The sequence below is a fragment of the Rhododendron vialii genome, chromosome 12a (genome assembly GCF_030253575.1).
Source record: "Rhododendron vialii isolate Sample 1 chromosome 12a, ASM3025357v1".
Lineage (NCBI taxonomy): Eukaryota > Viridiplantae > Streptophyta > Magnoliopsida > Ericales > Ericaceae > Rhododendron > Rhododendron vialii.
The window spans coordinates 4160399-4232156 of record NC_080568.1 but is presented as its reverse complement, the minus strand read 5'-3'; the positions used below and the strand labels follow the sequence as shown (position 1 = coordinate 4232156).

General features: G+C 37.3%; 6 protein-coding genes and 1 long non-coding RNA gene across 7 annotated transcripts in view; 6 read left to right on the top strand and 1 right to left on the bottom strand.

The window, feature by feature from the left end:
• Window positions 1-553, top strand: part of LOC131309342 (stemmadenine O-acetyltransferase-like) — a 17666-nt gene extending 17113 nt beyond the window's left edge. The window contains exon 10 of the mRNA XM_058336003.1: window positions 218-553. Coding sequence (XP_058191986.1) covers window positions 218-553 — 336 coding nt within the window. The remainder of the gene's footprint in view (window positions 1-217) is intronic.
• Window positions 554-30309: 29756 nt separating this feature from the next.
• On the top strand, window positions 30310-34631 carry LOC131310883 (protein Iojap-related, mitochondrial-like). The gene is given in 5 exon segments (XM_058338134.1): window positions 30310-30530; window positions 30533-30705; window positions 32642-32729; window positions 33026-33123; window positions 34098-34631. Coding segments are annotated over 5 exon segments (537 nt in total). The 5' UTR covers window positions 30310-30424; the 3' UTR covers window positions 34170-34631.
• A 1940-nt stretch (window positions 34632-36571) lies between these two features.
• On the top strand, window positions 36572-37497 carry LOC131309341 (3-oxoacyl-[acyl-carrier-protein] reductase, chloroplastic-like). Its single transcript, XM_058336002.1, has 5 exons — window positions 36572-36724; window positions 36802-36847; window positions 36925-37019; window positions 37104-37136; window positions 37300-37497. The coding sequence occupies exons 1-5, from the start codon at window positions 36578-36580 to the stop codon at window positions 37495-37497; spliced, it is 519 nt and encodes a 172-aa protein (XP_058191985.1). The 5' UTR covers window positions 36572-36577.
• A 20-nt stretch (window positions 37498-37517) lies between these two features.
• Window positions 37518-38338, top strand: LOC131310884 (uncharacterized). The gene is made up of 2 exons (XR_009195328.1): window positions 37518-37597; window positions 38016-38338. It is a non-coding gene; the product is annotated as an uncharacterized LOC131310884 (long non-coding RNA).
• A 17580-nt stretch (window positions 38339-55918) lies between these two features.
• On the top strand, window positions 55919-58439 carry LOC131311569 (stemmadenine O-acetyltransferase-like). Its single transcript, XM_058339063.1, has 3 exons — window positions 55919-56462; window positions 57014-57526; window positions 57842-58439. Exons 1-3 carry the CDS (start codon window positions 56001-56003, stop codon window positions 58211-58213), a joined length of 1347 nt encoding a protein of 448 aa, XP_058195046.1. The 5' UTR covers window positions 55919-56000; the 3' UTR covers window positions 58214-58439.
• Window positions 58440-63345: 4906 nt separating this feature from the next.
• Window positions 63346-65909, top strand: LOC131311568 (stemmadenine O-acetyltransferase-like). The gene is made up of 3 exons (XM_058339062.1): window positions 63346-63905; window positions 64460-64972; window positions 65284-65909. The coding sequence occupies exons 1-3, from the start codon at window positions 63444-63446 to the stop codon at window positions 65653-65655; spliced, it is 1347 nt and encodes a 448-aa protein (XP_058195045.1). The 5' UTR covers window positions 63346-63443; the 3' UTR covers window positions 65656-65909.
• A 4734-nt stretch (window positions 65910-70643) lies between these two features.
• On the bottom strand, window positions 70644-71455 carry LOC131309339 (uncharacterized mitochondrial protein AtMg00810-like). The gene is made up of 2 exons (XM_058336001.1): window positions 71373-71455; window positions 70644-71271 (listed from the first exon to the last, which is right to left on the bottom strand). Exons 1-2 carry the CDS (start codon window positions 71453-71455, stop codon window positions 70644-70646), a joined length of 711 nt encoding a protein of 236 aa, XP_058191984.1.
• Window positions 71456-71758: the final 303 nt, after the last annotated feature.

The following is a 71758-nucleotide window of genomic DNA, read 5'->3' as shown; positions in this document are numbered from 1 at the left end:
TTGGTTTGTCTTTTCTGTTTCCGTGAATTTTCATCCGCTTTTGGTCATAATATTTTAATTTTTTGATTTCTTCTGTCAAGACGAATTCAAATTATTAAAAAGTTGACAAAAAGACTAACAGAAATCCATGGAAGGCTAACAAATTTGATTAATCCATACTTCTTATTTTGATTACGTTTGTTTCCCGCAAGTTAAAATTCTAGTTTTGTTCCTGCAGGTTAGCGAAGCGATAAGGAAAATCGGAGATTACGTTGCGAAGCTCCAAGATGGTAACAAGCACTTGAGCTTCGTGAAAGAAAGGGCTAAACAAACCACGACGGGGGAGGTGATCTCGTTCAGTTTTACAAGCCTGTGCGGGTTCCCGCTGTACGAACCCGATTTCGGGTGGGGGAAGCCACAGTGGGTTGGCTCCATGAGCCTGACTTTCAAGAATCTCGTTGTGTTCATGGACACCCGAACGGGTGACGGGATCGAGGCGTGGGTGCACTTGAAGAGGGAGGACATGGCCAAGTTCGAAACAGACGCGGAGTTTCTCGAATCCGTAATGCCGTAATCGGCAGCGGGTTTTAGGCTTCGTGCATGTTTTGGATGGCAAGGCAGCTAGACAGGGTTTTATGTCTATCGTATAGGATTGGTTTTTGTTTTTTGTTTTTTGATTTTCTAATCTAGTTTTAATAGCTTCTCTAAAGCGTATAGAAGTGTCATTTATTTATTTATTTATTTATTTTGGGAGTGGGAATAAGTTTGTTGATAGGAAACAATCATGTACTCGAAGTAATTCATTTTAATTAATATTTTTGTGCATTTGGTTTAGTTCACATGTATGTAAATTTATTGACCCATGCAATATTTACACCTTTTGATCATATACATGTATCGTTCAGATCAAATTCTTGTTTTCAAAGATTAATAAAAAAATTCGCCGGCATCTCGGAAAGCCATAATCGGCAGCTGGTTTTAGGCTCCATGTTTTTGGATGGCAAGTCAGCTAGCTAGGGTTTTATGTCTTATCAGTATAAAAGTTGGTGTGCTTTTTTTTTAAATCTTGTTTTAATAGTTTCTCTGAAGTGTATAGAAGCTTTTTTTTTTTTTTTTTCTTTTTTCTTTTTTTTTTTTATGGTGGGTGTTGGAATAAGTTCGTTGACGGAAATCAACAGAAAACAATCATGTAAACTTGAATTGCTTCATTTTAATCAGTATATATAGAATTTTTTCAAATTAGCCTGAAAAACTTGTAAAATTAAAAGAGATTATTTGGGGTTGTGCAAGGGACACAAACCCCTCCCCCAACACTCTATTTCGTCTGCCCCTGATCTCAACTAAATTGACACCTCAACTCCCGACAATCATATGCCACCTCAGACGGTGCATACTTTTCTATCCGTCAAAAAGTCGTAACAAATTTGAACACGTATCGATTTATTTAGCATATATTGCCGGGTTGAAGTACAGTACGTACATTTTGACCCGACCAAACCAAGTTGTATATTTACGTGCCTACCTCTCCTAATTAATGGTCAGATCCTAAATAATAGTCAGATCCGCACGAGTCAAAAAATGCTAGCACGGCTTCCGTCCACATTACCGGCTTTTTTGTTTTCCCTTTGGGTTTGGGAATTAGAAAGTCATAATTTCTTCGCAATTCTTGCGTATGATCCACTTGCAAAACAATTTGAGCCACCTCTCTTCTCGGTTTCAGAAGAAGGCATTGTGTTTAGCTAGGGCGGTAAACGAGCCAAATATTTTTTTTTTGAAACGAGTCGAATATTAGAATGTTCAGTTTCGTTCATTACATTTTTTTGCAAACTCAAGCTCGAGCCAAACTCAATGAAAATTACTTTGACGAGCCAAACTCGAACCAAACTTGCCTAGGTTTGAATCGAACTCGGACTTGTTTACGAGCTTTAACGACTCAAAAATATCATATATTTATATTCTTATATAGGTCTAAAACTGCAAATAAAATTTTTAGTATGTCTATAAATACGTTCCTATATATAATGATAAAAACTTTTTCATAAGTAAGTTTTCAATAATTTCGACATATAGTTTCTTTGTATCTACCTCTATTGTAATTTCTGTCAAATGAATGACTGGTGGGGGCGCCGCTTGCCGGTCAACTTGGCTTACCTTATCGCTGACCAACCTAATTCAAACTTATACTCCTCCTATCCAAAAAATAAATAAAATGTACTACTCCTAAATGGTAGTATATCATTTAGAGTGTTTTATACAAATTTGGAAAATTGTCCAAATTTGTGTTATAGAACTAATTGAAATCTGATGCAGTGAAATGTATGAAATCAAAGGATGAATGTGCGACTAGGACAATCACAAACAATATAAGTTTAGAGAAACTCTCTCTTTTTGGATTCGTGCGGACGGAACGAACAGACCGTGTTCTGGAAGAAGCTATCTTTTACTACTATGTTGTCTTAATCACGAAAAGCTTATCCGATTTGATTCTCCCACATTTTTTTTTAGAATTCGACATTTGATATATCCAGACATGCTGAGCTCCACATATTCTTGTATGAGTCTAAAAAAGGGGTCAATCCGAGAAAAATAAAATAAAAAATGGGGTCAATCTCGTAAATCTACCGGAACGTAATTTTTGTGAAGTCATCAATAAAGAACCAAGGGCATTCTTAGAATATACCAAATTATTATAGTTATCTTTATTCTGATACAGCTACGCAATTTTAATCAATAATGAAAGAAAGTAATTTTTCTACTAACAAAACAATTAAAACGCATAAAAGAGACCTTAGATAACATACCAGTGAAGAAGTAGTTCTGTTGGTTGGGTGATTGGTCACATTTTCTTCGTACTTTGATTCATGGAATTGATAAAAATGGGTATTTTTGTTTCCAACTATTTCTTCAAATAGACCCCGTTCCGCTACGGTAAATGAGTAATTGTGAGAGAATGAACTGTCTCGTAAAACAAAAAATAAGCACTTAAAAAATAAGAATATTAACGAAACATGACTAAGCAAACAAAAGACATCATGGATAGCAACGCTTAATGATAGGAAAAGAGAACATTTTTTGGACTTATGGGTAATATCCAAAACTCCCCATGTGCTAAAATCCACTTGACAATTCATTTGTAAATCTACTTTTCAAAAATGATGTTCAATATTCAAACCGTATTGCCTCTACTTTTGAAAACTAGACACAACAGTCAGGGCTGGCTCCGGGGTAAGCCCCGTAAGCTCTCGGCCTTGGGCAACTCCCCGACTAGGCCACCCCCAAAAAAAAAAAAAACATCTAAGGTATATATAAATTTGAATAAGTTTCCCATAATGCTACAACCCTTTTTTTGGTGCAGTGGTCTCACGGGCATATTGTCAAAACATTAGAGGTGCTTGGTTCAAATCCCAGGCGCGCTTTTTCTTTTTTCTCCATTTTTTTGTTCGTCTTCTACGTCTTTTTGTTTGCTGCCTCCAATTTGCAATTTTTATTCTACCTTTTTTTGTTTTCCTCCCAATAATAATCTATAAGTGATATGTTCTTACATTTAATGAAAAAAAGTCATAGTTAAAATAAATCGAGCAAGCTAACACGGTTTTTATTTTTATCTTCAAACTACCATTTCGCAAAAGAAATTAAAGAGATTAGCTATGATATCAATTGAAAATGAGGCGCAATTCTACTAAGAGTATTTTTGAGCATTTGAGACTTTTTTAACTTCTTATGTTTTTCCAAAAACATATACTCCATCAACTAAAAAGCCCAAAAAAACAAACAAATAAAAGTTAGCAGAACAAGCTCCGAATTCCTGGATAAGTAAAATATGATGACTCAATTGAGAAATTTGCTTCAAAAAATGCTAGGAGAAGTTGTTTTCTCTAATTCCGATCGTGCTAATCATAAAGTACTATAAACGGGGTTTACATTTTGATGTTGATTTTTTTTTTTTTTGATGTTATTAAAGCTAAAAAACAATGTAATTTTGATTTTTTTTTTTGTACTTGTGTTTTTTTTTTTTTGGGTATGATTTAATGGTAAGTGGACAACAATGCATAAGGTTGGGCTAGGGCAACCCAAATGTCGGGGCCGACACTGACAACAGCAGCTAGCCTTCGCTTAATTTTCAGCTTTGAAATGTATCCTCCTTCTTCACCCTTAGTACCTTTTAATTAGCTAATTTAGATTCTCAATAAGGCCAAAATAAAGTTATGCATGGCCAACTTGCTAAATTAAAATAGGAAAATTTTCAAATAGAATTCTCCGAGAAAACGTTTCCGACCGTATAAAACCAGGAGCTCACACATCGATCGTTACCTTGTAAGCAACCTCCGCTCGCACCTCACTTTCCTTTTCTTTCCAGATGGTTTATGAAAATAATGGATTCGTATGGACAAATAGAAGAAGTATAATATCTAGGATTGAAAGACCAAGATTAATCACATAAAGAGAAATTTTTTTCCTATAACTATGGATTCAACATCTACAAAAAAAAAAGGTCAAAGATTGTACAAGCAAGGCCTGAGAGGCTTGGGCCTCAAATCTTGGCCCAAAAAATGGGGCCCTGTTAGGAGTAGTTATATATACTATTTGTCCGCAACATAAATTGGGCCGGCTCGATAGTATACAAGACTTCTGCTTACAACAGGATATGGGTGAGCTAGTCTGTACGCAATATAACCCTCACCCTGTTTCTAGATAAGCTAATTCGCATTACTCAAAACTGCACCCCGAAACCAGGAATGATAGCATTGGCCATCGCGCCAAGCCAACACGGTTCGATGTTCCTCCATGGAGCAGAGAGCCAATCGTTACCCAACATAATTAGCCAGCTTGCGACAAAGTGGCTTTGTTACCTAGTCCAGTAGGCTGATTTTCCAACCCATCCCATTCGTGCATTACGATTCACACATAAAGGTATTAACTACAATACGAAAAGGCTATAGCGAGAAAATATGGCGAGAAAATTCATTTTCCTTGCTAAAAGTACATTATTTGCAAGGAAATTGATTTTTCTTTCTTTTTTTAGCGAGGAAAAGTGGATTTCCTTGTCAAAAGATTACATATGGTGAGGAAAACATATTTACTCGCCAAAAGGTTACATTTGGCGAGAAAATAATAATTTCGTCGCTAGAAGCACACCATAAGCGACAAAATGTATTTTCCTCGCCTATTGTTAACTTTAGGCGAGGAAATATTTTGTCACTTTTTTTTAGGATTTATTAAATTTTGATATATAAGTTATTGTTAATTATGTTCATCAGTTCATATGTATTTCTAATATCACAATGGTAAGGCATAATTAAATAAATAGTTTAATATCATTATCTAAATTATTAAAATAAAAAAGTGATAAACGAGAAAAAATAGTTTTCTCGCCATAACATTGAATTGGTGAAAAAACGTCATTTTTTTTTTCATTTTTTCTTAATTTTAATTAGCAATGAAAAATATGTTTTTCACTGATTGTATGCATTCATTTTTTTTTTTAATTTAAACTAATTGTTAACGATTTCAGTTTATTCAAATTGTCATAAAATTTATTGTTTGAATAAAAATATTTTAGGGACATGCTACAAAGATATCCCATCATAGTTAAGTATCTTGAAGTGTAGATATCGACGATTTATCGCATAGTAATAAAAAACTCAACAAAAGATAAAGTATCTTGAAGCATGATGATGTATTGAAAAAGGGAAAGTCTTCAATACACACTTTTTTAAGGTGTGTACCATATGTACCTATTGTATGATTCATATTGTACCACCTCATAAAAAAATTACTTGTCGGACCGATCATTCATAACATTTTATTTCGTATCGTAACTTTTATACTAAAAATTCGTAACTTTTCATTATATGATTCGTAACTTTTGAGTAATACATTCATAACATTTTGGGAATCATAACATTTTAGTGTGTTTCAATGAGGGTGCATATGATACACACCCAAATAAGGGGTGTGTATTGTAGCACTTCCCATTGAAAAATATCTCAAAGTTAGATCATCACAACGCTATTTTCAAAAGAGATATACTAATTATTTATGGCTCTTCCGTTAGTGAGTACTCTTTTGCAGCAGGTCCCAATAAACCCAAAAACGATGGCCTTCTTGCAACTCATATATTTTTAAAAAATATGGTTTAAAAATTAATGTATTCCAATTTTTAATCTGTTAAATCGATGTGAATATCTTACTTTTTTGATCATTTTATCTTAAATGATCATAATTAATTTTTGATTTTAAGGCTTTCATATGAGAGCCCTATAAAGAGTTCTAGAATTAAATAAATACTTTAGTACCCTCACATGAGATCTCTAGAGCCAAAATTTAATTATGATCCTTTAAGATAAAATGATAAAAACATAAAATCTTTGCACTGATTCAAACGGATTCAAAATTGAAGTATTTAATTTTTTTAGACGGTTTATACATTTAAAAATATGGTTAAAAAAATTAAGTGTTCCAATTTTGAATCCGTTTGAACCGGTGTAAAGATCTCATTTTTCTGATCATCTGATCCTAAAGAATCTTAGTTGAGTAATTATTGTTATGACGTACATATGCAGGAAGAACAAATTCATCCACCAGAAAATGTCAAATATGCATAAATTTAAACTTGCTCAAACAAGTTTACTACAAAGGTAGTAGCATTACATAGAATTATAATTAATATATAAAATAAATAAAAAAACTAGAGATGCATAAAGACTTATAAAAGGTAGCTATATGTATGTACGTACGTACGTATGTATGTATGTATATATATAAAATATTTGACATTTGCAATTGAAATGTAACGTGGCATGGGTGGTAAGCATTCTGGACCGCTGAGTACAGGTCGCGGGTTCGAATTCAGGCGGAAGCGAACGCGAGAAGTCTGCCTTCCTTTAAGTTTCAGCACTTTCGGTGACGAAAATTGGCGAGGAAATGTTTCCCTGCCTATTATCTGTTGATATGATGTTTTTTGGCAAGGAAAATGCTATGCGACAAATTTTCACAAGTTAGCGAGGAAAAATTTCCTCACCAATAGTGTCGAATATGCAAGGAACATTAGTTTTTCCTCGCAAATACTTTTAGTGACGAACTTTAGGCGAGGAAAATTGGCAAGGAACATTTTTTTCGCTAATTCATTTTGCAAGGAAATCAGGTGCTTTGGTGAGGAAACTAAATCCTCGCGATAGCTCTTTCGTGTTGTAGTGATTGATACTCTTGAAAGGTGCACCAAAACCTATCTGTTGACATGATGTTTTTTGGCGAGGAAAATCCTACGCGACAAATTTTCACAAGTTAGCGAGGAAATTTTTCCTCGCCAACAGTGTCGAATATGCAAGGAACATTATTTTTTCCTCACAAATACTTTTAGCGACAAACTTTAGGTGAGAAAAATTGGTGAGGAACATTTTTCTCGCTAATTCATTTTGCAAAGAAATCAAGTGCTTTGGCAAGAAAACTAAATCTTCGCGATAGTCTTTTTGTGCTGTAGTTGATACTGTTGAAAGGTGCACCAAAAATTTCTTAACTTGTTTGATTGTCTCTACTCCAATTGAAGGCTACATCCCCAAATCAGCCACGGCAGTCAGCGGTTCATGTTTGCTAGCGGGATGAACAATAAACTCAGATTTCTAGGATATTCAAGAAAAGAACAGACCACTTACCAACGAGTATTTTAGTAGGGATGGAGGAACAAAATGAAGGGTAATATTCACCATTTTTTAATGTTCGTTGAGTATGTGAGTATTGTTCAAGTGCCATGGCCTTCTTTAAAGATATTCACAGCTCAAACCCTAAACAAATAAGTATCGCTGAAATCTGAAGGCAAATTTTAAATGCAAACCTTTATGTCGGTTGCCACCTAAGAATTGTTTGGTAGTATTGTAATTTAAAATCGAAATAGGGCTACCATTGTCTTTTCAATGCAAACCTTTGCGTCATTTACACCGTCATATATCACTGTGCATTGCAGGGACAAGTGTCAAAACTATAACCCTTTGGGACCCATATCTACAAGAGTTGTGCTACCTCCACACACACTTGCACACCCATATACAATGCCCACTAGGCAGTATGCAGCAAAACTCAAAAAAAAAAAACTTATCATGCGCACACTTACTTGTCTGCGAATCTCTTTTGCTCCTGCTTCTCCGCCGCAGCAAAGAACTCCTCGACCTACGCCGCTGCCGGTATCTTCGCTTCCGGATGTCTTCGCCGGAGACTCGCTGCCGTCGATGACTCCAGCTCTCTCGCTTGATAGCGCCGTTTCTCTACAGCAAATTAAGAACGAATAGAGACCGTAAATTACACAATGAAGAACCAGGTGTAGCTACAAACGCTTATAATTTTTTTTCTTTTGATCCGACAAACGCTTATAATAATCACAGAGAAATTTACAGAGAGAACATTAGGAGTAATTAAATTAATGCTTAATTAAGCAGACTCGGCTCATTATTATTTGTTATCCGTGTTGTTTTTTGAAGCATTCACAGAGTGGACTCATATTCAACTCACACCGGGAAAAGAATAGAGGAGAAGAACAGAGAAAAATCATGAAAGGGGGGTGGAGGTGGGGGAAAAAAAGGAAAATGGATCGGGTCGGGCGGGTTGGGTTTGATTTGACCCGTATTCGACTCGACCTGTTTCAACCCGTTTACTATTTGACCCATATTTGATCCGTGACCCGTTTCAACCCGCCCAAACCCGACTCATCCCGCCCATTTGCCACATCTACTCTAACTTAATATGTACGAAAAAGTTCACCTTTTAACCTAGAAGTGTAACGTAGTGCAGTTGATAGGAGTTTTCGGTCTTAAGCAGGAGGTCAGAGGTTCGAGTGCAAGGAACTGCATAACATGCGGAGAGGGAGGTTTCTTTTTGGATTTTATTTTGTTTGGCGAGGAAAAAAAAAATCCTCTCGCAAGCCTTTTGTGACAAAATGGCATAATGGACGGCGAATAGTATGGAAAAGATTTAGCGTGGAAAAACATTTCTCGCAATTGTGTTCGAATAGGCGAGGAAATCTATTTTTTCCTCGCTAATACTTTTTGCGACAGTGTTGAGACGAGAAAAACTGGCTAGGAAAAAATTTAATTGCTAATACATTTTGCGATGAAATCAGGTGCTTTTGCCAGGAAACTAAATCCTCGCTATATCCTTTTCGTGTTGTAGTATGCAAACGCACAATAGGCAAACACAAATATCAAATGATGCACACAAATTTGAGTAGCTTGTGGAGGGCCGTGTCCCCTCCACTTATTGAAAAAGCTTCAAAAACTTGTGTTCAAATATAAAATTCAAACACAAATATACCCAATCATTTTATGTTCAATTTCACGTGTATTTTGTGGATGTGACATGTTTCAAATGATTTTAGACCCAGCTACGATCGAATCTATTTACGAATTTCAAACACATCTATGTTAATATTATCTCCCGCTTATATAATATATGCTCAACGTCCCACTTAGAAAGTAAGTCTTTAGATTCTTTTTTCACAATCTAAATTCGTGGTATTAGAAGTAGAACGTACATCAGTCTTCGTTCTCTGTGGAAATCTAACGAAAAAATTATCCTTTGAGCAAAAATGGTTTCATGAGCGAGCAAAAATACCACGTGAGCAAAATTAGTGATAATAACTTGGTTGAACAAAAAAGAGCGATGGTATTTTCACAAACGCTATTTTCTGCGCACAGAGATGAAAAGAAAAATGAGAGAAAATTGAATTATGAGAATATATGGATTTGCAACTTCTCACCAAAATTAATTCGGCGTGCTTGTCAGCGGAGTTGGATCTCAGAACTACTACAAAGATTGAAGCATGGAATTGTAATCTTTTTAGCGGATCAAATGCGGCTGATCTCCCTACTACCGTGGAGAGAGAGAGAGAGAGAGGGGATAAGAAAACAATGGCTCACATTTTAGAGGCAAACCCATATAAATTATACTAGTGGAGTAGAAAATTTTAGAGGCCACACACGCTAGTCAATTACTAGTCAACTCGCATTCTTTTCTTTTGTTTTTGGCCATAGTTTATCAATCAATCGGGATTAACAGGGTATTAGTAGTATGTTACTTCAGGGTTATGAATAGTCCTGAATTATTCACGACCCCGAATCCCAAACTTGCGTCGCTTGTGATTCAAACACTGACAACCACCGGGTACACATATGAGCAAACTAACTCAACTAATCTTGGTTTCTCAACTCGCACTTATTTGACCACACACTTGTGTTAGCTGTGTGTGTGTCAACCTGCAGTCAATGTATGTGTCAGAAAGTAAACGTAGTTATTTTTCTTATTTCTACAATGATATCATTGGTTAGTAATTAGTTACAATAGCAGGACATCGTAGGACAATGGCGTTCAGCGAAGCACTTTTTGGGCTCTTTTTTGTTTTGTTTTATAAAAAAAAAAATTGCATTTGTTAATTTTGTGCCTCGCTTTTTAGTTTTTCGATTCATCTGGCTTTTTTGCCTTTTTGGTCCCCAAAGTATTAACCAGTGGCCAATTTGGTCCCCAATGTATGAATTTAGCCAATTTGGTCCCCAAAGTTTAAAATGTGTGCCAAAATGGTCCTACTCCATAACGGCGTTTGCTTCTTCCGTCAAGAGGAGGGCATAAATGGTATTTCACCCCCTTTACACGTTTCCTTCTCATTGTTCAAAATATTTGGGTAAAAGTAAATTTTTTTTACTTTTCCGATTCTCGACTCAAAAAGTCAAAAAAATTTGGCACAAAACGAACAAAAGCAAAAAAAAAATTGAATAAAAACAAAAAGTACTGAAACAAAAAGTTCTTAATTGAGTGGGGCCATGCATACCCAAAAAAAATGGTGGTCTACACCTCCACTAGTAATGCGTCCAAAAAATACACTCGTACAGTCAAAACCCTATAAAAAACTGCATTCTTTTTCCAAACAGTGTAAAGTGCACGAACCCAGATGAGTTTTGAGATGCTACACATATTATACACAAAAACACACACGCACATATTTATATGTCCATACACAGATTTACATGTATACAGCCATGAATGGGGCCCAATTTGCACTCCAGAGCATAAAATGGGAAAGAAAAAGCAGTAAAAGTAAACGAAAATAGTAAATACATACCCCTGCATTCTTCATTCCACTCTTGATGTTCCATCTTCACTCTTGTTGGAGTATATTCAATGAAAACATTCCACAGATTAGGGGAATTTTTTGGTTAGAGAAAACGAGATTACGGATGGTGTAAGGAATTAGGGGTTTTGTATTATACCGTAATGAGATCCTTTGATATTTTAAGTTGAGACGTGTAAAGGAGGTGAAATACCATTTATGTCCCCCTCTTGATGGGAGAGGCAAACGTCGTTAGGGAGGAGGACCATTTTGATACACATTTTAAACGTTGGGGACCAAATTGGTTAAATTCATATATTGGAGACCAAATTGGCCACTGACTAATACTTTGGGGACCAAAAAGGCAAAAAAGCCGATTCATCTCGGCAAAGAATTTGAGTGCAATTACAAGATAGCTCTTAAAACAAAGAATTTAACTAGCTTTATATGAAGAAATATCATGTTGGATTATTTTAATTAAAATGCAAGCAAGTATTTTTGCTCGGCAATGCAAGGAAGTATTAGAAAAGTCTGAAAAAAAAAAAAAATCATCGCATCTCTTTGAGAAGACCCAATACATAAGTAAAACACCCACTTATGTTGTTTAATTTCATATTTCTAAGTCGGCGCAACATATGAAAATCTTTGATTATTTCATATTTCAAAAAAGAAAATCTTTGATTATTTCATATTTCAAAAAATTACACTGGATTTTGACTCATTTGTGTGTGTTTTTGTAATGCCCCAAGCAGACCACTGGCTCAATACCTTGATTTTGATCTACCAGCCACACTACATGGCCCAAAAGCTTAAGCCCAATGTACTAGTAGTAGCCCACAAGGTTTGTTATATGTCCAAAATCATTTATGTAGACTTTCGATGTGGGACGGAGTATTACAATTTTCCCAACTTTTTTGCATCGCGCCGTCGTGAGGGGTTGAGCACTATAATCAACGATACTAATCAAACCAATAACCAAACTCCAAAGGCCCACATGGTCGTGTACATAGATGGCTTTGATATCACCTGTAACGCCCCAAGCATACCACTGCCCTAGTACCCTGATTTTGATCCACCAGTCACACCACATGGCCCAAAAGCTTAAGCTCAAGGTACTAGTAGTAGCCCACAAGGTTTGTTATATGCCCAAGATCATCTATGAAGACTTTCGATATTTGAGTTTCATGGGAATTGGAGATTGATATTTGGGTTTCCATGGTTGGCTGGTGATTTGGGTTTTAGCTTTAAATTTCATTTTAAGTAGTCCCATATTAGATATGTTGATACAGTCATTGATATAATTGCTATATGATTCTTTGTTTAGGTTAGGCTCGTTTTGCGTTGTTCGATTGCATTATCTTTGGACCCAGGTGATTGGTTAAGCATGTTATGTATTTTCGAACTTTTCCGTGTCCCTTGCATTATTGTTTTGGAAAATTTATGATTGAAATTGGAAATACATTGTTATATTATATTGACATGCAGTATCGGTGAAACCATTTGTTGTTTGAATAATCTTTTGGTGAGAACTTTGTGGATATCGATAGAACATATTTTGGAAGTCCAGGGAATTTAATTCTCTGTATGCGAGTGACTATGGCCATTAGGGAAGAGACCGGATTAGGTCGGTGACCCTAATGCTCAACGGTTGTTATTGCCTGAATCATTCTTAGGGAAAAGTTTCACGAACTGCTTACTCGTGGTGACTCTAAGTTTCGATATTAGATCTAATTTTGAGATATTTGTTCACTGGCACTTGGTACTATTGATTTTGGTTGTAGTTTTTCATTGTTGTTGGAGGTTGTATTGTGATCACCATTGAGACTTATTTTAGATGAATCGTTAATTGGATTAATTGATTATTGTTCACCTGTATGCCAAATTTATATTGACATGGTAAATTATTTTGATCTTTGTTTCAGAACTTTATTCTAATATACATGTTTTGCCATTCACTGAGCTTGTCAGCTGATGGATTTATTCCAACTTCTTTTTCAGGCAAGTTGGAGAGTTAGGAAAGAACTCTAGTGCCATCTCAGGAATTTTCTTTTGTTGACCACCTTAGGGTGTTTCATCTTTTTATTTTAATAATCGCTTCCGCATTTGAAACAGTTGTCAGTTATTGAATTGAATTATTTTTATTATTGGTGGATCACTTGTTATTATTTGGTTCGTGGGTTGTTTGTGCCTCATGATTTTGTCTGAACTTTTTGGCTGATACTGTTTTGAATAAAATTTACTTAGTGATTCAAAGTTTTGGCATTTAATTTATTTTCTTTTTAGGCTGTGTGTTCCATGGGCTTGTTTCATGGTTCACGGTCGGTAGGGCTGCAAACGAGCCGAGCCGAGCCGAGTTTTAGAGTGTTCGAGCTCGGCTCGCCAAAAATTTAGTTGGCTCGAGCTCGGCTCGAGCTCATGACGAGCTGCAGAACTCGAGCTCGAGCTCGGCTCGAGAAGTATTTACAGAGCTCGAGCTCGGCTCGTTTATGAAACAAATATATATAAATGTATATATAAATAAATATAAACATGTAAAATATATATATATATATATATATTTAAATATAAATATATATAATATAATTGAGCTCGCGAGCCAATTCGAGCCGAGTTTCGACTAGCTCGAGCTCGTTCGTTTGTGTCTCGAACCGAGCCGAGTCGAGCCGTTGTCGAGCCGAGCTCCGAGCCGCTTGCGAGCGGCTCGGATCGTTTGCAGCCCTAACGGCCGGTCACTTACCATTTTGGGGTGTGACAGTTTTTCATCTAAATGTGCCGATCAAGTATCAGCTGGTATCTGATCAACATGATTTTTGGTGTGATCGTATGTTTTGACGAGATTTACAACATCAACGATTCTAGTCAATATTGTCAAATTTTCAAATCCGAGGGGAATGGGAGAGGAAGTACCAGAGAGGAGCCGGTTCCTTTAGAGTTTATCGAAAATCAGGACGTTTTGTACTTAATTCAACTTTTTAAAGCGATTGATGAGACAAAATGAGGCTACAAAAAACCTTTTTAAGGTGCAAATATAATCTACGATAGACACAAGACACAAGGGAACAAAAGTTCATATATGTATTTTCACGTCTTGCCGATACAACTTCTTTGCAAATACCGCAAACACAAGGAGTATACCGAAGCAACAAATGTACTCCACTTCAACGTTTTTCAGCCACGTAATCGGTCAAATATATAGAGGTTTTGCAATTTGGGAACGCCATTTTTAACTACATCAACTAAAACCATTTACTGAAATAACAAAGATCACACAAAACACTTGTTTGATCATTTTTCCAGCACGAACAATATCTCAGTAATTTTTTTTTTTTATAACCAAGTGTCCAACCAAGTTGGGCCCCTTGACTTATCTCGAGATCCGAAATTAACGACCAAGTAAACCCTCTAATTATTTCAAAGAGGCTAATAACGGATGAGAAGTTTCGAACCTAACTTTTCGAAAAAAGCAAACCTATAAAGTTCGGAAACATCTACAGAAACTCGAAGTTTTCAAGATCTGTTCCACGTTTCCAAATTCTAAGAAGACAGACACACATACACACACATATATAGAGCATGAATTTGCAAGTTCTCACCAGAATTCGGCATACTTGCCACTGGAGTTCTGTTAGATCCCACGCTGGCTACTTGAAGAAGTAGTGAATGGTATATAATGTAATGCCGACCAGCTATTGTATAACTTGAGGTTAACCATTTGAGCCACGTGGTTTAGCGAATGGTTAGCAGGATAGCTGACGCGGGTCGTGACAAGTGGTATCAGAGCTTGCACCAATCGGAAGTGTAGGATGAGTCCTGCAAGGAGACGTGCTTGGGTGGGCCTGACAAGTGAGGTGCTTGTCGTGTTTAAGCGGAGCTACATCACTTGGTGGGTGAAAGTGATGGAGCTTGGGGCGCAACGGGGATGTTGTTGCAGTCCAAGTGAGGAGATTATGCCGACCAGCTACTGTATAACTCCCACATCGGCTACTTATGCCGATCGGCTACTGTATAACTCCCTCATCGGCTACTTATGCCGACCAGCTACTGTATAACTTCCACATCGGCTACTTGAAGAAGTATTGTATAACTCTCACATCGGCTACTTGAAGTAGTGAATGATATATAATGTAATGCCGACCAGCTATTGTATGACTCCCACATTGGCTACTCGAAGAAGTAGTGAATGGTATATAATGTAATGCCGATTAGCTACTGTATAACTTGACGTTAACCTTTTGAGTCACGTAATTAGGCGAATAATTAGCAGATTAGCTGACGCAGATTGTTACAAGTTCGGATCTCACTACTAGGACAGAGATAGGAGCATATGGAATTCACAATTCACAATATCTTTTTATAGGAACTCGGGTGATGTCCCTACTATTGAACAGAGAGAGGAGATTAGAAATTTCCGTAATGTTGTTTCCTAGTGCTGTCAAATATTCTACCCCGTAAAAGTGGGTCCTACAGAAAGACTTTTCCAAACCTCTCGATCTACTTGCTGATAGAGACTTTCTGTGATTGATATTTTTCCAAGACTAAGAACAGGAAACACGTCAGTTGAACAAATCAAAGCAGCAGCCACAGTTGAAAAATCAACCAAACGGGGCTTCGTTGTCAACAGCTAGCTATGTAGTGGGGTACACTACGTACAAAATCGCAAATTGCTAACTTTGTCGGGTTGAATGTACCGTGCAAAATCGCAAATTGCTATTCCCCCCTTGACACCCCCCCCCCCCGACCCCACAGCCAAATGTGTATGACAGTGATAACTTTGTCGGGTTCAATGTACCGTGCAAATCGCAAATTGCTATTCCAACCCCCCCCTCTTTTAAACTAATATTTTATTTATTTAATTTATAAATTATTTTATCTTTCACGTTTAAAATAATAATTTTTCTTTTTATTTTCAATTATAATCACTCATTCAGATTTTCTTCTCATTTTTTTATCTTCATTTATAACCACTTTTTCAGATTTTTTTCTAAAGTTTGGTAATTCATATCATACTACTCTATTTAACTTGGATTTTGGTAATTCTAAAGTTTTTTTGGGGATGGTATATTTTTAACTTCAACAATATTGCGTGTAGGCATACACCATCACTCAGTTATACAAATTTATGTTTTTTTTTTTTTATCATCACAAATTTAGGTTATTTTAAGACAACTTTGGGTTGGTAAATTTTCACTACTTGGAACAAAAAAAAAGGGGACTTAAAAAACTTTGCTTCCAATTTATAGCAAAAAAGAAAGAAAAATTCTAAAATCAACCCGATGGGCTAACAATAGTAAGTGTGTGAATATGTATTAAAGGGGATAAAAAGTACATAAAAATACGTGTTTTCTTTGTCTTTTAGTGTGCTAATTGCCAGCCTAATGGACTGACAATAGCAAAACCGAAAAAGAAAAAATGCACGTACAGCCAAGTACATATGCTGAAATGGGACACGACTCCTCAGTCCTCTCCAGTAATGGGAGAGGAGCTTCTCGTCTGGTTCTGTTATTTTTTATTTTTTTTTTTGGGGGGGGGGGGTGGTTTATACAGAATTCACATTTTCTCAAGATAAATGTTTTTCTGATATTCAGGTATCAAATGACATTCAATCAATACCAATTATTGCATGGTTAAGTATACTCAACAAGATTTACAGGGACGAACCCAAAGGGGGTTAAAAAGATGATTACTATATCTAATTAGGCACAATATAAAGGACTATCAATATACAGGGACGAACTCAAAGGGAGTCACACGGGGGCATAGGCCCCCACTCAAATGCATACTCTCACTCAAAATTAAAATGTATTTTTTAATATTTTTGTATAAATTAGCATAATTATAAAAGTGTGCTAACATATAAACATACACACTTACATATATCTCGAAAATACACATATAAAATTAATTTGATGCCCGAATTTCATCATATGGTACATTTATATTTGTTGTTTTACGAATTGTTTGTCTATTTGGAGTTATTCTTTCTTGATTCTCTTTATTTTTAAAGAACAATATTTCAAAATAAAGTCATTAACAAAACTAGCTCAATCATTCTAAAGCTTGTCGATGTTCATTTAAAACATACTTTAAAATTTTGTCTGAGATTTTATATTTATTTTTACCTAATTTAATTTAAAGTATGCGTTATAAACTTTTGTAATTAGTGTTAAGGAAATAAAATCTCTCACATTGCTTGGAAGTGGAATAGGTGATCACTTAATAACATTTGGGACCTCTCCACTGATTGCCAAATGGCTTTGAGATGTACATAAAGTTTTCATATGGTATTAGAGCGGGGTCCGTTCCACCCAACATTTAAAAAAAATTAATTACAATCCACACCCCACGGATCCACGATGACACAGTCAAGCAAAAAGGTTGAATAATGATAGGACCCAAAAATGGCCACACATGATAAACCTTAAATGCGGCTGCACGTGGGGGGGAGATGTTAAGGAAATAGAATCCCACATTGATTGAGAGTGGAATAGATGATTACTTAATAACATTTAGAATCTCTCCACTCATTGCCAATTGGCTTTGAAATGGATATAAAGTCCACAATTAATAATGCATGCCTTAATTTTATACGATCTAACCTTATTATAGTTGACTAAAAAAAATAAACTTTCTTTATTATGATTTACAAATGCTCCCACTACACTATATTTCTGAATTCGTCCCTGCCAATATGTGATATTGAGACTTCCACTTATAAATATTTTATGCTCATCACGGCAGCTTCTCCGTGAGAATCCAACTCAGGCTGGCCCATGAAATTTCAAATTTTTAGAGAGACTAGAAGGATTCTTTCCCTCGTAGTTTTTCAGAAGAACACGCAACTTAAAGCGAACAACATTTCCCTACCTACCATTGACTTGAATAATGACCTTCGATACGGGCCGTGGATGACCAATTGTGAGATTGCAATGGCTTGACTTGAGACGCAGAGAGTACCGTGGATGACCAATTGAATTGAGATTGCAATGGGTTGACTTTGAGGTTGTCCCCTCTGCGTCTCAAAGTGTAATCAGAGGCGCCTCGATCGTCATCCAAGGAAGAAAAGGGGGATCCGGGGGCTTTGCTGCCCAAAGGGCACAGTAGTCTTAACTCACACCCTCAAAACGAAGTTGTTTTGAGGATAAACTGCTGGAGCAGCCTCTATCAGGGGCAAAACAGCAACGTTTAGGTGAAAAAAAAATTTCTTATTCTTTGTTTGCAATTTTATAAAGCAGAAACGTAATTATGAGAGTTTTAAAGACAAAATTTGATTATGTCTCTTTAGAATAATATGATTAGAATAATAAGATTTTCACACCCGTTCAAACGGATTAAAAATTGAAGTATTTAATTTTTTAACCATATGTTTTAATATATAAATGGTTTTAAAAAATTAAGTGCTCAAATTTTCACTCCGTTTGAATCGGTGCAAAGATCTTGTTATTCTAATCATATTATTCTACAGGGTCGTAATTATTTTTTTTATCTTTAGGGCTCTCATATTAAGTATATGCTCTTTTTTTAGGATCCTGTGGAGTAAAAATATGATTAGGAGAGCACTATAGAAAAAAATTAATTATGACCCTTTAGATTAATATGATCAGAATAACAAGATCTTTGCACTGATTTAAACGGAGTGAAAATTTGAGCACTTAATTTTCTGAGACCATTTATATACTAAAAAATATGGTTAAAAAATTAAATGCTCCAATTTTTAATTCGTTTGAACGGGTGTGAAAATCTTATTATTCTAATCATATTATTCTAAAGAAACATAATCAAATTTTGTCTTTAAAGCTCTCATAATCATATTTCTGCTTTATAGGATTGCAAATAGAGGATAAGGAATTTTTTTCCCACCAAAACGTTGCCATTTTGTCCCTGGTAGGGGCTGCTCTAGCAGTTTACCCTCAAAACAACGTCGTTTTGAGGGTGTGGGTTGGGGCTGCTGTCCCCTCTGTGCAGCAGAGCACCCCGGATCCAGAAAAGGAAGGGGTGTTTGAGAGTGCAATTTTGTTCACTCATTTTAAAAGTATGTGAACATTACCCAATTTCTTATTAGTTCCTGTAAATAGATGGACCCCATTTTATAACTCACATTTTGCCGCTAACCATTGTCTTGTTAAACTACAGTTATGCCCCGTTTTCGCTAATAAAAAAGTTGTAGACCACAACTTTTTGATTTTGTCCTGTTTAAAAAAATTTCACGTATTTTTTGAAATATCCAATAATGAGCCTCAATCCGAATAAACGACTAGATGGTGTGTTCGGCACCGCTGCCAAGCATCTCCCAATCTGGTTCGTGGAGTATGTTCAATTGTTTTAGCAAGAAAATCTCCTCTTCAAAATTTTATATTTTGATCGGCAATGTCCTGTTCAAAATTGCACTCTGCATAAGACCATCCACAGTGGTATAATCAAAAGCCAATTGTTTTTAAAATTAACAATGTTGGTGCAAAAAATGGCTCACAATGGTATAATCAAACTTAACAACATCCTTAGAAATAATCAAATTTTGGGCTTTTGATAATCAAAACTAGCAACCTTTTTGAATAATCAAAATTTGTAGACACCGCACCATATAAGTTAACTAGTTCCAAAATTTGTATACATATGTGTTTCAACTGGTATTTTCTTTTTCTCTTCTTTGCCTACTCTATATCTTTTTTACTTCACCCACAAACTATTTCTCTTCCTTTCCCTTCAAAAATGAAATTCATATCTCTCGATCATCTACAATTCAACCCGTCGTCGCCGGATTAAGGAATTTCACTCTTCTTTTCCGTTTCTATTCTCCTCCTAATAAAATAAAATAAATAAATTTCATAGTAGGAGAGAAGAAAGTCACCGATTTTTTCCCAAAATTAATTAAAACGTAAATGAAGGGAAGTGAATGCCGGGAAACAGAGAAGGAGAGAGAGTGAGTGAGTGAAATTGTAGTGGATCCCTTATTTTGGTTATGGAATAGAAGTCACCATTGTGAAGTTTAACATTATTAAGCTTAACAACCTCTTAAGTGAATAATCAAAAGCTAATGTGTAAACTTTTGGTTATCCTTTTTTGATTATACCACTGTGGATGGCCTAAGTAAAGGTAAAAATAAAATAAAATAGGCTAGTGATCAGTGGCAGACAGAGGGCGTGCAAGCGGAGTCGGGCCCCTGCACACACCCCAATTATCCCACTAATTATACTATATATTGAGGTTAATTTGAAAAAATTCTATAGAATCGGTCCCTGCGAGTCTTGAGTGAAAAAAAGTTGATAAAATTTCTATATATGTTTGAACAACCCCCTAATATTTCGAGTTATCGACAATTTTTGTATCGTGGTTATAAAATTATATGCGATTATGTATATGTAGACAATCTCGTCTTTTTCTAAGAACTCGTAAGCAGTATTATTTATTATAAACTATAGTTTATGTTCTCAATGTAAAAATACATGTGATTCGAGCCCCTGCTTTGTGCAAATCTTGCGTCCACCACTGTTTATGTTCTCAATGTAAAAATACATGTGATTCGAGCCCCTGCTTTGTGCAAATCTTGCGTCCACCACTGCTAGTGGTCCAACCCAAAGCTCAATACAATCATGATAAAATCATGAGAAAAAAAAAAAACTGCCACCACAAGAAAATTGTGGCTTTACTGGCATTTCTATTACCGGCAATTAGAGAAATGCCGTTAAAGGGTACAATTACCGACACTTATCACAAACTTCGAAAATATTACTATTCCCGACATTTGTTTTAGCATTTAACAAATGCCACTGAAGGTTACTATTACGGTCATTTTTTGTACAAATTCCAGTAATAGAAACCTTAAGTGGCATTTGTTGAACGCCGGTAAAACAAATGCCAGGAATAGTACTATTATCGGCAGTAACTAGAAAATGCCGACAAAGGTTTTGTATACAACAAAATAAAATAAAAAATCGTCATCTAACACAAAACTCCCAATAGCCCAACGGCTTAGTGTTGGACTCATTTCCAAGAGGTTAGGGGTTCGATTCCCTGCAACAACACAACCAAAAATATTAACGTGGCACACGTGTGGCCACCAGTGGCAGACCCAAGCCCAGAATTTATGCAAGGTTGCACATACATTTAAGGGGAAAAAAAATTAAGCACGATTATGTGGAACAAAATAAAAACATCCCTCATTGAGTAAAAAACAAGCAAATAAATAAAAGGGAACTTGATTAGCCATCCTTTATACCCCACTTATTTAGGTGTTCATCCTAATGTGTTTAAATATTTATCTTTCCATCTTCAAATTTAATTAAATCCTAAACTACCCTTTCTTTATCCTAATTTTTCAAATCTCTCTCTCTCTCTCTCTCTCTCTCTCTCTCTCTCATCTTTTCTAATTATCTCAGTTCTCTCTCTTCTTTCAAACATTTCTCTCATCTAATTTTTTGAATTTTTTTTTCTCTCATAATTTTCTCTCTCATATTTTCATTCTTTTAAAATCTAAAAAGAAAACATGACTCTTACAGAAACGAATGTGTAAGCCAGAAAACATGATCAATTCACAAAACATGACAAAATCTGATCGAGGTAGATGAACAAAATAAGATCAATTAAAAAACATGAAAAACTCAAAAAACATGACAAATTTTGAGAAGCGTAGGTTTCGATCGAGGTAGATGAACAAAATATGATCAAATAAAAAAAATAAAAATCAAAAAACATGACAAATTTTGAAAAGTGTAGGTTTCAATCGAAGTAGATGAACAAAACATGATTAAATAAAAAACATGACAGAGATAAAAAATTATGACAAAACTTGAAGAAATCAATACACATATCACAAGCATCACAAAAAGTAGTGGCTTATTTGTCCGGATACGTACAGCCGTCCATCATTAGAATCTCTTAATTGATCTGCATCGGCCGCAATTAATAAAAGTAATGGCTTGGCCGACGCTAGGCATATAATCATGGCAAAGTCAAGGGGTTTCTAGCGACTAAACTAACCTCTCCTCCTCCACCGACGATGAAGAGTTTGAAGTTGGGTTGCTTGGCTTCTTCGATTTTGAAGTTGGGTTGCTTGGCTTCTTCGATTTGGAAGTTTTGGAGAACTACCTGTTGTCGTCGCCGTCCTTCAAAACCATCTCTGTTGGAATCCCGTAGCCGGACTTCAAATGGTGTTTCCTTTCTTTTTGTGATTTCGAAAACAGAAAGTCTACACACACAGCAGATCTGTGCACAGATTGTGCACAGATTTTGTTGTAGGGCCCACCACGGATCCCACACAAATCATTCGAGCCGTTCATTAAATGTAAAATATTTTTTCAAATGTCCCCGTAAAAAATAAGCTCAATCTAATACCTATAGGTGCTCGATCCAACCATATAACTTTTCATTATCCGAAAATTTGAATGAAAAGTTAAATGGTTGGATGAAGCACTTATTGGTATCGGATTGAGCTTATTTTTTACGGAGACCTTTGAAAAAATATTTTACATTTAATGAACGGCTCGGATGATTTTTGTGGGACCCGTGATGGACCCCACAATAAAATCTGTGCACAATCTGTGCACAGATCTGCTGTGTCTGTAGCAGGCCTCTTTCGAAAAATAGGGTGCTTGATTTTCTGGTGACACAACATGAATTGAACAGTTTCTTTCCATCTTATATACTCCTTCCATCTCTTTTTAAATGTCCCGCTTCGTAATTCTAATTTATTAAAAAAACATCATCATTATACCTTTCACATCAACTTTGACCTCTATTTTCTTTATTTACCATCTATGGAGACATCATCATTACACTTTTATTCACTAATTTTTCAAAATACAATCTACTTTTAGGGACAAAATGAAAAATGTACCAATTTTTATCCACTAATTTTACAAAATGGACATTTATTAAGGGACAACCCAAAATGAAATACTGGACTTTAAAAAAAAGACGGTAGAAGTATTGTTTTTGGAAACAAATGAAAAGAGATCATCATTAATTAAGGGTTCCTCTTTTCGTTTTCTCAAAGGGGTTCAATTTGGGTAGAGTAAAGCTATAGTTTCTGACCGAGAAATTCCGATCGGAATCTCGAAATTCCGCCGGGCCCACTCCGGCCACCGGACGGCTGATCCAAGCTGTCCAAAAATTCTAAAAAAAAATTTCGAGTGGGCCTACGCGAAAATCAACGGCATCCGACGTGTTTAGGTGGCCGATCCAAACATTACGTTGAGTTACGAACGAAAGGGGGAAGACGGGGAGAGAGAGAGAGAGAGAGAGAGAGAGAGAGAGAGAGAGAGAGAGAGAGATACCTGGAGTGATCTGTTGTTCTCCGTTCTTCGATTCGTTCTTCGTTCTTCGTTTCTGAATCGCCTCTCTTTTCTCTCTCTTCGTTCAAACGAGTAGAATGAGGCGTACTGTGGAAGTTTGGGGGGTTATGACCCGTGTGTGGTTTCCGGATGACCCGCGTGTGGATATTACCCGACCCATTCCTCATTTTACCTGCAGATGCCATTCTAAAATCAGGGCCGTTGGATCTCATCCAACGGCCAGAAGAGGACGTCCGCAAGTTATGATTTGTGAGGATGCCCTAATTAGAATTGTAGTGTGTGTGTGTGTGTATATATATTTGCCAACTGAGAAAAGTTTTATTAATCTGGTAGGCGAAAACCTAAACATCAGATAAATGGAAACCCAATGGGAGCAAAAATGGACATCCACAGATCAGACAGACCACTAGAAAGGGCTTTCTGAGCACACGTATGTGCAGCAGGATTACACTCGGGCTTAACGAAAGCAAAATCACAGGAAATAAACAAGTTTTTCAACGCAAAACAATCTTGAGTAAGCACTACAATATCAGAAGGTGTGTCATTTGAGTCTAAATAGCTTCTCACAATTGCTTCCGAATCTGATTCAATAGATACCTGTAGAAGTTTAAGAGCCAAACCTAATTTCAGCCCATCCCGAACTGCTAGAGATTCTGCAACACAGTGCCGAGGTGATTCCGGGATGAATATTCAGCAATATACCCACAATCTTACCGTCTTCTCCGCGAGTAAGAGCACCAGTTCCAACTATTTTTGTGTTTCTTGATACAACGGCATCCGCATTGATCTTGACTTGGTTACCTATTGCCAAACCAAGGTCTCGTTTTGAACCCGTCTCGTTTGCGGAAGAGAGACCTTGGTATTCGCATCCAGAAACTCATAAAATAAAATCATTTATAGCGCGCCAAATCCACCAACAATAAAGGAACCCCAAACCCATAGAAGAAGAAGGTAATTGGTTCTGATCAATACGCTTTTGCAAGCACTCCCACCAGTCCGTCATGTGCCTGCACTCTTGCAGCTCCTCAGGCCGTAACAGAAGAGGGGTGAGAGTCCATACCTCGATGGCAAGCTCACACCGAAACAGCAGGTGTGCAATTGATTCCTCCGCTTTGCCGCATCTGAAACAGATCGGATCAGTTCTGATTTTTTGTGCCATCGGTGCTGAATTTGTAGCAACCTTAAAATTTGTTGTTCGATTTGATAAAAAAACACCAGTTATTTTATATTTTTATTTTTCAATTTCTTTCATAAATAAAAAAATAAGCACGTGACGGTTGAAACAGTCTACATAAAGAAAATACAATGATTGATATACTTTAATTGCATTAGGCTAGAATTATTTTAATGAACAAATTTACTTTATTAAAAAATAAAAATATTATGATATTATAAGTTTGTGTTCTTATAACTAATATATGTCTACTGAACCGGCTCCCTAGATAAAAAAAATCATTGCTCTTCACAAAAAAATTATAATACTATTAGTTTGTACTTTTGTTGTAACTAAATTGGATGGAGTATATGAATGAGACCTGCAAACTACTCCTAATACACAAATTTTGCGCAAACTACTCCTAATACACAAATTTTGCGGAGATTCGAGAGGGAAAAAAAACCCAAAAAATCCGATAATCTTTTTGGATCAGGAACAGACTAAGGTTCTATTTGGAACTTGTGGAAAAGAAAAGAAAGGAAATTAAAATAAAATAAAAGAGAGAAAAAATATGGAGAAAATAATTTTTTTTCTTTTGTTTGATTGTAAACAGAAAATAAAAAGAAACTATGAGGAAAATAATTTGTCTCTCGTTTAACTTCAAGTGAAAAATGAAAAGAAAAGAAAAACTTAACTACTGCAGGAAAACTTTTAACTACTGTATCTTTCTCTTACAATTGTGTGGGGGGTTTTCTCTCCATTTTCCTCGGCCATTCCCCTCTCGAGAGCCTTCTTTTCTTTTCTTTTAAGAAAATGATATTGGCACTCTAAAAATTGATGCAGACACTCCTAAAAACAAAGAAAAATGGTTTTGGAGTTACACTGATTTTGAAGTGTCTGCATCAATTTTTGGAGTGCCAATATCATTTTTTCCCTTCTTTTAAACTAGAATGATGATTATCATTGCTACCATAGTAGGATAAACGAGTTTTGCTTGCTAGAGAGAGAAAATCCGCCGCTAGAGAGAGAAAGAAATTCTGAATCCAGATCTCCGCCTCCCTCACCCTCCTCCCCCTACTCCTCCCCCTCTTCTCCCACCTTCCTGACTTTCCTACCGTCGTTTCTTCCTCGTTTTTCCCTCTCGTTTGTTCGATTCCAGTCTCTGTGTCTTCTCCGGTGGTTCGGCTGTAACGCCCCGATTTTTAGGAACGTTAATTTAATAAATTTTTCACATTTATTAAATGGAAAGAAACATAAAGTCATTACAAGCCAACTTATCTCCAAATTCGTGTTACACTTATTTAAATAGATAAGGGAGGGGTACTAGGGTAACTTCTACTCCTCTGGACGTCCGTCTTCTTCTGCATTATTCTGCTCAGCACCAAACTCTTCCAAATTATATAATTCCCCCTGTACGTCTCTAAACTCTGGCATAAGATGTCAGGGTCACAAAAGTAACACCGTGAGCAATTAAGCCCAATAGCTAACTCTTATCCCTATGTCCCATACATTAACAAAAATAACATATAATAATTATTCGAAAACAAAATTGAGCATCACAAAATAATCAAACGTGTCGATGTCTTTCAGAGTTATCGCAGCGTATCATAAATTGTGTCATCATTTTTCAAGTATCGATTTCACTTTCCATTTTATTTTCTCGAGCACTGGTTCCGTTGACTATCTTTCAGGACCTACCGGGCTCCCAGGCCAAATTCAGATTTTGCCACCCAAAAGCACTGATTCCGCTGACCGTCTCTTTCAGGACCTATCGGGCTCTCAGTCTTTAATCATTCCATGACACATACACGGCACTAGTTCCGCTGACCATCCTTTCAGGACCTACCGGGCTCCTAGGCCACACACGCACACCCGAGCCATGATTCCGCCGACCATTCTTTCAGGACCTACCGGGCTCTCATGCTCACGCACGCACACTTGAGTCATGATTCCGCTGACCATCTTTAATGGACCTATCGGGTTCTCATGCTCACACAATCATTAATCTTTTCCAAATTTCTCGTTTCTCGTGTCTCGTAAACATGCATCATTTTCTCGCGTTCACATTATTCTTTCAAAGCTTGCTAAAAATCATGCGATAATAATAAATCACTAATTTCATGCAATTCTATTTCCGACAACATTGAAAATTATAACATCACAATATCAACAATCATCCAATTAATTAAGTATTTCAACGATAAAATCAACTTCTCAATTTAAACAATTTAATCACGGAATATCATAAATAAATAGTTAAACATATAGCACATCAACATTATACTTAGGTGAGCAGATAAGAGGTTTCTACCGTTCTTCTTGGCGGTAGAGGGTTACGGATTCGTCGGGTCGAAACGGAGTGGCGTCACCTTGGTTGGAATTTGATGAAAAGAAAAAATAATTTCTTTTAACTACGAATTTGGAATTTTAAAGATCGACTAGTGGTTTTGAGTGGTGGTAGAATTTTTTCCCTCTTCTTTCTCTCTCCCCCTCTCTCTCTCTCTCTCTCTTCTTCCTTTATTTCCTTGGTGGCGTGTGTGGAGAGGGGTGGAAGGGAGAAGCCTATTTATACTAGTGGAGGTGAATCTAAATCATAACCATATTTTATAAAATCTAATAATATCTAAATAATATCTAATAATATCCAAATCAAATCGAAGAAAATCCAACTATATCTAATAATATCTAATCAAATCTTATAATATCCAATAAAATCTATATAATATCTAACAAAATCTTTATAATATTTAATAAAATCCAATAAAATCTAATCATATCTAATAAAATCTCAATCAAATCTAATAAAATCTTATCATATCTAATAAAATCCCATAAAATCTTATCAAGTCTAATCCTAATCATATCTATAAGATCCAATCCAATCTTAACAAATTCATATCAAATCTCTCCTAGATTCTTCCATATCCTTCCTAGATTGTTAGGGTCACGAACCGAAGGTTAGGATTCTATAAGAGTTGGGTACAATCACTTTAATAAATGATAAAATAATTTTTAGTAAAAGAATTATAATAAAATGTTAAAACAAATTGACGTGAAAATTCGGGTCGTTACATCGGCACTTGTGACGGGGTTCCGTCCGTTTTGCTCGGCGAATCTGGTGCATCTCAGAGATGGATAGGCGTGGCGTGTGGTGGTCCGGCAAGCGGCGGGTGTCGGTATGGCTAATAAAGGTGAGGCTGGTAGTTAGGGGTTTTTTTTCTGTTGTTTTTTTTTCCTTTTTCGGGCTGTTTGGCCCGGTGGTTTTCCGGCTGGTTTCCAGTCCGGCTTGTACTGGTCTAGTTTTTTTAGGTTCAGTGGGTGTCGGTGGTGGGTTAATAATTTTAGGTTTAGCATCGGTTGGGTTGCTTGGCCGGAGTCTTCATTAGCGTTTGGGTTTCGTTGCGTGTCTGGGTTGTGCCGGCAGTTTGGTCGCACGATTTGGCTGTAGCTGGAGGTTTCGGTGTTCGTCTAGATTTTATATGTGCTTTCTCGGATTTGAGCTGAGGTCCGTTCGGATTTCTCTACTACCTGGACCTAGATTGGTTCCTAATCTAGGCGTTTCGTCGGTCCTGCTTATGCAAGGGGTGCTTGTGTCGACGTCTTGGTAGTTTTGGTTCATTCTTGTATCATTTGATGGAATCTGTATTGCCTTCGGACTTTGAAATGAATTTGACATTTTGAAAAAAGAAAAGAAAAACAGAATGATGATTAGTATTTTGATACGGTAAAGCATTTGTTGTTGGTGGGATACTGCGGGCAAAATGACAGGAATGGGCACAAACTCCACCCTTTCGGCCGAATTTGCTTAACTCATAGTACTCTCAAACTCAATTACCAATTGAATTCCACAAAGTATATTATAATCCCTTCGGTAACATCCGATTGGAAACCGCACAAGGTATACTATAGAAGCTGCTGCTTCAAACGTTAGCATTTGCATTTGTCAAGATATCGAATTTTAACCCTAGATATAGATCTCAATCTTATATATATATATACACACACACACTAGTGCAATGCTCGTGCTTCGCACGTTTCCGCATGCTCATTGGATGAATTTGCAGTCGAGAAGTGTTTTTTGTTTTCGTTGTGATGATAATAGAGAAATAGCAAATAGGTTATTGAATTGAACCACAGATCTTATGGAATTTGAATTGAGCAAACGGAAGGAAGTTAATTAGTACTTCTATCTTATTCAAGGAGCGAAAGGAACCATTATTTCGCTATTGAAATGTTTTAATCCTTCAATGACAGGCACAAAAAGAACTTCTGCAAATATTTGACTGGCAACCTTTTTCTTTTTGTTTCTGGTCAAAAGTATGGGCTATTCTCTCAAACCTCAACTTCAGATAGACTCCTTATTTCTAACACGGCGGCAAGGTTTGTAGACAATGGTATCCAGAGGTTTGAGTTTCTTAAAAGAGTTGTTGGCAAAGCACTTTATGAAAGAATATTTCTAAATTATTCGTTTTCACATGTTTTTTGTCCAAAAGCTGCTATAGTAGAAAATAAATCAGAGATTCTCAATCGCATCATAACAATCCGTTCCATGTAATTAGCTAAAAATCAAACAAATTAGAATAAACAGCAAATCACAAACTCAATTGCCTAATCCATGCATGTATGTCTGTATCTACAGCCGTACGCACACTCACTTCTTCATATATGGAGAGAGAGAGAGAGAGAGAGAGAGAGAGAGAGAGAGAGAGAGAGAGAGAACAACGAGGGCTATGATAAGCTTGACAAGAGTGACGTGCTTGTGGTTCCTCCGAGGTGTTCACGGTGAGAGAGTTAGAAAGAGAGATTTTCTTGATGTATTGGATATATTTATAACCGCACCAATAATAATGTGGCCCTCAAATTATGGAAAAGGAGGCTTTACTTTTCTTGTTGTGGAAGGACGACGTGCAATACCTAAACTACCCTCAGTTAAACAAATCAGAGAACAAACCTTACGAGGGCAATTTTGTTCTTTCAACGCATGCCTTGGCTTACCATTCTACGTTTTCATAGCCGCACCAATAGTAATGTAAGGACACTTTCTTCCTCAAATTATGGAAAATGAAGCTTTACTTTTTTTGTTGTGGAAGGAAGACATGCAATACCTAAACTACCCCTAGCTAAACAAATCGAAAGACAAACCTTACGAGGGCAATTTTGTATTTTCAACGCATGCCTTGACTTATCATCCTACTTTTTTCTAACCGCACCAATAGTAATGTAAGGACATTTTCACCCTCAAATTATGAAAAATGAAGCTTTACTTTTCTTGTAGCGGAAGGAAGACATGCAATACCTAAACTACTCCCAGCTAAACAAATCGGAGGACAAACCTTACGAGGGCAATTTTGTATTGTCAACCAAACAGCCGTTAAGAAAAAAAAATATTTTCCTCTATTTTCCCCTTATTTTTTCAAGGGTCCAAACATGCCCTAAAAAATTGGAACCCTACTAACCACGGATCTTACACAAATGATTCGAGTCGTTTATTAAATGTAAATTTTTTTTCAAGAGTCTCCGTAAAAAATCAGCTCAATCTAATACTTATAAATGCACGATCCAATCATCTAAATTCTAATTCAGATTTCTCGGTGATGAAAAGTTAGATGATTAGATCAAGCACCTATAAGTATTGAATTGAACTAATTTTTTACGAGAACCATTGAAAAAATATTTTACATTTAATGAACGACTCGGATCATTTGTGTGGGATCCGTGGTAGGCCCTACAACAAAATCTATGCACAGATTGTCTGTATGGACAGATTTATCGAAAAAATTGTGACGGGACTGCGAAGATACCACCGTCGTATCGGATTTTGTCTTCGTCGCGACGCCGTCGTTCACGTTCGAATCCTCCTAGCCAGCTCTCTCCCTAAACGGTAGGCGGCATACCGAAGTGGGCTGTGGTCCGATGTGGGCTGCTCTGAGGTCTCGAGCTCTTTCTCTCTCATCCACTCGGCAATGGAAGCTAGGGCCCTGTGTTCCTCCCTCGTGGATAACAACGACGACGCCGTCGTCGACAGAGGGCTGCTGAAATTGGACGAGGTCCGGAAGATTCTCACCGACGTCAAGGCGGACAAAATCAGCGTCGTTCCCGTCGGGAACCAGTGCGAGTGGACCGATTTCATGGTGTTCGTCACCGGCCGGTCGGTGTGGCACGTTCGGAACATCGCTCAAGCCCTAATTTACAAGGTTGCCTTTTCCCCCTTTCCTTTGCACACGGTCTCACATCCACACTTTGAGTCTAGCGCTGCAAATGAGTCGAGCCGAGATTTGAAATGTTGGAGCTTGGCTCCTTGTAAAACTAGCCTAGCTCGACTAGGCTAGTTTAATAGTGTAAAGGTAGTCGAGCTTGGCTCAGTTCGTTTACTTTACTAGCCTCGGCAAACGAGCCGAGTTACAACTGCGGCTGCAAATGGATCGCCTAGATTTGAAGTGTTCAAGCTTGGCTCCTTTAAAACTTGCCTAGCTCAAGCTAGACTCGTTTAGTATCAAGGTAGTCGAGCTCGGCTCAGTTCGTTTTTTTTTTGGATCCGCGCGCTCGGCTCAGTCCGTTTACTTAACTAGCCTCTGCAAACGGGCTGAGTTACAACTGGCTTGAGCTCGAACACACACTTTTAGTCTAGGGCTACGCGCAAACGAGTCGAGACGAGCTTTGATGTGTTCAAGTTTGGCTTGTTTAGAAGTAGTGTAGCTCGAGCTCAGCTTGTTTAATATAAAGGTGATCAAAATTGGTTCTTTTACTTAACGAGCCTCTACAAACAAGCCGTGTATGAGTCGAGCTGAGCTTTGAAGTGTTCGAGCTTGGCTTGTTTGAAAGTAGTATAACTCGAGCTTGGCTCGTTTAAAAGGTGTATAGCTCGAGCTCGGCTTGTTTAATATGAAGGTTATTGAAATCTGTTTGTTTACTTAACGAGCCTCTAGAAACATGTCGAGTGTTGCTATGATGTGTTTGAGCTTAGCTCGTAAAAAACTAGTCTAGCACGAGCTCAGCTTGTTCAATATCAAGCCTTGATAATCAAGGTATTCGAGCTCGGTTCGTTTACTTAAGGAGCCAAGTTACAACTAGCTCGTGTTGTTTACCAAGCTTAAAACTCGAGCTCAAAATGGACTCGTTTACTAACGAGCTGAACGTGAAGCTGCTCGGGATCTGTTTGTTTGAAGTCCTACGTAGGCACGCATTTTTGTGGTGGTTGATATTTTTGGTGAATTGCTACTATTTACTCAAGTGTTGTTTTGATTTGCAATAATTCGAATTCCCGAAAGGCTGGAATGGGTACTTGTTGCATTGTATTATTATTTCCGTGTTAGAAGTAGTTTCCTATCCGCTTGGCACCTTTTAAACACTGGGTGTTTAGCTGTTTGGAATCTTCAATTCGACCTCGATTTGTTCACAAAATATTCTGCCAATTCTCCTCGGGACCTTAGATTCAATTGCTTCCCAAGAATGTTGTGCCAGGTATGTAAGTAATGTATCTGGGAGGAATTTAGTGCGAGGAACTGAGTGCCAGCATGTAGCTGTGCTATCAGAAAGAATAGACTTGCATACCTCATTGGTTTTGAGGTAGTCCCACGCAAAAGAGGATTTTCGCTCTTTACTCTTTAGTAGCTGCTGTTAGACAAGAATCTGGTCAATCACTAATGTACCTAGCAACCTTTTCTATTTCCTCCACACACAGTCTCGCAGAAGCATATTTGCCACACACTATGGTCTGCATTCCATTTCGGATGATTGAAAAACTTGACCAATATCTTGGAATTGAGAACTTTCTTTTCTTTCCTTTTTTTTTCCGTTTTGGTCATTCTAAAAAAGCTTAATATTTTGGGGTTTGGATGTCTTTGTTTTTCTTGTTACAAATTTGTTCTACTATATGTTTACTTTCTTGGTTCATCTCACGAAGACTCACTGGAAAACTATAATCACATTGAACTCAAATCTGGATGTTCATAAACGGCAAGAAAAAAATCAAGGAGAGCCAAGATTTTGATACTTTCCAATCATATCCTCTCACTAGAATCAGAAGTTGGTGCCGATTGTTTATTTTTAAGAATAGTTTCTGTGTTACTGGGTTAGTTAGGAAAACAAAAACTGTTAATTGAGTCATTATTGTCTGGTTTTGATGGACAGGTTAAGCAAAAGCAAAGAGGGGCTGAGAGGATGTTACTTCCCAGTATAGAAGGAGAAAAGGAGGAGAAGTGGATCGTTATCGACTCCGGTATGTTCACGTCTCTATTGGTTTACTTATCGGGATTGTTTGGACATTGAATTTTGTGCAGTGCTGGTGGATATTGGCATTATAGTCTCAAAAACTACTAAGTGCCTTAGCTAGCTATTAAGCCATATTTGATTAGTCGGACTCATAATGAGTGGCTATGTAATTCAACAAGACAAACAATTTCACCGGACTAATACTGAGGGGTTCATTATACTTGTAATCTGTTTTCACTGACATATTGTTCTAAGTTAGCAATTGTGTATTGATTGAACTGGGTTTCGGTTACTACCTTTCAGGCACAATTATTGTTCATGCTTTTGATGAGAAAGCTAGAGCTTATTACAATCTGGAGAGGCATTGGACGGATGAGATGTAGACTAAAGAACAAACTCAGGTAAATATGGGGTCTGCTTGTTGGTGGTCTCTTACATTGAGGTTTTTCTAGCTTATTTTATACGCTATCTTTCAAGATCATTCATGCAACCATGAGAATGGTGTTTTATAATTACTCCTTTCTCTTTAAAGGGATTTGTGGGGTCATCTCCAAATAGTTAGATTTGACTTCTTGTTGAGTTGATTTGCTGATTAAAGAACTTCTATTTTCTCCATTGACATTTTGGATAGAAGTAACTGATTCTCAAGGCTTGAGGTCTTTAGAAAGAGCACTGAAATTGGAGTTTGCCATGACGGGATAAAGTTATCAGAATTCTATCTCTGGCGCCTTGTCTCACTTTTTGCATGTTTTACATATACCTTTTCCTTGCGTGATGAACGGGACTGGTATACTAACCAAAAAAGAAATGGGACCGGTATACAGTTTCAGAAGCTCCCAAGGGTCTCTGGATGTTACAAACTATAATAACCGGACTACTGAGAGTGGGCTTCAGTTTGATTAATGGCTGTATTTGTTGAGAGGATTTTAATACATTAACTGCAGTAGTAAAGATGGTTGGACCAATAGAATTGGCCATTGGTAGATTTAGTGGTGATGCATGAACTTTGGAGTCCTCCTTACAGACCTTACCCTGACTGTTGGATCTTTTAGATGTGTTCGTATGAGCTGTAATACATGTTAGATTATCGCAATTTTGGATGATGGTGGAAGTTGGGCATGCATCAATTGTAAGCCCTGAAGTTGAATGATACCTAAAAATATTGTCTCCTCTCCTTTAGATAGAGGAAGGATCCATCTAGATATAAACTGAGTAATATATGTGGCTCTAGAAATGGAATGCCTTCAATCCACATTTATCTTGAAAGTCTTGTGTGTGTAGTTTTTTGTTACGTCTCAGAATTTGACGTGGATCCATGACACTTCTGGTTTTTCCGTTTCTTCACAACAATGATATGCTTTTCCTCCTTATGCAGGATTTGGATAAGGCTCTGATAAAGGTGCGACGCAAGAATAATTCTAAGAGACCAGCGCAGAGAAGTGCTTAGCAGTTAGCACTCCATTACCCTTTTCATTCTTTTAGGATGTAGCTCTCTTATTCTCCGAATCTGTGTATAGCTGGCAACTATCCTTTCTAAACCTTCGGACACACTCTGAGGGAGGGCACCAGGGTGGTAGACAGGCTCGCCAAATTGGGTGCAGAACAAGATTGTCATATTGCGACTCTCCTTAACCTGTCTGAGTCAAATCCGTGTTGAGGAATATTATGGAACTCCTTATTGCTTGGAACGGGGCTAGAGTGGGCAAAAGAAGTAAGCGTGTTTGGGCCATGATCCTTCTTTGTGTGATGTGGACTATATGGCGTGAAAGAAATTCGAGATGCTTTGAAGGGGTTGAAATGCCTCTATTTAGAATCAAAAGTTTTGTGCTTAGCAGTTTGTATAGTTGGGACAAGGGAGAATGTAACCCCTCTATTGATCAATTTTTATATTGGTTTGAGCTTTTTTGTTGAATAGTGGTGGTGCATATGGCTTTTTGTGCAGGTAGCCCTCTTTTTGTATACAGGCGGCATTTCCTTAATGCCTTCTTTTTAATACAATTGCTTACTTATCAAAAAAAAAATCCGTGTGATTATGGATGCTAACTCATTGGGATTTCCCTTTGAGAAGCCTTTGTTTTTTGCTTTTGTTTGTGTCTATTTTTCTTCTGTACCGCATACGAGAATGAAATATTGAGTCATTGGTCCATCCTTTGAAATTCGAACTCAGACTTTCCATGTTTTGTAGAATGCTATGTGGTTGGAATCATGTCTTTCTATTTTTCTTCCGTTTGCAATGCAAGGGTACCGGAGTATCTACATTAAACAATTTTATGCTTTTATGGCTGTGCAGAAGAGACACTTTTCTATTTCAGTATCTCTGTTTTAATGCTTTTGGGCATTGGTGGTTAGGAGAAGCTAATGCAAGAATGAAGAAAACGAACCCTTCTACAGCCACCGACCTTGCACCAACTGCCACGCAGAGTCCACTACGGGTTTCATGCTGAAATCCTAGCCATTCGATAATTTTAAAAAATAACCGAGTGCTCATGTGAAAAATTAGCACAATATGAATGAAAAATATGAAGATTGGCGAGCACCTAGACATCGGATTGAACTTATATTTTACGAGGTCACTCATTTTTTTTAAAAAAATTGTTGAACGAGCCATATTTTTTGTGCGGAATCCGTAGTAGGTCCTGCATGGACATCGGTGCAAGGTCAGTGAAGCCACCGTTGGTGACCGTAGCATTTTCGAAAGAAAACCATGCTATCAGTGTAAAGGGCTCTCATCTTGTTTTTAGGCAATCGAAGAGTCTGAAGAAGGGAAAACTAACTATTTAGAAATAATGCAGCGATTTACATATCGGTATCTCTTCCCGTATGTCTATAAGTAGAAATTTACCTGTAATAGCTTTATGAGACGATTCAAACAACAAAAATGATACTCACACAACAATCCAAACACAATACTAAACACAACCTCTCATATAAATGTGAGGCCCATACATAATAGTATGTGTGGAGCCTACATGTATGTGAGAGATTGTATTTGATATTGTATTTGAATTGTTGCATGAGTATCATTTTTGTTGCTACAAAGGCTGAGAACCTTTGAAAAGGAATATGGTCAATTAGTTACGTTTGATATTATTGACCAAGGTCGGTGCTTTAGTGCAATCAAAAGGAAGAATATTCTAACTCATCTTCTCCAGCTCCGGTGCACTTGGGCCCCGTTTAATAAACTTATTAGACTTTGGGATTGGACTATCAATCCCAATGGACTACCAACTTTTTGTTTGGTAATCCAAAATGGGTTAGGACTATTAGTCCATTGGGACTAGTAAGGTGGGCTTTAGGAGGTATTATGAATACCCCGGGGGAGATGCTATTACCAATCTCAACCCAACCCCCAACACATTCTCATTACCAATTCATTCTATCAATCAAATCTAATCATCTAATCCCATCACAAACAAACATGATATTAATAATCCTATCATCCAATCACATCTCAAACAAACATAATCATTATTAATCCCTTCTCATTATCAATCCATTCTCATTATCAATCTCAATCCTAATCTCATCTCCTTACGAATCCCACCAATCTATCATTGTTATCAAACGGGGCCTTTGTGAATTGTTTTCTTCACCCAAACCAATTTTTCGGTTCGGTAAATTTCAATGACACTCTCTGAGGTTTTTCTTAATGACAAATATGCTTTTGCCCATGTGATATAATGCATTTGGAAAAAAGGGAGAGAATTGAATGAGTTTGCATAGGAGAAGCAAAAATAATGGCATACGTTGTTTTGGTTCGGTGATTTTGAGCAAAAATAATGGCATACGTCCTGAGACTATCCTTCACAATTTGTATGTTTCATCATCATCTGTCGTACTCCTTGCACGACAAAGATGTTGCTTGGCCCAAATCTGAATGGAAAATTATTGATGATATTTTTTCCCTTCCAACAATTGCAGATCAAGACATGTGGTGGTCAGGGTCTTGCTTTTGGGGGCGACGTTTCAAAAGAAGAGGATGTGGAATCAATGATCAAAACTGTGAGCCCCAGTTCCCTTTCATAATTGTTTTAGGTTTAAATATTCTGCTAATACCCTCATAATTTTCTCCTGTACAGGCAGTTAATGCATGGGGAACCGTTGATATATTGATAAACAATGCAGGTTCTTGAAAGTTCATCTCTACTTCCATTGTATACAATTTTAGTTTTTCCTCTGAATGATCCTCCCTATCATTTCAGGTATTACTAGAGATGGTTTATTGATGAGAATGAAGACGTCTCAGTGGCAGGAAGTTATTGATCTGAATCTCACTGGTGTATACCACTGCACACAGGTGTGAAGGCTTTTAGTTCTTGTGTATTGACAGACGTGTAGCTTTCTTGTTTGTTGGATTAATAATGTTTTCCACTATTTGCAGGCTGCAGCCAAAATTATGATGAAAAAGAAAAAGGTATCCCTTTCTCACAGGCTGTAGTATGCTGGTCACCGGTGCTGATATTGAGAGCGTTGTTGTTGAAAATGATCTTTGGATTTTTGAGAAGTGATAAAATGTTTTTATTTATTTGGTAAGTTTTCATCCAATAATTTGGTTTGGGATCTTTCATTTGTCGCAGGGGAGGATAATTAACATAGCATCAGTTGTTGGTCTTACTGGTAATATTGGGCAAGCCAATTATAATGCTGCCAAAGCAGGGGTAATTGGCCTAACGAAAACCGTGGCAAAGGAATATGCAAGCAGGAATGTTAATGTGAGTTTTCAATCGTGTCAATCCATTCTCATAATTAGGCATTGTACTAGATGCAGCAAGTAGTTAAGCTTTTCTTTCAACAGGTCAACGTTGTTGCCCCAGGATATGACCGCTAAGCTTGGGGGAGACATTGAGAAGAAAATCTTGGAAACCATCCCTTTGGGTAAGATAGATGAAAACATATAAGCTATTGCTGAGATATAGCCTTGTGTTTTCGTGTCATTTCTACCTAAACCTGAATTACTTGATTTTCTTCTGTTTTTCTATTTCTGGATCTGTCTTTGTACCATGGGCTTGAATCCAAACACTTCTCTTTGGGTTTACTAGTTCTTTCACTTCCTTTGTTGCCCACGACAAATCTTAAATCCCTGTTTCCAATTGTGCTACAAGCTAGCATCTGGTGAATAAGAGCTCTCCCTTGTGTCCGGAAGATGTAACATTAGGGTTGCCTATAACATTGGGGTTGAGACTTTCACTGCCTCTTTTATCTGATTCATGGGAGTGCAAATCCGTGATTTCAAAACAAACATGAAGCAAAAGGTTTTGAATAATTCTTATTATCGTTTGCTTTGTAAATTCAGGTAGGTACAGCCAACCGGAAGAAATTGCTAAGCTGGTAGAATTCTTGGCCCTCAATCCTGCGGCCAGTTTCATTACTGGACAGGTTATGTAGGAGGTCGAGGAATGGTGATGTAGGAGGTCGCACACGTTCTTTTTAAGATATACTGTAGAAAACAAATAAGGACTGTTGAGGAAGGTTTGATTGAATTGTATTAACACAAATTGTTGTACGCGTTTATGAAGTTTGGGATCACAAAACAGGATTTATGAATGAATCGCCGTATTTGCATCAATTGGATTGATAACACTATCATGATTATCCATGATTTAGGAAACTTCGACTCCTTACATCTCCTGCATTAGTTTCCCAGATACGAGCTGGTAGGTTTGTTTTGGATTAGCTTCCAAGTTTTACTTCAACTCTCATTGCCTTGCTATCTGGAAATGGATCCCATGAAACATCTAAAGCATCTGTATGCATGGAACATTATTGATTCCAAAAATAATGTTTTGTAACTCTACTAAGACGAGCCAACGGAAACAAAATCCAAAATGTAGCTTAGCCTTTAGATGTCTTCCAGCTAAGAAAAAGCACTGATTGTGCAGAGTGGTGTACATTGATTTTGTGAGACAAGTTAAATGTGACATCTCAAATTCTACAACAGAGTGATATCTGCCTCCTAAAATGTGGTATCTCCATTCTTCAACATATCCTCACACAGAACTAGTTCACTCATCTATGAGATGCGAAACGCGTCAATTACGTGAAGAAAAAAAAATGAAATCAACTCTGACATAATATGCGAACTATCATATTCTAGAAAATATTCCACTAATACTCAGGACACAGAGCAACAAGGAAGAACCCAGGAAGACCCATGAGTCAACATAAAAAACAAGGACAGTGTTCAACAACTTAAGACCCAGACATAGGTCAAAAACTTAAGTACAGAAAACCTGATGTTTATTCAGAACTAGCAACCTCAAGAGACCCAAAAACTATCCATCGACCCGAGCAAAACTAGAAGTTCTCTGCATCATCTGAGGTGATACTAATCAAGCTTGAACTGAAGCCATGTGTACGATCAAGTCAATCACCCGTGAACTGCAACAACATATAGTGTAGTGTCAAGGAAACAAACTAAATATGCAGCAACGAAAAAAATATACAGCAAGGGGCAAATATTCAACGAGTAATCATAGTGAGAACAAGTGCTGTTTTTGTTCACACTCTAAAAAGTTGGTGAATATTGCATATTTTGTGCAGGGCCTCACTGACTCTCGGATCAATGATTGAATCCATCCATTTTGTAAATCTGAAATACTTAACAGACATCGGATAAATCTAATTTTTTTTCAGGATTGGCTTACAAACCACACCCTACAAATTAATTGTCTCTGATCATCTTAGAGGGAAATGGTACGGCCCCCAGACAAAGTGGGTAATGTTCATCCAATCTAAAAACTTTAGGTGGATGGATAAACTTGCACTCTAATGAGAAAGAGAAAAATAAAATACAAGAATTACCTGTAGCCCCAGCCTTGGCATCAAAGATGCTTGACCTGCCTAGGAAACACGATATTTGATAAGAACTTCATGATTGCACATGTTAGGTAACCTAATCAGCGAGGACACTAAGGAGGTAAACTATGAAAAAATTTACCTGCTGTCACCAATGAGATCTGTCATGACCACATCGTCTTTAGTATACCCAAAAATCCCCTTGAGTTTCCCCTTTGATTCATCCCTAAATTAACCAAGAAACAGAATATCAGATCAGATGACAACGGAACGTCATAGCAATCAGTGGTAAGATCCTTGTTAGGACATCAAGGACACCAAAACAAATCCTCTGGCATCTAATAAATTGCTTAATTTTATTCGCGAGATGACAGTGCAGAACTAATCCTTCCCAAAGCTTTGGCTGCAAAATGACCTCATTGTCCATACTTCCTTCATCGATCAATTCTTCATTGATATCCATAAGGGCAATGTTGAAACTTCATTATTCCAATCCTATCCTATGTGTGCGAAACAAACATGATATTCCTAATCTCATCTCCTTACGAATCTCACCCCCTAATCCTATCTACTTACGAATCTCACTCTAATCTCATCTCCTTACGAATCACACAATATCTAACATAGTAGTTATCAAACGAGGCCTTAGACCTCATTTGATAAACTTATTAGCCCTTAGGATCCCAAGGGACTACCAATCCTTTGTTTGGTGTCCCAAAATGGGTTTGGACTATTGGTCCAAGGGACTAGTAAGGTGGGCTTTAGGGGGTATTATGAATACCTTAGGAGAGATGGTATTACCAATCCCAACCTAACCCATTTTCATTACCAATTCCTTCTATCAATCTAATCCCATCATCTAATATTATCTCAAACAAACATGATATTAATAATTCCATCATCCAATCACATCTCAAACAAACATGTTTATTACTAATCTCTTCTCATTACGAATCTTTTCTCATTATCAATCTCAATCTTAATCCCATCTCCTTACGAATCACACCCATCTATAATTGTTATCAAACGGAACCTAATGAATAGTATTATAAACAAAATGCAAATCTGAATTCACAATGAAACTAGTAAAATCGAAAAAGTAAAGAAAGCTGGAAGGCCCATAACCTCTCTCTCTGCTCGTACTATTGATTAAGAAATAGACCTGCTGCCCTAGGGCAAGGCCCAAGACACCGTTGCCTGCGGCCCCCGGTTATTGGTTAATGTACATCTAGTTTCTTTAACAAATGCACCCTTGGTTCAGTGGTAAGTAAGGGTTATCATTTAGCCTGAAGGCTTGCGACCCACCCGAAGTTCGCCCAGTCCATTGGGCTTTTATCTGGCCCGAGCCCTTGAAACGAGCGGGCTAGCCCAGCCCATAGTTTGTAATGGGTGGGCTTAGGCCTATGAATTTTTACTCAATCCACCTGTAGGCCCAGCTCGTGAGCCTGCCCACAAATCCGCCCATTAGCTCGAAATCCCACAAAAGTTTTTCCCTTGGTTTACGTTTCTGGATCTGTCGACAAGCCCGTTGCAATTTACAACGGCTATTTAGTAGAGATTAAAGCATATCTAACCAACACACATATGAACTTGGGCTGCAACCACACATGATCAAATCCTTTCTCCAACCCTAGATATAAATACTCCTCTCTCTCACCTCTCAATCTCTCCACAGTCCCCTCCTCTTCTTTCCATTATCTCACACGCAAACAAACAACGAACACCCCTCCTCTTCTTTCCATTATCTCGCACGCAAACAAACAACGAACAGTGATCATTTCTCTTCTCTCCGATCTTAACTAGACAACCACAGTCCGATGAGCTCGACGAGACGAGAACGACCATCTCTCCGATCTTGCCGATCTTTCCTCCGCGGCTCTGCCGATCTCTCCCCCCACCACTCCCCGCCTCCACCACCACCACCAGTTCGACGACCTCCTTTGCCTCTTCGCCGCCCTGTCCGAAGACCTCCTCTGCCTCTTCAAAAAAGTGAAGCGTCCATAGATTTTATTCAATTGAGTTGGGTTCAACTCTCACGTAGTTGGATTCGAGAATAGCAATAGATCAATTGGGTTCTATTTGTTTATGTTTTGTAAAGTCTGTAATGATTGCTTTGGGAAAAGAAAAAAAAAACTACTGTAATGAGAATCTCATTATGAGATCAAAATTCTAGCCCAACTACTGATTGTAATGAGATGAAAGTCAACTACTGCAATGACATTAGCCCACCCGTGTTTTGGTCTGCTAGCCCGTCAATTGGGTTAGCCCGTGGACGGGCTTGGACTTCAATTTAAAGTATGTAGCCTGGCTCGTCAAAAAGAATAAGCCCGATCGGGCAGTGAGTTGGCGGGCTGGGCCGGCCCGACCCAATGATGACCTTTAATTGTGAATACTCTTACCAGTGGTAAGAGTATTCCCAATGGCATAATCCAAAGGAGTAATAGATTTCTAAAGTTAATAATATTTTTGCAAAATATGGCTCACAATGCTATAATCAAACTTAACAAGCACATTAAATAATCAAATTTTGAGATTTGGATAACCAAAATTAATAACCTTTTGCCAATAACCAAATTTAGTGAATTCCATATATTCTCAAACAAATTTACCCATTATTACACAAAAATGTTCTCTCTCTCTCTCTCTCTCTCTCTCTCTCTCTCTCTCTCTCTCTCTCTCTCTCTCTCTCTCTCTCTCTCTCAACAATATTTTAAAAAAACATATTTTACTAAAAAACTATTTTTTACTCCAAAAAATACTTTTTTTAACCATTTTTTTAAAAACAATTCTTATAAAAAAACTGTTTTTTATTTTTTTGAAAAAACTGTCTTGTTTTTAAAACTTTTTTTGAAACTATTTATGTTAAAAAACTTTTTTTTTTCAAAAAAAAATTCAAAAACTATTTTCTATTTTTAATAAATCGTTTTCATTTGTTTCAAAACTATTTTTAGAAAATTATTTTGAAACTATTTATGTTAAAAAAACTTTTTTTTTTCAAAAACTATTTTCTATTTTTAATAAATCGTTTTCATTTGTTTCAAAACTATTATTAGAAAATTATTTTCTACATTCACAATTTTTAGTTTTTCGTAGTTTGAAAATGTGACATGGCAAGTTTTTGTTATCCAATTTTGATTTTGCCATTGTGGACCTTTTTATTGTTAACCTTAGCAATCTTTTAAATGGATAATCAAACGTTGGTGTGGCAACTTTTGGTTATCCATATTTTATTATAGCATTGTGGATATCCTAAGAGACCTTTCGTTTCTTTTTTTCTGGTAAACCGGAAATTAAGAGACCTTTCTTATGCAATCGACCCAAAAATGATGTGCACCGTACACATATCTATATCTATATCTTATAAAACAGGAGGGTCTTTAGGAATATTCCTAATAAAATATTCTCTTTCAATAGTTTAGATTAATCTCAAACACAAATTTTATTTATTCATACAAACAAATCTAACGACCCAGATTTCTCTCTCTTCATTCTCACAAATTAAGTTCTGGACGGCATGTTTGGTAAATAATGTGCAATCGTGGGCTTATAATTTGAAAGAAAAAAGGTCTACTTTCAAAATTTGAAACCCACTTACCCACGTGGCTTACTATACTCATTCTCTCTCAGTCTCTCATTTTCCCCTTCTCCTCTCTCTCTCTCTGGAAACCCAATTGACGCCATCAGCCGGCGACATCTCAGAGGCTCCCATATGGATTATCTCTTATGCATACAGTATGTAAAATTGTTGAATTTGAAGAGAAAAAGAAACAACTTTGGTGGCAATTTCGTATATTCTGTTTAGTCAAAAATCCTCCGAATGTATTAGCCTTGGATCAATAATCACTAATCGCAGATCCGTGTTTAGCACTTTTAGTAAAAATTGAAAATTGCCCTCAAGTTACAAAATTACTGGACATATTTACTTGCTTCATTAAGCCCAACTCGGCATACTTCTTTAATCTTTTCTGGAGGAGTAAAAGAAATTGGTACAAACTCTATGAGCAAATTGATAGTTCTTTGTAGCTAGTTTAAATGTTTAGTTGGAAGAGTGCTGTAAACACGGGTAATTCTCTTTCGTGCCACTAAGAAGAGGATTACAGATTACACACTAATGAATCAATTTAGTATTTGAGCCACTAGCTAGTAAGTGCCGTAGGCACGAGCAAGCACTAGTAATTTAATACATCTCTACTTAGCAAGCCCAAGTTTAATTGAGCCCAAGTGCTTTGAGTAGTTGCAAGTCCAAAGCCCAAGTTGGTGATCGGTCAAGTTGGAGGGGCTTATCACCATGAGGTCCCAAGTTCAACTCTCTTGTACAACTGCGAAAAAAATCTTGGAGCCATCCATGCGTAAAATCTTTTGAGTTAGCAAAGGCTGGTGGGGGCCGTAGAGATTTAGTCTCGTGGTGAGCGCAAGTTAGCCCGGGGACACTCAGCGTTACCAAAAAAAAAAGGTAAACAGATAAGTTTTCTGGGTTAATTTCTTGTGTACGTTCAAACTTGATTCACATCTTTTCGATAGTTTTATTCTGCTCTTGAGATGAGTTCACAAGGCAGGCACAAAAATGTAACCAGAAATCGCAACTTTTACTACTCCAAAATACAACACACATTTTTTTTTTTTATCTGGAAGGACAACACAAATTTGATTCTGTAATTTTGGACCTTGGGTTTGTAGGCTTTGGCTCGATATTGGGTCTTTGGAAATCCCTCCTTGGTTAGTGAAAGTCATTGAGACTGCCCCTGGAATAGGTTTACAACCCAAAAAAAGCCGAATCGCCTAAAAGTTGTGTGTGTGTGTCTGTCTCCTTTTGTTTGATTTCTCTCATGTTGGTTTTGTTTTGCTTCGCACTCTGTTTTTTGTTCTTCGACTCGATAATCATAATTAACGTTTGTTTATTTCTTTGGGTGCAGTAGAGTCTTGGGTGGCCCTCCGCACAACAGGGTCTTTGTGGGTGGGCTTTCTTCATTAAAAAAAAAAAAAAATTATTCTCAACCTCACCTTTTTTTTTTTTTGGTAATGCATGGTGTCCCAGACTAGCCTCAGACTATTCTCTACCACTCTTTCCCATAGCCGTTTCACACACTTACACATGAGGTGAGATGGCTCTAAGATTAATTTGTTGGTAAAGAATAATCGAATCTGAAACCTCAACAGGAAATAAACCTTTAAATCCCCAACTAAGACCACCAGACCAACCCCTTGAGGTTTCTTGGCCTCACTTCGTACACACTTTCTAAATCTTGGAGGCTCACAATCTTAGAATACTAAAGCAAGTTCTTGACTTGCTTATTTTTCTTTATCAGCCAAAGAAGAGTAAATTTTACTTATGGCAGAGGGAATTTCACCGTGAATATAAACCATGTTCAACGTGCATATAACCATGTTCAACGTGCTGAGTGAAAAGCAAGAGAGGAAATTCAGACAACCAATTCTAGGTTTGAATTGGCTTTCTCTTATTTTTTGCAATGTATTTTTCTACCTGATTAGAGGGCGTTTTGTAACTTTTTCAGTTTTTTACTTCTAAGAAATTAGAAGTAGAAACAGTTTTATGTTTTCATAAAAACAAAAACAAGAAATATGTTTGGTAATATTTGTATTTTTCAAAAATAAAATGATAAAAACACATTTTTATAATAGTTTCCATAGTTTACAAAAAGTTTATGAAAAACAAAAAAGTAGAAACTTCTTACCAAACAAGTTTTCTTCATTAGTTTTCATAAAAATAAAAACAAAAACCAAAAACTGAAAACAAAAAGTTATCAAACACCATCTTAGCTTTCACATTTCTGCACGTTGATCACGAACTTGTGCTTAGGGTTTAGTCTATGAAGTTGGTCTTCCACCCCATCATTATGTTAAGTGGGTTGTGATCAAATCAACCTAGTCAAAAGTTGAATGTGAATTTCGGATTTATGAAAGATTTTGTCAAAAGAAAAAAAAGAAGAAGAAGAAGAAGAAAAAAAGAGAGGCAGGGTTGTGGAGGAAAATTCATTAATTTTCTTCTCTTTACAAATTTCTTCACAATTTTGAGATCCAGATATATTTTAATTAAGAACTTAACAATGCTAGAGATACAGATATAAGAACGCAAAACTCTAAACGTAAATATGCTTAGAGCCTTCTAATGCACATAAATTCCACTGATACATTATGAGCTAGACTGACGGCCTAAATACACATGTTTCAAACATAAATAACGAACATCTGGGGGCAGCCTCCCGGGTGTTTTTCCTCCCAGGGTCGTCGTTCCACCCGCCGGCTACCACATCGATCTGGGGGCAGTTGGTTGTCCTAACGGCTAGGTGTTGGTGGCGGTGTCGGGCGGAGTTATGGCAGCATGGTTTCCAACCGGATCTGCTCTTGAGCGATCTCGGTCTTTGGCCTAACAGCTTCGTGGACTGTACAGCGGGTGTTGGGTTGTAGCTGTGGAGATCCGGTGGTTTGGCGGCGGGTTGTGGTGCTTTCGGGGTGACATATTGGAAGTGCTCAGGTGACGGGTTCTCCTGGTCGTTTACAAGATCCAAAGTGGCGGTGTCTTGGCAACCATTTATGGAGTCCGTTATCTCCTAGGGTTCGCATCTTCTCATATCATTATTCCTCGCCGTCGATTATTGGTTTTTTCTGGTGTTGTGGTGGTTTTGCAGCATTGGTAGAGTGGTGGAGGTGGGGTTTTGTGGCAGGTCAAGGGGTGGGGGTGGGCTTCTCGTTATGGCGGCGGAGCTGATCTGTTTTGCTGCGATGGCGATTGTGATTTCTGGGGAAAATGACGGCCCATGATGTGTTTTGATAATTAATATCCGTCAAGGGCAAGTTAAGAACATTTGTTAATGCTAAAAATGTCATTAACAGGTATTAATTATCAAACACATCCTTGATTGTCATTTTCCCTAATTTCTGTGTAGGGCAGTGATGAGCACCCAATATTGTAGATATTTGATGCGACTAATCCCATTTTATGTTGTTTTAACTTGCATTTATCTAGCTTTTATTTGATACTGCACGTAAGGTGTGTTTTTAGTGTTTCAGGTAATTCGTATAAATAAGGCGCATTTCAACGCCATAGATGGCTCAAGTGCTTCCAAGTACCCGAAGACCCTGTCGGCCCCTTAAAATCTGTCTAAGTATGGAAAAATGACTTTCTGAAAAAGTATCGATTTTCGAGATAAAAAATGGCGGTAATTGATCTTTGAATTTTTCTAAGAGTGACTACAAAGTTACAAAGTCTTATTTGAAGAGCAAGGTCATGTTTTGAGCCATTTTCTCTTGCAGAAATTGTGCAGTTTTCCATTTTACATTAAAAGTGGGGGGTTGACATTTTGATTTAAATGGAATCTTGAAATTCTGGTAATACCATTGTTTTCAAATGTGGTGTACTTTCTTATTTTCATTAAATAAATTAAAGGAAAGAAAAGGTAAAAGAAATGTTTAAAATGTAACATTTACTTAAGTTTAGAGAATGAAAATAAGATGCTGAGGAGCTGTGAAGTTGCTGGGAGCTGTTTGCTGAAGCTGAAGCCAACCTGAAATCTGCAGTTTTGAAGAATGTTATCGATAACATCCTCAATGGTATCGATACCATTTGCTCCATTTTGGTCCACAAGTTGTCCAGACCTGAGGGAATCGATAACATTTTGTTGGAGTTATCGATACCAATTTTCTCCGGGGGATCATTTCAAGGATGTTATCGATACCTTAGCCTATGGTATTGATAACTTTTGTCTCCTGCAGATATTTTTACTGCTTTTTGGACTTTTCATTTATGGAATACTTGCCACTTTTGGCAAGTTCAGGGATATTTTGTGGAGAGAATATGCTGAGTTGTATAAATACTCTTCTCTCTCTCTCTCTTAAAAAGATGTAGGTAGTTAGTTTAGGTTAGTCTTTCACCATTAATGTCTTCTAAGCTTTCTTAGTTAAATCTTTCAAGAACACTTGTAAGTCTTTCTCGTTTGTTAATATCCCGTTTATTAAAGTTGTTTGTACGGATTAGATTCTTACTAATATCAAGTTTATTTTTGTTTTTATCGGTTAATCATGTTTTCATTTCCTAGTATAATTTCTAGCCTTTTCAATATGTGTGAGTAGTCAATAAGGCTTGGCCATGGGTGAATAATACCTTGTAACTTTGGTTAATCTTGCCTTTCTCAACTTAAGACTTGAGGTTTGGTTTGTAAATGTGCGTGGTTCGCCTTTTATGTAACAAAACTTGTCGATGTTAACCTCCGGTGATCATATGCTTGCACATATGGTTCCGTGAGCTATGTCTCGACTCGTGTTTGCCAAAAGAACCAAAGAACTTGCTCGCTTTCCAAACCATGCTTCTCGTTCTTGACCTTGATATTTAGTTTGAATACAAGTCTTGGTGTTGTTAATCTCCGGTGATCATGTGCTCGCTCACATGGTTCAGGGAGCGATGTCACGCCTTGTGTTTAGCTTGTTATTCAAACTCTATATCATGTCTAACCATTTTCATAGCTAAATCTTCCGGTTGATAGCCTATGCCGTGCGATTCAACCGTGTTTTCGTTGAGAATTGTTATATGGCTTAAGTTATGGGCGTTAGTAACTCCATTGCCTTGTCGCCTTTAATTCTTAGTTAAAACTCATTTTCTAGTCTTTTTCATAAGGGTATTTCTTACCTTTCAAAGGAAAACTAAAAGTTGGCCGCCTTAACGCCACAAACCCTTACATCTACAATCCAAACAAACTATATTCGAGCTCCCTATGGATCGACTCGGACTTCCTCACTATACTATGCAAATCTTTAGTTGTAGTCCGGTTAATAAATAATTGAATTTGACGGCCGTTTGGTAAACTTCAACGACTACCGAATGGGCGTGACTAGACAGTGGCTGGCCCAGCTCATGTTTTGGGCTGGGTCTTTTTGGGTCAGGCCCATGAGTATTATATGGGGCTTGGCCCGTTTGGGAGTTTTGGCTTGGTTCAAACAATTTTTTCATTCAATCTTATTTTGATGTACTTTTTGCAAGATTCTCTATATAAACTTTTTGCCTAACAAAAAGAAAAAAAAAAAACATAACTAACGAACAATTTGAATTATTTGTGTGGGTCTCATTCACTCACTTGTGCACTTCCTGTCGGTACCGACAGCACGCATTTGGCTATTTCAACTATGTCAAATCATTTGATAGGAAATTCCGTTTGAAAAAAAAAAGGGCGCCGCTATTTGTAGCCCTCTATTTGCTCCCGTAGCCCACTAAATTTCGGTAAATGATTGTTGAAAATCATAAATAACATTTCGGTAAATTGCTGTTGAAAACAAGATTATATTTCGGTAACTACATGTCGAAAATATGTTCAACTTTCGGTAAACAACTGCCGAACATGCATTTTCGGTAAACATCTGTTGAAAAAAATATTATATTTCTGTAATTGGACGCTGAAAATATATCTCAATTTCGGTAACTAACTGTCGAGTATAATTGAAAATTTTTAACGGGCTATGGGAGTAAATAGAGGGCTGCGAATAGCAGCGCCCAAAAAAAATTCATTTGATAGGGCTGCATTCCTTGTCCCCCTTTACAATAATGATAATTACATTGTTTAGTTCACATTTCAACTCATCTCATTTTTCTCTCTATAAGTTTTTTAATATATTTTTCTTTCTATCTCTCTCTACTTATTGCCACTTATTACATCAAAAATAACTTTCAAAAATGCAAATCAAACAAGGTCAATAATACCTTAAACTTAACTCTCTCTTTTTTCACCTTGTATAATCATTACTCCCTCCGTTTCAAATTGAATGTTAATTTTTGATATCTGTGTCAATTTTAATTTCTTATATCTTTTAATATAGATCTCAAAAAATATGCAATATAGATCTTGTTTGATAATTCTTGACTAGTTCTATTATACAGAGTTTTCAAACTCATGAAAAACATTATAGATAAAAAGATATAAGTAACGAAAAATGACACGAATTTTAAAAATTATTATCTTTTTTGGGACGGAGAGACTATTACTTACAAGATTAAGGGGGTGTTCAGACAAATAAGTCACTTTGGTTTATTTTTTGTCCTTATTCAAATTTTTTTCGTATCACTTGGCTTATTGTCATTTTTTTTGGGATTATTGCATCCTCACGTCAAGAGGAATCTAAAAAGTAAAATTTTTTGACCGAAATCCAATTTTTTTTGAATAAAGACAAAAAAAAAAATCAATAAGCCAATTTTTTCATCTTTATTCAAAAAAAATTAGATTTCGGTCAAAAATTTTTACTTTTTAGATCCCTCTTGTCGTGAGGATGCAATAATTCTCAAAAAAATGACAATAAGCCAAGTGATATGAAAAAAATTTGAATAAGGACAAAAAATAAGCCACTGTGACTTATTTGTCCGAAGGGGCCCTAAGTGCTCATTCTACATCCTCGCAGATTTTTCAAAAAATTCTTTAAAAAATGCTTCAAATGTGACAGAAAGGATAGAAAAGTGGTTGCGTGAGCCCCCACGGAACTGCATTTTTTTTTGGGTGCTAAATTCAGCGCTTACAGTCAGTGGCAACTCCTACTTTTCAAGATTTCAAAGGTGGAATAGTAAACATATTAAAAAAAAAAAAAAAAGGTGGAATAGTAAACCAAAACCAATTGCTGCTAAGGTTTGAACCCTACATCTCCAAGGAGGACGATTTTTAAATTTTATCTCGTTATAAATTCTAACCATTGATTTCTTCCATGAATTTTATGACTCTCCCTCCCTCTCAAACAATATTAATTGTATAATTACTATTAATTAAATATCATATTATGCCGTGTTTTCAGACATAGATACACCTCAGTACATGTATATTTTACCAAGTCCTTCATTCCTTGTTTACTTTTATCACTAAACTACAAAGCTGTCATAGAGATTTTGGTCAGATAGTCTGTATCTGTAAACCAAATCAAATCGAATCTTATCTCTCAATTAATTGGATCGGTTACATAAATTATATTTTTTCAGTAAGCATTGTCAAAGGTCATTTGTTCACTCAAATTCATCAGACTTATATCTTTGGGCACAACAGCATCTAATATCAATTTAAGTCTGTATCTACTATATAATGTACATGATAATCATTTTAGAAGTAACATTCGTCCTTAATTAAAAAAATTAGAAAACCACAACGGTGTGTAGCCATCTAACGTACAGGCTCTCAGACCACTACTACAGGGCCGTTTTGCTTCCTCCAAAAAAGTACTTTTTAAAAAAAAGGTAATTTCAAGATAAAAAATTATTTATTTACGCAAATAATTTTCTATCAATATGAATCTTGTTCAATAGATTTACACTCAAAAGAAAACTTGCAGTGATAAAAAAGCTAGTAAAATCCTGTAACAGTGAATCCCCAGCGAGCTGTCTGATTTTTCAATGGAAAGCCGCGGCCACCACTATCAAATCAATTAATCTAATTTGATAGTTTTTTAATTACTTTATAATACTCTTTCCGTCCCGGTTTGTTTGTCCGCTTTTTGACTTTTTAAGAGCGTTTGTCCTCTCAAAAAATTGTCTATAATTTTTAATTCGTAATGTTTTTAATATGCAATATGAATCTTATTTGATAGATCTCAATTAGTTTCATTATACAAAATCTTCAAAATCATAAAAAACATTATAAAATGTAAGATATAAGTATATTTTTGAAAGACACGAATTTCGACAATTAGACAAACAAATTGGGACGGAGGGAATATCATAAATGGTCAATTTCTAGATATTTTAGTTCCGTTACGTGTTTGGAAGTGCCGTTGAGAGTCCGATCTGACTTAGGTTCTTCGGTTTGTCCGTAGGCCCAATCCGCTTGGGAGTATCCACAGAGCCCAGATTACATCACATGAACCCAATCTATATTAAATGACTCATATCCACTTAAAATACCAAGCTTTGTAAGTAGTGAGTCATCCAATTGTAACTTAATGTCCAACCCAATCTTTTTGCTATTTATCCGATATGGGACTCAACCTTTCATACATGACTATTCCTAACAATCTTCTCCTTGATCTGATTCACTTGACTCCCCCTTGACCCATGATCTTTTTACTCTCCAACGCTTATTTTACCCCAGACTTCACCGCACCCACTCCATCAATCGAGAGCCATCCACCTAACTCCATGGAGAGCCTCCATGCCATTGGCGATACCCATCCGCCCGCATCCTTGCCCCATCGAGAGTCACTTGGGATTTCCGCTCCATCGACAGTCTCTGTGCAAAGCCCACCAAACCGATGTGAGGCCGTCCAAAAGATCATCAACCTTCCTAAGCTTGGCACACCAAATCACAACCCAAAAACAAGCACAGTAGCCCTGCACCTTTTCCTTTGCCGCAGGACACGCAAAAGAAAACCTCCGTCGGAGCTTCTCAGATTCACAGCTCATGCATATACCCATTTGCTTTGATATTATTATTGGGGGTTCAATCCGCCTGAGATTCTCTGTTCGCGCGTGGGCCCATTCTGCTGGGAAGTATTCACGTAGTCCAAACTACATCACATGACTTAACATATATTGAATGACATATATTCATTTAAAAGGCTAAATCTTGTATGTGGTGAGTCATCCAATTGTTCATTAAGATCTAACCCATATTTTATTTATCCGATGTAGAACTCAATTTTTCACATATGTTCCGTACAAGTGCGCGTTACCTAACTTAGACATCTGAATAATTAAAAACGAGTAAACATTGTGCCGCCTCTAGGTTTATTGCTTGGTATCGTCATCTCCATGATGATTTTCTCACAAAGTTATTAGTATACGAGGACTACGGTGGGAGTCATTATGTAGCCGTTGAGAAAAACAAAAAGGGTAAGAGGCCGTGATTAATATAGTTTTTGGCATGATTCTTAATTTATGCGTGATTAATTAAAGAAATCCGTACTCGCTATTGAGACGGATAAGAAGGTTCCAGACAGGCGGGACCAGGGACAAAGTTAGGAATCCAATTTCGGGAGGCAAAATTTTTGTTACACAAAATTAACGAAGGTTCATTTTTTAAAGAAATTATTTTAATACGTACTATATAAGTAGAAATTGTGAAAATTATTTTTTGAGTTCAGTTGAGATTAGTGTACGAGATGAGAACAAGTGGAGTGATGTTGAGATTTTGGAGCCTTGGAGGTAATATCTATAAAAGTAAAACGAGGATAAAAGAATATTTAATAACTTAGGAGACCATTATATACATCATAAAAATATTTAAAAATAATTTCTTTTGGGAATGATGATCAAAATATATCAAAATCTATAATCTGTATACACAACTATCGTGTAAAGAACCCCAATGGATTGATTAAGTGGTCTTTGGTTTGAACTTAGGTGTTTGTTCAATTCTAAGGTCTTATGTTCGATTTTTCTTACCAACAATTCTCGAGTCAACTTCACCCCCACGCGTAAACAAGTAAATGGTTGTGGAATGAGCTGTAGAGATTAATTTGAAGTGTGCGCAAGCTGACCCGAACACCCATGTACTAATCCAAGAATAAGTGTGTTTGAGATCTTTCGATTGACGTGACACCCCAATAATGAATGAGTATGAATTATTGTGCTTTCAATAAATTATTCTAGAATGACATCTTTGTCTAATTGTCTTGTTAGGGATTTGGTTATGTAAAGATAAGGTCATACGCATGTCTATCATGAATTTTGGACCATAATTTTGGACTCAATATTAGAGGTTGAAAAATTACTTGGTATCGACTATTTGACTTTCCCCTCATATGCTACTTTCGTACCATGCACAACCATGCATGGCATATCTACGGGGTGTGATCGAGATAGATGACTCTTCGAAATGTAAGGAAGACAAATACGTATTATTATAGGACCACTGAAATTTTTTTGTACAATCATTATCTTCAAGACTTCGAAATTAATTAAGACATTCGGTGTCCGTACTTAGGGACGCTGTGAAGAGGAAGGGTACGATCAGCATTGATACTAACCCCAACAAAACGATGTCGTTGTGGCACAGGCACCGTTTTATAGGGGTCAGAACCAATGCTACCTTCCTCCTGCCAGGTCCCCGAGTTCACGGCGTCCCTCAATTAGTTGCGATATACAAAGAATCGTAGAACTGATTTGTCTCAACTTGCAAGTTGCAGAAATCATTGAGGAGTACATATCCACACCGTGTACATTTCTAGGTCAAAACCCTACGTCCTGCTTCCGTCATTAATTTCATGCATGACGTTAAAAACCAAATTTAAAATTAAACTATATCCCTCTTTTTCTTCTACTCCTACTAGATAAGTTTTGTGGGTAACAACCAAACGCGGTATTGAACTAAAAAAATCAAACCTTGACATTATCACATTAGTGCTACAATGCTTCTTTAATACGTAAGTTAAATACAAAGTTGAATGAGCTGAGAAAATTCCGGTTGCTACTCGGTTCGGTTTGGGTTAATTTTGAGAGAAATTTTTTAGAGTAATGAGTTAAAAGAGATCAATAGAAAAAATTTATTCAAGACTGTGCCCAGAAATACTTTTGAGACCCCAAAACAAACACCACCAGTGATTAACAAACTAAACAAATTTGCCGAGAAAAAAAAAACGAACTAACCAAATTAAGCCACATGTAAGGAGATTACGCAGTATAGGGGAGAGATCTTCTTTTACTGATTGTATAAAAATCTATAACTATGGCCACTAAACGAATCAAGCTACTTGAGTTCAAACTCAAATTCGTTCGTTAAAAGATTGTTCAAGAGCAGCTTGTTACTTAAATAAACTAAGCTTGAATATTCTTTTGAAGCTACTTAAGGTTTCAAGCCAAGCTTAAACAAGATACTACTTGGCTCATTTAACTTTTTTTTTTTATCGACAATAAATTTTATTAAAACTCGACAAAGGGTACATCAAGGGTTTTTAAAAGTCATATCCAAGCCTCATTAGGAAGATGAGAACAAGGAAAATTACAAAAGGAAAATAACAAAAAAAGGAAATTACATCCAACAGAAAATTGAAACTGGTTCTCTCAACAGAGAATACATCTTGAGTAAAAAGAAAATTATAACGTGTCGAAAAAATTAAGCTACTCAATATCAGCTTGTGCTTAGCTCGATTCAAATAAGTTTGAGATAGGCTTATCTTATAAACAAGCTAAACTAAAATATAAGCTCATTAACATTTTAAATCAAGCTTGATCAACCATCTGTTCAGTTGATTTGGCTCATTTATCACTCCTATCTATATGTTGGCAACTACATCATAAAAATTTATCGTCTATTTAAACGCTTGTCCACTTGATTTCATTACTAAGTGGTTTTCTCGTTATGAAGCCGTTAATATTGCTCATGTCCATTTTAATCGGTGTAATTATTTGAAGGATTAATAAATTTCTTTTTGGCTAAAAAAAATACTCGACCAGTGATAGGATTGAGATCGAAAGAGTGTATGTTAAAGACTCAAGTGTTTTATCATATGGACTCCAATTTAAAGATCCACCAAACTCATTATTCGTAGTATATATGTCCTCTAAATTGTACTCTCTAAGAGCATCTCCAATCCATCCAAAATAGAGGATGGATGTAACATATTGAGGGGAGATTTTGTAATTTATTCCATTTTTTGTTCACTTTTTATACTTTTTGGGAGAATTTTTGAGGGACCCATCGTCCTTTTTAGAGTTTTGGAGGAATTTTGTACTCCAAATTTACTTTTGATCCTCCATTTTTAGAGGACCAAATTTACTTTTAGAGGACCAAACTCTAAAAAGGACGGTGGGTCCTTCAAAAATTCTCCCAAAAATTACAAAAAGTGAAGAAAAAAGAGAATAAATTATAAAATCTCCCCTCAATGTGTCACATCCATCCTCTATTTTGGAGAAATAGAGGTGGATTGGAGATGCTCTAACAAGGGATCATTTATCAGGTAGACTTGGGCCATATCGGATCCCGGGATGTTGTCGAGCATCTACTTATAAAATGGGTGTAGAGCGGCCGAACTGGTCGTTCACCTCGACACGGACAGCTCGGATCGAATCTGAGCGCATACAAAACGCATTCAAATTTGAATCGTCCAATACTCAATTCAGATCCGAGTTATCGATTGCCAAAATGAATGATTGGATCGACCGCTCAACTAGAAAATGCTCGGCAGCATCACTCATTCCGTATATTTAGTCACGAGCCTTATGATCGAAAGTGTGACTGTGGTGAGAGTTAAAACATCACGTAAAGGTGTCCAACGACACCTTTAACAATTTTTTCCAAAAGTCTACTCAAACAGTGACCGTACCTACACTAGCTTGTCATTTTTGATCGATGTGAGAATTACCTAATCCCCCCTACGAAAAATATGAGAGTTCAGTGGATGATTTGACTTTTAAACCAATCTGTGGATGATTGACTTTTACCTACTAGGAGTTTCTATTTAAAGCCTCCTTCACCTCACATTATCCTTACCATCTTTCCAGTCTCAAAGAAAACATTCTTCTAATTCTTAGAGAGAGAGAGAGAGATTAATATTTTCTTGTAAAGAAAGAATGAAGATTGATGTTGAAGTAACCAACAAATTTACCATAAAGCCCTCCTCCGCCACCCCATCCCACCTCCGCCACTACCAACTCTCATTTCTCGACCAAATCGCTCCCCCGGTGTTCATGCCTCTGGTTCTCTTTTACCCGAGGGACGTAAATGACAATCTTGACAACTCTGAGAAATCCAGCCACCTGAAAAAGTCCCTCTCCGACGCCTTAACCCGGTTCTACCCCCTTGCCGGGCGCATGGTTGACAACCTTTACGTCGACTGCAACGACGAGGGAGTGCCCTACGTGGAAGCCGAGGCAAAATCCCGGCTTTCCGAGGTGATTTCCGACCCGATCCCCGGTGAGATGAATCAGTTCCTTCCGTGTGAACTCGACGATGTTCGGGACCTCCTCCTGGTTATTCAGGTCACCTTCTTTGCCTGCGGTGGCATGGCGGTTGCCGTCGGCATTTCTCACAAGGTTAGTGGTGGAAACTATACATAGGGTTTCAAAAGTGTAGACAACTTAAATGAGGAGTCATGATATTCTTGTTGATAGATTGGTTTGAGTTACGCAACTTGTTAACTCTATCGAAAGCATGTAAATCACATAAAACTTACATAATGAAATGCAGCAGAATACTTTAAGTTTTCCAAGATCTATGAACCGATATTTGCTCTACAAGCACAAACCACGATTAATACAAATTAACTTGAACACGAATACAAACACCGTCTTTTAATCTCGCCGAGAAAAGTAGACTACTAGAGTTAGCTCTTAATATCCAAACCACAAATCCTACGGTTCTTAAATAAAAACCCTAGAGAGAAGATATTTGACAAAAGAATTTTTATGAAGTAGATGAGAAGGAAAAATAGAACTCTAACTCTTTCACATGGAGAAAAAATAAAGTATTCCCTCTTTGGGTGTGTATTGTAACGATTTTTTAATTCTTATCATTATTACTAACACATTTATTGACCAATGCATCGCGCATGCACCTAAATAGTTGCTGTCTAAATTTGAAACAGATAGCCGATGCCTTGTCCTTGTTCATGTTCATCAACGGCTGGGCCGACACCGCCCACGGCGACACCAACATCCCCGTCCCGCAGTTCGAGTCCGCCGCCATCTTCCCTCCGATGGACACGACCGGGTTCACACCCAGCACCGGAATCGCCAAGTCTGACATCGTGACAAAGAGGTTCGTGTTCACGGCCTCCAAGATCTCCACTCTCAGAGAAAAATTCAGCAAAAACAACACTACCACAGAGGGAGGAGAGCTGGGAAACTACTACAACTCTTCTAGACGCCCGACGACGCGGGTAGAGGCGCTGTCGGCTTTCATTTGGACTAGGTTTATGGTTGCAACTCAGGCCTGTGAAAAAAAGGCGGACAAAATCTACAGCTTGCTTCATGCGGTGAACCTACGGCCGCGGGTCAATCCGCCGTTGCCTGAGAGTTATTTTGGAAACATTAGCCGGCTCGCGATTGCAGTACCGTCCATGGAGGGTGAAGGAGATGGCAACGGGGTTGTGAACCAAGTAAGAATGAATTTGTACTTGATCCGCTTGTCAAGCTTTCTTGAATTAACCTTTTGCCTATCCAAAAAACAAAAAGAATGAAACTTTTGCCCTGTTTTGGTTTATTTTTGAGTTTCAGTGAATTTTCATCCACTTTTGGTCATAATATTTTAATTTTTTGATTTCTCCTGTCGAGACGAATTCAAATTATTAAAAAGCTAACAAAAAGACTAACAGGAATCCATGAAAGGCTAACAAATTCAATTAATCCATACTTCTTCTTATTTTGATTACGTTTGTTTTCGGTAAGTTAAAATTCTAGCTTCGTTTCTGCAGGTTAGAGATGCGATAAGGAAAATCAACGGAGATTACATTACGAAGCTTCAAGAGGGTAACAGCCACTTGAGCTTCGTGAAAGAAAGGGCTAAACTAACCACGACGGGGGAGGTGGTCTCGTTCAGTTTTACAAGCCTGTGTAGGTTCCCGCTGTACGAACCCGATTTCGGGTGGGGGAAGCCGGTGTGGGTCGGCTCCATGAGCCTGACTTTCAAGAATCTCGTTGTGTTCATGGACACCCGAACGGGGGACGGGATCGAGGCGTGGGTGAACCTGAAGAGGGAGGACATGGCCAAGTTCGAAACGGACGCGGAGTTTCTCGAATCCATCTCGCCAACGTCTCCGAATGCTGTAATCGGCAGCTGGTTTTAGGCTCCATGCATATTTTGGATGGCAAGTCAGCTAGACAGGGTTTTATGTCTCTATCATATAGGATGGTTTTTTTGTTTTTTATGTTTTTCTAATCTAGTTTTAATAACTGGTTTCAGTATAGATTTTTTTTTTTTGTGGGGGTGTGAATAAGTTTGTTGACGGAAAGCAACTGGAAACAATCATGTACTTGAATTACTTCATTTTAATTAATATTTTTGTGTATTTGGTTTAGTTCACATGTATGTAAATTTATTGACCCGTGCAATATTTACACCTTTTGATCATATAAATGTATCGTTCAGACCAAGTTCTTGTTTTTAAAGATTAATAAAAAAAAATTGCCGTTTTAAAAAAAAAAAAAAAGATTCTTTTTTACTTTATCGATCACTAAACTTCAAAGCCGTCATAGCTGGATATTTTGGTCAAATACTTTAGAAAGTATCTATTGTATAATACAAGCAGCGCTACTACCCCACCTCACCAATTCATCGCTCCACTAACCGCTTAAACAAAACGGTACCGGTTTGTGCAAGGGCAAAGGCCCCGTTTGTTTGCTTCCTTCCCTATTTAGAGCCAAATAAATGGCCATGATCATTTTGTGGAGTTCATTTCATTTTCTACAAAGATGATTCAAATTACAAGTTATTTTTAAAATATTTTTTTGTGCATGCGTTCTTGAAAAAAATTAACTCAATCCAATATCGGTGGGAATTTATTTCAGAATTCGTAAGCCACTATCCATTTAATGGGTACCAAATAGGAAATACTGTAATAACCGTAGTGGAATGAGTTGCTTAATTATTTAATTGATATGGATTAGGATTACATGTGATAAGTACTATTTGATTGCCAAAAAGAAAAGAAAAAGTGATCTTTGCATGGTTAGCTTAAGTGTCAGTTGGGAGGGAGAGTGTGTGCACGTGAAGGGAGTAAATACAGAAAGTCTACAGTTATCGATCGGGAAATCCCGATCGGAATTCTGTCGCCCCGCCGGACACTCTCCGGCCACCGGATAGCCAATCCGATCCGTCCAATAATTCGAAAAAAAAACCGAGTGGGCAACCGCGAGAATAAATGGCATCCAACGTGTGTAAGTGGCCGATCCAAACACTCCTTTTTTGGCCGATCCAAACACTCCGTTTTTGGCCGATCCAAACACAAAAATGAAGTGCTTGGATCGGCTACTTACACATGTCGGATGCCGTTTATTCTCACGGTAGCCCACTCGGTTTTTTTTTTTAGAATTATTGGACGGATCGGATCGGCCGTCCAGTGGCCGGAGCGTGCCCAGCAGGACGTCGGGATTCCGATCGGGATTTCCCGATCGGTAACTGTAGACTTACTCGAGTAAATAAAGGACATGATGAGAGGAAGAGAGTGAGGTATGTTGCAGAGTCAAGGGCATGGGGTCCATGGGGATGGCTTTTCAATAATTATTTTGTTGTGTATATTATATTGAGCTGGTGGCGAAAATTATACGATTTTGTTTCATATTTGGTTGTGGTATAGAGGATTCGGGTCGTTACAAGTATACTGCTTCATATTTTTTTAATTGATTTTTGTGGGACCCATTACAGATCTTGCAAAGATGATTCAAATAGTTAATTATTTTTAAATAATCTTTTATGATTTTCCAAAAAAAATTAGCTCAATACGATAGCAAAATGGTTGTTTTAGAATTCATAGGGTGTTTTAGAATTTGTAGAGCCCCTATAAATGTTGAAAAAGTCTTTACGCATATTGGATTGAGCTAATTTTTTACAAGAACCCATAAAAAATATTTTAAGAATAATTTATGGTTTGAATTATCTTTGTAAGATCCGAAATAGACCTCACAAAATCATGCTTATTTATTCGGCACCAAACAGGGAAGGAAGGAAGCGTGGGGCCTTTGCCCTTGCACCAAAATGGTGCCGTTTTGTATGAGCGGTGAATTGGTGCGGTAGGGTAGACTTTTTGTAATACAAGTCTCAGAGTTCGGAAAGAAGACTGGCTTTGTTTGGTTTGTATTTTTGGTTTTGGTTTTGGTTTTGGGTATTAATTATGGAGAGAAATAGAGATAATAATTGGGAGATAGGGGTAATGATTGGAGAGATATAGAGAGAAAAAGTTAAAGTAATAATTGAAAATATGGTTATGGTTGGAAAGAGATAGGAATAATGATTGAAAACAAAAATGAAAATAAAAGTTAAAAAGGAAACCGAACAAAGGCGAAATGTTTTAGAGTTGAAACTCTCCCTATTCCATATATTTGTGTTTTTTTTTTTTTCAAAATAATAATAATAGATTCATTGATAGGAAACATAGATACACATGATACTCATTTAGAAGTAACATTTTATCAAAGAATTAGAAAACCACAAGGAGTGTAGCCATCTAACGTACAGGCATCCAAACCACTACTACCTCTTTGATCTAACAAAAAAAATGAGTTAATTATCCCACTCACACGTTGTGCCTCCTATACTCGCTATTGCGAAGGATAAGAAGATTCCATACAATTTCACTCTCTTTGTAAGAATTTCAAGGATTAGTGGAATTTTCTAGCCATTCAAAAGAAAGAAGATTCTAGACAGGCATGACCAGGGACGAAGTCGCACACTCGCTGGGAATTCAATATTAGAGGTTGAAAATTTTCTGGTTTGGCTATTTGGCATTCCCCGTATACTATTATGTTGCTCGCTCTGTCTCATTTTCTTTATCCTTTTTTGTTACTCGTGCTGTTCTTTAAACACTTATGTGTTTCAATTTATAATATTTTTCATTATTTTGAAAATTTTGTATTATAGATCTAATCGAGAACTATCAAACAAGATTCATACTGCATATTTTTGGAGATTCAAAAGAATAGAAGATATAAGCGATTGAAAATTGACACGAACTTCAAAAAAGGACAAAGAAAATGAGACGGAATGAGTACTTAATTGGATATCATACCATGCACAACCATGGCATATATACTATGTCGTCGTCGAGATGGATGGCTCTTCTAAATCTAAGGTCGAATCTCAAGTAAACCATAGGACTACTAAAATTTTGTACAATCATTACCTTCAAGTAGGAGTAACAAATTGAATCCAAACCCACGCACTAGAAAATAGACCTCATTCAACCCATTTATTAGTTGCATTAGAATGTGTCCAACACATCTAACCCATTTATTTCTTTGTTAATTGAGTTTGAATTAGATTAACTTAAACGACTCAATAAGTCATGAATATAACACAATAAAAAAAACCCGTCATCAGTCCAGATTCTCCTCCCTCTCTCTCTCTCTCTCTCTCTCTCGTAATTATCGTCCTCGGAGCTCAATTTTGCGTTTGCATATTCCGGCCCCTGGGGATCGTATAAATTAGGTATACGGTGGCCCGCAATTAGCATGTGATATAAAAAGAATCTTCAGAACTGATTTTGTCTCTCACTTGCAAGTTGCAGAAATCATTGAGGAGTACATGCAAATCCACACCGTGTGGAGTACATTTCTAGGTCAACACGTGATTTTACAATGCGGAGCGGGTATATCCTACCTGACACTTGTTCGGCGCATTCGAGCCGTTTGATACACTTTTGGACGACTCGGATTGAAACCCTATCTCTCCTCTTATCCAACACTTTCTCTCTCCTTTTTCTATCTCCAAATCTGAGCCGCTGAAACACGCAATGGACAGCTTGAATGCACGAGCGGAGACCACATGGTACCTGCTCGACATTGGAATTTTTTTCCAACACCCTACATCGATCTGGACTGCTTCCGTCATTAATTTCATCCATGACGTTAAAAAAAGCAAATTTAAAATAAAACTCTGTCCCTCTTTTTCTTTCTTTCTCTACTAGATAAGTTTTGTGGGTAACAACCAAACGCGGTATTGTACTCAAAAAATCAAACCTTGACATTAACACATTAGTACTACGTACAATGCTTCTTTAACTAATAAATTAAATAAAAAGTTGAATGAGCTGAGAAAATTCCAGGTTCTAGAGTACTTTTGGTGATTAATTCCAGCCGGGAACAATCAGGGCATATTCATTTTGCGGGTCGTTAATGTCTTAACAAACTAAACAAATTAATATGAAGATTACGCGATGTAGGAGAGAGATCTTCGATCTTTTACTCATGAGATTGTATCGGAATCTGTAACTATGGCCACTAAACGAATCAAGCTACTCGAATTGAAATTCTTATTCGTTTGTTAAAAACTTGTTCAAGAGCGACTTATTACGTACGTAAGTAAATAAATAAACTAAGCTTGAATATTCTTTTGAAATTCATTAAGGTTTCAAGCCAAGCTCGAACAAGCTACTACTTGGCTCATTTAACTCATTACATGTAAAAAAAAAAATTTAAGCTACTCGATATCAGCTTGTGTTTAGCTCGATTAAAACTTGTTTAAAACGTCTTGTTTTATAAGCAAGCTAAACTAGAAAAAAAAAATTAAAGTCGCTAACATTTTAAACCAAGCTTGATCAATCACTTGTTCAGCTGATTTGGCTCATTTATCATATCCCTATCTATAATGTTGGCAACTATATCATAAAAAGTTATCTTCTATTTAAAAACGTGTCCACTCGATTTGGCTCATTTATCAAGTGGTTTTTCCGTTCTGATACCGCTAATATTACTTATGTATCTTTTAATCGTTGTAACTATTTTTTATTTTTAGTTTTGAAAAGGCAAAAAACTCAAGCAGTGATAGGATCGTGAATGAAAGAGTGTATATTAGTGATAGAATCGTGATTGAAAGAATGTATATTAGAGAGTTTTATGCATGTGAGTCTCAAACTAATAAAAGCGTGATTGTGGAGAGAATTAAAACATCACCGAGGTCACCGAACAATCTTTCCCAAAACTCTTCTCTAAAATAGTGACCGTACATAGGGTACTTGTCATTTTGATTCTTTCTCGATCTACTACAAATTCCATTGACAAAGATGAAATGTACATTCTCCTAGAGCCATCTTGAGCAATACGTACCTACTCCCCCTACGAAAATTATGAGAGTCCAACCTATGCCGACGATTTGACTTTTAACAAATCTATGCATTATTTGACTTTTAACCAATCTATGCATTATTTGACTTTTATAGCTCCTAGGAGTTTCTATTTAAAGCCTCCTTCAGCTTACATTATCCTTATCAACATTAGTACATCTTTCCAGTCTCAAAGAAAACATTCTTCTTCTTCTTCTTAGAGAGAGAGAGAGAGAGATTAATATTTTCTTGTAAGGAGAGAATGAAGATTGATGTTGAAGTAACCAACAAATTTACCATAAAGCCCTCCTCCGCCACCCCATCCCACCTCCGCCACTACCAACTCTCATTTCTTGACCAAATCGCTCCCCCGGTGTTCATGCCTCTGGTTCTCTTTTACCCGAGGGACGTAAATGACAATCTCGACAACTCCGAGAAATCCAGCCACCTTAAAAAGTCCCTCTCAGACGCCTTAACCCGGTTCTACCCCCTCGCCGGGCGCATGGTCGACAACCTTTACGTCGACTGCAACGACGAGGGAGTGCCCTACGTGGAAGCCGAGGCAAAATCCCGCCTTTCCGAGGTGATTTCCGACCCGATCCCCGGTGAAATGAATCAGTTCCTTCCGTGTGAACTCGACGATGTTCGGGACCTCCTCCTGGTTATTCAGGTCACCTTCTTTGCCTGTGGTGGCATGGCGGTTGCCGTCGGCATTTCTCACAAGGTTAGTGGTGGAAACTATATAGGAGTATAGAGTTTCAAAGGTTTAGACAACGTACTTATATGAGGAGTCATGATATTCCTGTCGATAGATTGGTTTGAGTTACTCAACTTGTTAACTCTATAGAAAGCATGTAAATCACTTAAGAGTCACTTAAATAATGAAACCCAGTGGAATTATATTGCCAAAGATCTATGAACCGAGAACCGCTCTACAAGCACAAATCGCAAATACGAACACGAATATGAACACCGTCTTCTATTCTCACCGAGTAGAGTAGAGAAGACTACTAGAGTCGGCTCTTAATATCTACACCACAAATTCTAGAATTCTTAGATAAAAATAATATAGAGAAGATATATTTGACAGTAGAATATTTTTTAGAAAAGAAGGAGAAATGGAACTCTAACTCTTTTATATGAGGAAAAAAAAAAGTAATCCCTCTTTGGGTGTTTATTGTAACGATTTCTTTTATTCTTATCATTATTACTAACACATATTTATTGATCAATGCATAACGCACGCACCTAAATGCTTGCTGTCTAAATTTGAAACAGATAGCCGATGCCCTGTCCTTGTTCATGTTTATCAACGGCTGGGCCGCCACCGCCCACGGCGACACCAACATCCCCGTCCCGCAGTTCGAGTCCGCCACCATCTTCCCTCCGATGGACACGACCGGGTTCACACCCAGCACCGGAATCGCCAAGTCCGACATCGTGACAAAGAGGTTCGTGTTCACGGCCTCCAAGATCTCCACTCTCAGAGAAAAATTCAGCAAAAACAACACTACCACAGAGGGAGGAGAGCTGGGAAACTACTACAACTCTTCTAGACGCCCGACATCTCGGGTAGAGGCGCTGTCGGCTTTCATTTGGACTAGGTTTATGGTTGCAACTCAGGCCTGTGAAAAAAAGGCGGACAAAATCTACAGCTTGCTTCATGCGGTGAACCTACGGCCGCGGGTCAATCCGCCGTTGCCTGAGAGTTATTTTGGAAACATTAGCCGGCTTGCAATTGCGGTACCGTCCATGGAGGGTGAAGGAGATGGCAACGGGGTTGTGAACCAAGTAAGAATGAGTTTGTACTTGATGTACCGTTTATCAAGTTTTCTTGAATTAACTTTTTGCCTATAAAAAAAAAAGAACGAAACTTTTGCCATGTTTTGGTTTGTTTTTGTGTTTCAGTGAATTTTCATCAGTTTTTGGTCATAATATTTTAATTTTTTGATTTCTTCTTTCGAGACGAATTCAAATTATTAAAAAGCTGACAAAAAGACTAACAGAAATCCATGAAAGGCTAACGAATTCGATTAATCCATACTTCTTATTTTGATTACGTCTGTTTCTTGTAAGTTAAAATTCTAGCTTCGTTCCTGCAGGTTAGAGACGCGATAAGGAAAATCAACGGAGATTACGTTGCGAAGCTCCAAGAGGGTAACAGCCACTTGAACTTCGTGAAAGAAAGGGCTAAACAAACCACGACGGGGGAGGTGGTCTCGTTCAGTTTCACTAGCCTGTGCAGGTTCCCGCTGTATGAACCCGATTTCGGGTGGGGAAAGCCGGTGTGGGTCGGCTCCATGAGCCTGACTTTCAAGAATCTCGTTGTGTTCATGGACACCCGAACGGGGGACGGGATCGAGGCGTGGGTGAACCTGAAGAGGGAGGACATGGCCAAGTTCGAAACGGACGCGGAGTTTCTCGAATCCATTTCGCCGGCGTCTCCGACTGCTATAATCGGCAGCTGGTTTTAGGCTCCATGCATGTTTTGGATGACAAGTCAGCTAGACAGGGTTTTATGTCTTATCAGTATAAAAGTTGGTGTTTTTTTTTTTTTTTAATCTTGTTTACATAGAAGCTTCTCTGAAGTATATAGAAGCTTCTTCTTTTTTATTTTTTTATTTTTATGGTGGGTGTTGGAATAAGTTTGTTGACGGAAATCAACAGGAAACAATCATGTAAACTTGCATTGCTTCATTTTAATCAATATTTTTGTGCATTTGGTTTAGTCCAATATTGTATGTAAATTTATTGACCCATGCAGTATTAATTTACACCCTTAGATATTTCTGTCCTCGTGTGACATGCATTTTCAAATGCGGAACCAATTATAATCAGCTACCGCCTAACTATCGAAATGCAATGATCTTTAGATGATTGTGTCAAATGAATTACAATCCAGTGTTATACACTTTTTTTTTTAACAAACTTAATGCATTTCAAAATCTTATTAAATGATGTTTGATCATTATAACTTTTGACGTGGTCAATGTTTTCGATAGGCTCTAAAAAATAAACGGTTTCGATTATTTTTGTAGGTTCGGAAAGGGCTCAAAAATAGTCTTAAACTGGACCGGGTTGGTTGAAACCCAAACTGGATGAGACACAACCCCTATAAAAAAAAAATATGCCAAAATTAAAGAGAAGTATCTATATCATAGTGTTTTGAAAAGCATTAATTAAACGTACCGCATGATTTGGTGTTAAGATCTAGAGCAATGCGAGGATACAAATTCATGTGTACGGAATCGGATATATGTTGATGGATAATGAAGTAATCGTAAGTAATTATTGGGAAAAAAACTCTAATAGTCCTTGTAGTTAAGTGTTTGTGTCAATTTGGTCCCTGTAGTTATAATTGGGTCAATTTACACTCTGTACTTTCCATTTTGTTTCAATTCGGTCCAATTACTAACTTCCGTTAGTCCACCGTTAGTTCTTTAAATAGCAAAATCATATGGCCCCCTTTTTTGGGGTTAAAATAGACTCGTTCGGCTAAATAAGCCAACTTCCTTATTTTTTGTCCTTATTCAATTTTTTTTCGTATTTGTTAGTTTTTGGTCAATTTTTTGGGGGTTATTGAATCGTCATGACGATAAGAATTTAAAAAGTAAAAAATTATTATCGAAATTCATTTTTTTAATAAAGACGAAAAAATTGGCTTATGTTTATTTTTCAACATTCCTAGTCAGGAATTAATGCATGGGCCAAGTGTAGGAAAATGAATGGAATGACAGAGCACTATTTTTTGTAACCACTTGGGCTGTTAAGTTAGGTTTATTGTAACATAGTTGAGTGGTTTGTTATGTCTATGTATTAGGTTATGACATGGTAAATTTGGAACTGAGTTTATATAATATTCTGACTTTTGGATATGGTTATTTATGATGTTGTGACTTTTGGATTTATATCATATGACTTTTGGACATAGTTCTATATGCATTTTCAGTACTATGCAGAACAATAAGGCATCTCAGTATTTGTCCACAAGTTGAACATGTAAACAATATCAGTGGTTATGATGCCTCATGGCTGATCATGAAAATGCTGAATTCGATGGCCACTTTTTGTAGAAAATTATAACCAAATTTCTTCCCAAGTGCCTCTTTATCAATGGAGAATGCAAGAATGAGCTATGTTTTGGTTTAGAGGTATGTTAGGGCAAGAGGGGAATGAGTAACCCTATTCTAAATAAGCCAACTGGCTTATTTTTTTGTCCTTATTTAAATTTTTTTCGTATTTGTTAGTTTTTCGTCATTTTTTTGGAAATTATTGCATCGTCATAACAAGAGGAATCTAAAAAGTAAAAAATTATGATCGAAACCTAATTTTTTTAATAAAGACAAAAGTAAGCCAATAAGCCAATTTTTTCGTCTTTATTCAAAAAAAATTGGATTTCGATAATAATTTTTTACTTTTTAGATTCCTCTCGTCATGATGATGCAATAACCCCAAAAAAAATTGACGAAAAACTAACAAATACGAAAAAAAATTCAATAAGGATAAAAAAATAAGCCAGTTGGCTTATTTAGTCGAACAAGTCTATTTTAACCCCAAAATGGGGGCCATATGATTTTGTTGTTTAAAAGACTAACGGCGGACTAACGGAAGTTAGTATTTGGACCAAATTGAAACAAAATGAAAAGTACAGAGTGTAAATCGAGCCAATTACAACTACAGGGACCAAATTGACACAAATACTTAACTACAGGGACTATTTCAGTTTTTTTCCCGTAATTATTTTATGCACGAATGTCTTAATTACTGGGTTTTTGAACCTTGATTCAATTTGATTAGCTAGCACTTTACGAATGATTTGGTGATAATTAAGATCTAGAGCACTGCGAGGATACAAATTCATGTGCACAGAACCGGATATACGTCAATCGATAATGAAGTAATCTTAAGCAATTGTTTAATGCATGAATATCTTAATTATTGGGTTTTTGAAACCCTGATTCAATTTGATTAGCTAGCACTTTACGACTATTTGGGAATCGACCTACCTAGTAAAGTTGCGGGGTCCAAGAGCAGGGGTCCATCCTAAATCTAAATAGGCATATTACAGGTGATGTAAACTTTATGTAATAAATACTTCTTGTGTGTGTGTGATAGCTGATATAATTTTTGTACTCTCTTCGCATGATATATAACTTCAAATGATATATAGTGAAACAAGTGCGAGTCGTGACTATACTCAATGAAACGTCATTTTGATAAAACTCAATTGTCATTTTTTCTACCCCAAAACTACGCCCTTTTGGGGAGGCTACACATTGTAGTGATTCTTCAACGCTACAGGACCCGACATCCTCCTTTTTCCACACATACATATTTATTTTAAGATTTTATTTTCATGCAAGCGATTTGCAGGGGTCTCATCTTATAGAACTTTTTCAAATTAGCCTGAATTAAAAGAGATTCTTTGGGGTTGTGCAGGGGACACAAACCCCTCCCGACACTCCATTCTGGCTGTCCTTGATTTCAACTAAATTGGCACCCCAACCCCGACAATCATATATAGACGGTGTATACTTTTCTGTTCGTTAAATGGTCATAACAAGTTTGAACGCGTATTGATTTATTTAGCATTTCCGGGTTGAAGAACAGTACGTACATTTTGACCCGACCATAGCCACCCCGCCCGGATTCTTGGGGACCAATTAATCCATATAAGTCAACCAAGTTGTATATTTACGTACCTACCTCGCCTAATTAATAGTCAGATCCACACCCTGGATTAATCTCATCTACTAGTTTATATATATCGGGAAAGCCAACTTTTGAAACTTCTCTCTTTCTTTCTTAATTTCTCTGAGATTACAATTTACAAAGGAAAATTTTGGATCAGAAAATTTAATTCCATACGGGTCAAAAATGCAAGCACGGTAGGCAAGAGCAGCCTCCCCGCTGCCGTCCACATTACCGGCTTTTTTTGTTTGAACCAGGCTTGTTTGCAGTCCAAATTGCTGTCCAAGTGATCGCAACCGTCGGATGATATTTTTAACAGTCGAGATTTTTAAAAATAATAATTTTTTTAAAAGTTTGAACAGTTGAATGCGAAGATAAATAACTGTGATTGAACTACACAGAATCCACGTCTTTTCTTTTTTTTTTTTTGGGTTGGGGGGGGGGGGGGGGGGGGGGGGGGGGGTGGGGGGGCGGGGAAGGGGGTTTGGCAATAAAGTTTCTTGGCAATTCTTGCAAAACAATTTGAACCATCTCTCTCTTCTTTGTTTCAGACTTTCACTTGTAAGAAGGCATTGTGTACAGCATATATACATATATATATCCATGCATATTTTGGGAATGACAATCTTTTTAACGGCTCTATAGTTGTTTACGGAGCCAATCACGAATGAAACTTTTCTGGGAAAGAGTAAAACTTTTTCAGAAATTTTTTTTATTAAAATTCGGACCATCCAGAACACTTTTAGACGGTCACGATTGGTTGTTGCAATAAAGAACTTGATCACGGCTGAGCTGTGAATAAATTTCTCTCTTTGGGAATAAGCATAATTGCATGCACTACTCTACGAATTTTAAAGATTTTATTTGGATGGCCGGAATGTTGTGTGAGAACAGAAATTTCACTATTGCAAATCTGATACTCATGAATTGCTTAATTTGACTATGCAATCTCAACTTGCTTAGTATCAGAAGTATTTATTCGCTCTAGTCAATTTCAGACGTTGGAATTATGGTGACTGATATACTACATTTCTATTTTCAGTAGTATACATATACATAAAGAAGTTCTGAAAATGTATTATTTCAGAGAGAATGTTTTTGATACATTACATAACTCAATCAATATACAACTTAAATACACAAAAGAATGGACTCTGGCTCCTATGAAAAAGGAAACGTGCTTGATACTAGAGCTGTAAATCAGCCTCACAATATTCTCACAATCTACATGATTAGTGCTTAACAGATCTTCCAATTCCTTTAGCACATTTTGTCACATGCTTTATTCCTTTGATATTGTGACTGTGAATTGATTGCCTCACATTCCATATCCCTTGGACCTTGTGATTCTGATTTGATTCCTTCAATATTCCCCCTCAAACTAGGCCGGGGAGATGGCCAAAGGCCTAGTTTGACACGCAAAGCATGAAAAGAGGCACGAGAGAGCGGTTTGGTTAGTATATCAGCAACTTGGTGCCTTGACGCGACGAAACGGGTAATGAGCAAACCTTGTGCCACCTTTTCATGTACAAAATGGTAATCTATCTCAATGTGCTTCGTACGAGCATGAAACACTGGATTGATGGTTAGATGTAAGGCTGAAATATTGTCGCAAAATAGAGTTGCTGGTTGTTGGATAGTTTGACCAATATCATGAAGTAGGTATGAGATCCAAGTTACTTCAGCTGCTGTGGATGCAAGGGCGCGATATTCAGCCTCTGTACTCGATCGTGCCACCGTGGGTTGTTTCTTGGCACTCCAAGAAATACAGTTAGCACCCAAGAAGGTGCAAAATCCAGTTGTGGACCGTCGAGTAGTTGGACAACCACCCCAGTCGATCAGCATCCGAAAATGCATATAGCTCAAGTGATTTAGACGATAGTAAACGTAGACCTTGATCAAGAGTGCCGTGGACATATCGAAGAATTCTTTTCACCAACTGGAAGTGGAATTCTGTGGGAGCATGCATAAATTGACAAACATAATTCACGCTAAATGACAAGTCAGGTCTTGTAAAGGTGAGGTATTGAAGTCCGCCAACTATGCTGCGATATAGGTGAGGATCGGGGAAAGGAGAGTTACCATTAGGTGGAGGGCTAGGTTTAGCAACCATTGGCGTCGAAAGTGGTTTACAATTGCCCATTTGCGCTTGATCAAGAAGCTCGGCAGCATACTTCTTTGGATTGAGTAGGAGTCCACCTGGAAATTGATGCACTTCAATGCCTAAGAAATAGTGCAAATACCCCAAGTCCTTCATAGAAAATTCCTGATGCAACTTCAACATGAAGTCTTTTAAATAAGCAGAGTTATCCCCAGTCAAAATGATATCATCTACATAAAGGAGAAGGAGTACAATGCCATGAGACCCACGGCATATAAAGAGCGAAGAATCAGCGGAGCTGCAAAAGAATCCATTGGCAAGAAGAAATGAGCTAAATCTGTCAAACCATGCCCTTGGTGCTTGGCGGAGTCCATAGAGGGCTCGATGTAACTTGCATACATGATTTGGTTTGAGTAAGTCAACAAATCCCGAGGGCTGCTCCATATAAACTTCTTCAGAAATATTTCCATGTAAGAAGGCATTTTTTACATCCATTTGTTGTATATCCCAATTTCGGCAAAGAGCAATGGTCAGAACGATTCGAATGGTTGCTGGCTTAATTACCGGGGAAAATGTCTCGATGAAATCAATTCCTGGTATTTGATTGAACCCTTGGCAATGAGTGGAGAGGTCCCCAGATGTTATTAAGTGATCACCCATTCCACTCCCAAGGAATGTGGGATTCAATTTCTTAACATGCCCCCTCACGTGCAGCCGCGTTTGAGGTCTGTCACGTGTTGCCACTTTTGGGTCCTATCATCGTGCAGCCTTTTTGCTGGTCTGTC

Bases quoted from the DNA above. Each gene is read 5' to 3' on its own strand.
- LOC131309341 (XM_058336002.1), top strand. From the start codon at position 36,578: ATGTTGCTTGGCCCAAATCTGAATGGAAAATTATTGATGATATTTTTT. The intron at 36,848-36,924 runs GTTCTTGAAAGT...CTATCATTTCAG, and splicing joins TATATTGATAAACAATGCAG to GTATTACTAGAGATGGTTTA. The intron at 37,020-37,103 runs GTGTGAAGGCTT...CACTATTTGCAG, and splicing joins GTGTATACCACTGCACACAG to GCTGCAGCCAAAATTATGAT.
- LOC131311569 (XM_058339063.1), top strand. From the start codon at position 56,001: ATGAAGATTGATGTTGAAGTAACCAACAAATTTACCATAAAGCCCTCC. The intron at 56,463-57,013 runs GTTAGTGGTGGA...AATTTGAAACAG, and splicing joins CCGTCGGCATTTCTCACAAG to ATAGCCGATGCCTTGTCCTT. The intron at 57,527-57,841 runs GTAAGAATGAAT...TCGTTTCTGCAG, and splicing joins GCAACGGGGTTGTGAACCAA to GTTAGAGATGCGATAAGGAA.
- LOC131311568 (XM_058339062.1), top strand. From the start codon at position 63,444: ATGAAGATTGATGTTGAAGTAACCAACAAATTTACCATAAAGCCCTCC. The intron at 63,906-64,459 runs GTTAGTGGTGGA...AATTTGAAACAG, and splicing joins CCGTCGGCATTTCTCACAAG to ATAGCCGATGCCCTGTCCTT. The intron at 64,973-65,283 runs GTAAGAATGAGT...TCGTTCCTGCAG, and splicing joins GCAACGGGGTTGTGAACCAA to GTTAGAGACGCGATAAGGAA.
- LOC131309339 (XM_058336001.1), bottom strand. From the start codon at position 71,455: ATGCCTTCTTACATGGAAATATTTCTGAAGAAGTTTATATGGAGCAGC. The intron at 71,272-71,372 runs GTATGCAAGTTA...ATTCTTTTGCAG, and splicing joins ACTTACTCAAACCAAATCAT to CTCCGCTGATTCTTCGCTCT.